We start from the raw sequence: 72,089 nt of genomic DNA on the forward strand, positions 1-72,089 counted from the left end.
GACCCATCATGTCTCCTCTGCTCCAACAGACGGGTCCTGTGGTCTGGGGCAGCCTATTGGTCGTCACCAACGTCCCGGACACGCCCACCGCCCACCTGGACGTCGAGGTGCTGGTTAAGCGCTTCGGAACCACCGTCAAGAACACACTGCTGCTGTCCGGCATGGTGAGACCGTGATAAGTGCCGGCATAAGCCTAGGTCAGATTGATAACCCCATAACTCATTGGTCCGCATCTCAACTTCAAGCAGCGTCCTGCGACGTCTGTGATGTCTAAGACTCAATGCGTCTACAAACTGCAGGGGTTAAACCCAATCGACCCAGGCCCACACATGCACTCCTCCGTCCTCTCCAGTCATGCGGTTGATTGATTGGAGTTGCGGAGTATATTTATTTTATTTTGCACTGAGAAGGACTTTTCCTATTCATAGGATATCCATTTAACTTATTCGGTTTCACGTATTACCACTGTATGGCTTTACTTGATAATCACATTATACAGAACCCACCTTTAGTATACATATACATTTTTCTCCTTAGGCCTCCGTATGGATAAAGCCACACTTCTAAAGTTTTTACATCATTAATCAGGAACATTACGGGACCGCGTGGTTGTCGGCTGGTTTCTAAAGTCTTTACATCATAAATCAGAACGCAAAGGGTGAAGTTACAATGCAAACAACATTTCGATGCTTACCCGTCCGTCTGGTCAGAAGAATGGATACAAAAAGATATATTTATAAAGAAGTATTTTTAATTAGAAAAGGCAAGTTACAAAAGAGACTTCATTGGAAAATTTCCAATTTAGTTAAAAGAAGTATAAAACAAAACATCTCATCTGGCACGGCTTGTGCCCGGTGTCTGCAAGCACCATCTTCCTATCCCTCCAAAAAGTCTCAAAATCTGCCTGTGATCTGGCCAGTTGGCCTTTATAAAGGGCCCCAGATCTCTTTGCTTATTGGTCCAAATACAGCGCTGTCACTGTGATGTCATTTCACCAGCCAGTCAATGCACGGTACGTGGGGGCTGGCTCTCCTCCCATCCTACTCTACTAGGCCGTAACTTGAAAAGTAATTGTAACGTTTTTGCTGGAACAGACTCCCTTTGTCTCTGCTGTGGAAAGTCCCTTCACTTTTCATCTCATTCAGACCCCACAAAGGGTTAACCGGTCAGCGTGAATATTTTAGGCAACCAACTTGTGTTTAGCGTTTCTCTGATTGGCCAATACGCCCATGTGACCACGGCAGCGCGAGAGAGCGGCAGCGCGGAAATAGGCTGTCTATTGCCTCGCGCTGCAGCGCGGAAATAGGCTGTCTATTGCCATTCTCTAAGTCAAACTCTAACCTTAACCAGCTCCTTAACAGCGCCTAAACTTAACCCTTCTAACCTTAAGCAACTCCGAAACAATGCCTAACCTTAACCAACTCCGAAACAATGCCTAAACTTAACCGGCGAAATGAATGCACGTTAAAAAATATTGCCATTCTCTAAGTCAAACTCTAACCTTAACCAGCTCCTTAACAGCGCCTAAACTTAACCCTTCTAACCTTAAGCAACTCCGAAACAATGCCTAACCTTAACCAACTCCGAAACAATGCTTAAAGTTATGCCTAAACTTAACGGCGAAAGAATGCGAATGCACGTTAAAAAAAAAAAAAAAAAAAAAAAATTAAGGGAATCGAACTAGCCAGCAACGAGCCGTAGGATCCACAGCCATGCAGCTTTGCCAATTGAGCTATTTCTGGATAACGAGCCGTAGGATCCACAGCCATGCAGCTTTGCCAATTGAGCTATTTCTGGATACTGAATAAGGGGCGAATAAGGGCGCGGCAGAGCGGAGCTGCCTGCTGCTGCCGCGGGGGCGTGGCTAGACGCAAGTTGGGCGTGGTTAGACACAAGTTGGTTGCCTTTAATATTTAGGCAACCGGTCAACCATGCGTCTGCCGGCCGGAGAGCTCCGGGAAGAGGCCCTGCCTGGCAAGGTCACATTCTTATGGTTAACTCCCTACTGCAGGCTCATGTGGAGGGAGGGAGACAGATGCATCTGTACAGACCAAGCAAATCATTCTTCTCTACGCAGAAGCATATAATTGAATACTGAAGCATATTAAAAATAGGTTAGATTCACACAATCACTGTCTTCCAACCAGAGTTTTAGTTTTAAAGTGTATAAAGAATATACTGGTTATAAAAGAACAAACAGGAATGTCAATTTCAAGAAGGGTCACTGTTGTTAGGAAGAATCTACAGACATTCCCCATAATCATATATAAGATCAGGATGTCATACTACCCAGTGTCACTTAGTTGGCTGTGACACTTTACAGACCGTTAGTGTGGGGTGAGACCGTTAGTGTGGGGTGAGACCGTTAGTGTGGGGTGAGACCGTTAGTGTGGGGTGAGACAGTTAGTGTGGGGTGAGACCGTTAGTGTGGGGTGAGACAGTTAGTGTGGGGTGAGACCGTTAGTGTGGGGTGAGACCGTTAGTGTGGGGGGGTGAGACCGTTAGTGTGGGGTGAGACCGTTAGTGTGGGGTGAGACAGTTAGTGTGGGGTGAGACCGTTAGTGTGGGGTGAGACCGTTAGTGTGGGGTGAGACCGTTAGTGTGGGGTGAGACAGTTAGTGTGGGGTGAGACAGTTAGTGTGGGGTGAGACCGTTGGTGTGGGGTGAGACCGTTAGTGTGGGGGGGTGAGACAGTTAGTGTGGGGTGAGACCGTTAGTGTGGGGGGGTGAGACAGTTAGTGTGGGGTGAGACCGTTAGTGTGGGGGGGTGAGACCGTTAGTGTGGGGTGAGACAGTTAGTGTGGGGGGTGAGACAGTTAGTGTGGGGTGAGACAGTTAGTGTGGGGGGGTGAGACAGTTAGTGTGGGGTGAGACAGTTAGTGTGGGGTGAGACCGTTAGTGTGGGGGGGTGAGACAGTTAGTGTGGGGTGAGACCGTTAGTGTGGGGTGAGACAGTTAGTGTGGGGGGGTGAGACCGTTAGTGTGGGGGGGTGAGACCGTTAGTGTGGGGTGAGACTGTTAGTGTGGGGTGAGACCGTTAGTGTGGGGGGGTGAGACCGTTAGTGTGGGGTGAGACAGTTAGTGGGGGGTGAGACCGTTAGTGTGGGGGGGTGAGACCATTAGTGTGGGGTGAGACCGTTAGTGTGGGGGGGTGAGACCGTTAGTGTGGGGGGGTGAGACCGATAGTGTGGGGTGAGACCGTTAGTGTGGGGTGAGACCGTTAGTGTGGGGTGAGACAGTTAGTGTGGGGTGAGACCGTTAGTGTGGGGTGAGACCGTTAGTGTGGGGTGAGACCGTTAGTGTGGGGGGGTGAGACCGTTAGTGTGGGGGGTGAGACCGTTAGTGTGGGGGGGTGAGACCGTTAGTGTGGGGTGAGACCGTTAGTGTGGGGTGAGACGGGCGGGCGGGCGGGCGGGCGGGCGGGCGGGCGGGCGGGCAGGCAGGCAGACAGAAAGGGCAGACAGACAGAAAGGGCAGACAGACAGAAAGGGCAGACAGACAGACAGAAAGGGCAGGCAGACAGACAGAAAGGGCAGACAGACAGAAAGGGCAGACAGACAGAAAGGACAGACAGACAGAAAGGGCAGACAGACAGAAAGGGCAGACAGACATAAGGGCAGACAGACATAAGGGCAGACAGAAAAGGCAGACAGACATAAGGGCAGACAGACAGACAGACAGACAGAAAAGGCAGACAGACAGACAGACAGACAGACAGACAGACAGACAGACAGACAGACAGACAGGCAGACAGGCAGACAGACAGACAGACAGACAGACAGACAGACAGACAGACAGACAGACAGACAGACAGGCAGACAGGCAGACAGACAGAAAAGGCAGACAGACAGAAAAGGCAGACAGACAGAAAAGGCAGACAGACATAAGGGCAGGTAGACAGACAGACAGACAGGTAAGTAAGTAGGTGCAGGTTATCCGTTTGCTGAAGCTATAAATTAATGACCAGTCCTCAATTCTTAAGTATTTTGTTGGGTGTTGTATTTATTTATATATAAATAATAATATAGATGTGCTTTCTGAACTTTTAAATGTCTTCTGCTTCATTCACCTACTCCTCTCTCCTCTTTCCTCTCTCCTCCTCTCCTCTCTTCCCCTCCCTCCTCTTTCCTCTCCTCCCTCTCTCTCTTTCCTCTCCTCTCCTCCCTCTCTCCTCTCTTCCTCTCCCTCCTCTTTCCTCTCCTCTTTCCTCCCTCCTCTCTTTCCTCCCTCTCCTCTCTTTCCTCTCTCCTCTCTTTCCTCCCTCTCCTCTCTTTCCTCTCTCCTCTCTCCCTCCTCCCTCTCCTCCCTCTCCTTTCCTCCCTCTCCTCTCCTCTCTCCCTCCTCCCTCTCCTCTCTTTCCTCTCTCCTCTCTCCCTCCTCCCTCTCCTTTCCTCCCTCTCTCTTTCCTCTCCTCTCTCCCTCCTCCCTCTCCTTTCCTCCCTCTCCTCCCTCTCCTCTCTCCCTCCTCCCTCTCCTCTCTTTCCCTCCCTCTCCTCCACCAGGTGATCTGTGAGATCAGTGATCTGTCTCTCTCGATCTACAAACGCTTCCAGAAGTTTCCGTGTGTCATTGATAAGAACCAGCTGTGCTTCTCTCGACGGCCCGATCCCAACCACAGCCGGGTCACCACCACGGCCTACCTGGAGCAGCCCCCCCGCGGACCAGCGCCCCCCCTGAAACATGTAGGTACCCCCCCCCCCCGCTGACCAGCGCCCCTGAAACATGTAGGTACCCCCCCCCCCCCGCTGACCAGCGGCCCTGAAACATGTAGGTACCCCCGCGGACCAGCGCCCCTGAAACATGTAGGTACCCCCCCCCCCCCCGCTGACCAGCGGCCCTGAAACATGTAGGTACCCCCGCGGACCAGCGCCCCTGAAACATGTAGGTACCCCCCCCCCGCTGACCAGCGCCCCTGAAACATGTAGGTACCCCCCCCCCACAGACCAGCGCCCCTGAAACATGTAGGTACACCCCCCCCCCCCCCGCTGACCAGCGCCCCTGAAACATGTAGGTACACCCCCCACGGACCAGCGCCTCTGAAACATGTAGGTACCCCCCCCCACGGACCAGCGCCCCTGAAACATGTAGGTACCCCCACGGACCAGCGCCCCTGAAAAAAGGAGGTACACCCCCCCGCGCGGACCAGCGCCCCTGAAACATCGTGGGCTGTTTCCCCGAAGCCTGTTTTTGGGATTAGAACTTTGTCAGGGTTTTTGTTTTTAATAAAAAAAAAAGTATTCTAGGGCGGCTAGGTGGTGTAGTGGGCAAGGCACTCGCCATCAAGGAAGCGACTGGTCTCGAGGAGAGGGAGGGTGAACCGAGGTCCTGAGGTTAAAAAACCCAGGACGCCTATCGTAAAGAGTAGGGGGCTCCCCGATGTTCCTGGCCAAATTCCCAATCAAGTCTCTGACATCAAGGCCACCTAATCATCCCTTCCCCTTAATTGGCTGATATGAACCCCTGTCTACTGAGCCGTTCAGCCATTGTGTAGTGTGCTGTGTGCCTGGTGCCAGTGTATGGCAGCCATTGAGCCTGCATAGCCCAAGGTTGGGTGCTACCAGTGGTGGTAAAGGAGGCAATTTCTAACCCTACATTGTAAAGCGCTTCGAGTCTGAGAAAAGCGCTATATAAATGTAATGAATTATTACACATGTATCTTGTGTTTTATAAATATATATGTACTGTGTGTTGGATTCTGATCAATCTGGCCAGTATCACGTCTTCTTGTGTTATCCTCTCTCCATCCATTCCTCTGCGTTGTGTACTTTTAATGATCCTGACGTCTCATATACTGGCTGATACAATCCTTATCTCTGCCCGTTAGTGCGATCCGCAAACCATAATAATTCTCCACCTTCGTAAGAATTCGACACTTTGACACAGCGTAATACCTTACAAGGAGAAGCAGTTTATTTGATAAACAGAAGCCTCAGCTCAGATGTTAACAGATTGTATTGTCCTTGAAAAGTCTATTCTAATGATCTTTCGGTGTGTTCAGTCTATCGTCCTTCTGCTATTCAGTCCAATGGTGGTCAGGCCTGGTCGTAGCCAGAACCCTTCTCCCGTTAGCCGAAGCTAATGATGATGTGTCATTCCTCCTCCTCCCCCCCCCTCTCCGTGATGAGGAGAGAGTCTCTCAGTCCTAGTCAGATTGTAGTCTGCCCTTAGCCGCTCTTGGTCTGGCTTACACCCGGAAACACTGTTAGATTTATAGGATCTTCGTCATAGCAACGACGGCCCACCCCTCTTCTGGTTGTCATGCGCTGTCATGACAACTGCTAATAACCTTTCACACATTTCAAAACGTTTCATTACTGTCAAAACCTCCATCGCGCTCTGCCTCTGTGCCCTGCCACGGTATCAGCTTGTTGTGTCTTAGATCGGAATTCAAAACATTCTGCTGGCTGCTAAACATTCTGCTGGCTATGCCTCTGAACCGCTTCTTCTATCACCGTCTGCATACACTTCGACCTCTCTGACACCGTTACATGCTACCATCTCCCCCCAATCTATACATCACATATATTGAAAAACACCCCAGAACCCTGTGACTACATAGATAACCTTTTATATGTACCCCTGTAGTGACCCATGACCTTTCATGCTTCCTGCTTCTAGAAGTCTCCTGCCAACGTTAAGGACAGACGGACTGCAGCTCCACCTACAGGCGTAGCAGAGTCCCAACACCAAAATAATGGAGACAACACTGCGACAAAGGGCAAAGAAAGGGAGAGCGAGGGCAAAGGTGGAGAAGAGATGGGCGATACAGAAGAAGTCAAGGCTGGAAACATCTCTGCTGCTCTACAGAAACACAAACCAGGGACCAAAACCAAACCAGACACTGCTACTACTCCCAAACACCAACCCGAGGCTAAAGCCTCCGGCCTGGCCCCAGCAGGAAAAGCCAAAGCCTCCGGCCTGGCCCCAGCAGGAAAAGCCAAAGCCGCCGGCCTGGCCCCAGCAGCAAAAGCCAAAGCCGCCGGCCTGGCCCCAGCAGGAAAAGCCAAAGCCGCCGGCCTGGCCCCAGCAGAAGAACCCGAAGCCTCCGACCTGGCCCCAGCAGGAGAGGCTAAAGCCTCCGGCCTGGCCCCAACAGAAGAGGCTAAAGCCTCCGGCCTGGCCCCAACAGAAGAGGCTAAAGCCTCCGGCCTGGCCCCAACAGAAGAGGCTAAAGCCTCCGGCCTGGCCCCAACAGAAGAGGCTAACGCCTCCGGCCTGGCCCCAGCAGAAGAGGCTAAAGCCTCCGGCCTGGCCCCAACAGAAGAGGCTAAAGCCTCCGGCCTGGCCCCAACAGGAGAAGTTGAAGCCTCCGGCCTGGCCCCAGCAGAAGAGGCTAAAGCCTCCGGCCTGGCCCCAGCAGAAGAGGCTAAAGCCTCCGGCCTGGCCCCAGCAGAAGAGGCTAAAGCCGCCGGCCTGGCCCCAGCAGAAGAGGCTAAGAAGAAGACCAAGGTATCAACCTCCAAAAAGCCTGATGCTATTCAGCGGTCCAATGTGACCAATGTGAGCCTCTCTTATGATTATTATAATAATAATAATAATAATAATAACTTTATTTGTATAGCACTTTTCATACAGAGGTTGCAGTTCAAAGTGCTTCACAACAGTAAAAAATACAGGCATAAGCGAGCATAAAAAGATAGACATGCAGGTAGAATCACAGTGTTTCACATTAGGATCTAGCATCCCAATAGGCTCTCCGCTTACAGTTTTCAGTAACACAAATAGTAAAAATAGTTTAAAATGATTCAGTTTAAAAATAGTAAAATAAAAAGAAAAAATTATAAAATAGAACGGACATAAAAAATACAGGCATGAGCAACAATGCATAGATATAAGATCCATGTATTTAAAGTTTACAGACAATCCATGCTGACTGATCTGCCATAAGCAAGTGACAACAATGCATAGATATAAGATCCATGTATTTAAAGTTTACAGACAATCCATGCTGACTGATCTGCCATAAGCAAGTGACAACAATGCATAGATATAAGATCCATGTATTTAAAGTTTACAGACAATCCATGCTGACTGATCTGCCATAAGCAAGTGACAACAATGCATAGATATAAGAAGGGAAATGGGGAATGGGCAAACTGCTTCTAAATAGCCCGTCATAGATATAAGATCACAGTCTGTTCTAACAGACCAAACTGCCATGTATTTAAAGTTTACAGACAATCCATGCTGACTGATCTGCCATAAGCAAGTGACAACAATGCATAGATATAAGATCCATGTATTTAAAGTTTACAGACAATCCATGCTGACTGATCTGCCATAAGCAACAATGCATAGATATAAGATCCATGTATTTAAAGTTTACAGACAATCCATGCTGACTGATCTGCCATAAGCAAGTGACAACAATGCATAGATATAAGATCCATGTATTTAAAGTTTACAGACAATCCATGCTGACTGATCTGCCATAAGCAAGTGACAACAATGCATAGATATAAGATCCATGTATTTAAAGTTTACAGACAATCCATGCTGACTGATCTGCCATAAGCGAGCATAGCAAGATATGGCAAATCATAGTGTTTCACATTAGGATCTAGCATCCTAATAGGCTCTCTATTCAGTAATACTCCTGTAATTCAAATAATAAAAATAGTTTAAAATGATTCAGTTTAAAAATAGTCATCAGTAAGAAGTAAAAAGTGCAATAACCGACGGACATAAAAAAATACAGGCATGAGCGAGCACAGTGTTTCACATTAGGATCTAGCATCCTAATAGGCTCTCTATTCAGTAATACTCCTGTAATTCAAATAATAAGAATAGTTTAAAATGATTCAGTTTAAAAATAGTCATCAGTAAGAAGTAAAAAGTGCAATAACCGACACATGAATTTGATAGGCAGTGTAAAAGAGTAGGCAGGGTAAGAATAAATACAAGTTGTGTCAGGATATCCCTGATGTTTCCTCTTGCCACTAGGTGGTAGCAGATATCTATCAGTGAAATGCCTGAGCAAAGAGATTTTAAGCTGTCTTTTAAAGATGTCTAGCGAGTTGGCTTCCCTGATGTTTTGGGGTAGTTTGTTCCATAGTTTTGGGGCATAGTTGATAAAGGCTGCATTACCGATCCTCTTTTGACTGCTTCTGGGAGCCTCTAGTAGTCCAGCAGCTGATGATCGCAGTGTTCTTGCTGGTGTGTAATTTATTAGAGTGTTGGCGATGTAGCTAGGTCCCTGTCCATTTAGAGCTTTGTATGTAAGGAGAAGGACCTTAAAGTCAATTCTAAATGTTACAGGAAGCCAGTGTAAAGCGGCTAAGACTGGACTAATGTGCTCTCTCCTTTTGGTTCTAGTTAGCAGTCGGGCTGCAGAGTTTTGGATTAGCTGAAGTAGGGCTGGGCGATAAAACGATAACGATAACTATCGCGATAAATTATTTCCTCGAAATAAACATGAAACGTGGTCGCAAAGTTTCGATATATCGATTTTCCAAGCTTGGCTCCGTTCCAATAGTATCTCCTCCGTTCAGCCTCGGCTCAACACACTCACTAACAACAACCAGCGTTACGTGATGACGTACTTACGCACAACAGCTAACAACCAATCAGTGAAGGAGATGGCCGAGACCCGGAAGGAGGTAGGACTCACTCAACAAGGCTTGCTAGGCTAATTAGCTTCCACGGCATTGTTTTATATATTTACGTGCCGAGTATGTGTGTGTTTTGAATTCTGAGGCCACGTTTATGGTAGTGTGGGATATACAGTGGACGCCGTTTCAATATATTGTGGCGGAAGAGAGTATTTTAGTGTCATATTTAGCACATTGTCATGGAATACTCCGCTTAGAACCAACAGGCTGGCTAGGTTAACTAGCTTGCACGTCGCTGTTTTTATATATTTACGTGCCGAGTATGTGTGTGTTTTGAATTCTGAGGCCACGTTTATGGTAGTGTGGGATATACAGTGGACCTCGTTTCAATATATTGTGGCGGAAGAGAGTATTTTAGTGTCATATTTATTGTCATGAGATACTCCGCTTGTCGGCTAACGTGCGCAGACTGATGACGACATCAACTCGACTTGAGACATTCGCAGCAGCATAAGAAGTTAATTAAACTTGACGGACATTATATCGACGATAATTATCGATATCGAATTATATGAAAATAATTTTATAATTTTATCGCGATAACGTTTTTGGTCATATCGCCCAGCCCTAAGCTGAAGCCTCTCTGTGGTTTTCTTAGGGAGACCTGTGAAAAGTGCATTACAGTAGTCTAACCGGCTAGATATGAATGCATGAATTAGCTTCTCAGCATCGTTCTGATTAATAAATGGTCGTACTTTTGCTATATTTCTGAGATGGAAGAACGATGTTTTCGTCACTTTGCTAATATGAGAATTGAAGTTCAGTTCTGAATCTATGACAACCCCAAGACTAGTGACCTCAGATTTGATCCAAGGGGTTAGTCCCCCCAGGTTCTTTATTAATGTTTTTTTTTTAGTTTTGGAGCCGATAATTAGAATTTCAGTTTTGTTCTCGTTTAGTTTCAGGAAGTTCTTACTCATCCATTTATTTATTGCCAGTAAGCAGTCTGTAATGGAGCTAATCGCTGTATCATTTGGTTCAGCAGATATGTACAGTTGTGTATCATCCGCATAGCTATGGAAATCTACATTATGTTCTCTGATGATATCACCCAGCGGTAACATGTAAAGGGAGAAGAGTAAAGGACCTAAGCAACTCCCTTGTGCAACTCCATAGTTGTTGTCGTATATATCAGACATGTGATCTCCTAGTTTAACATAGAATTTCCTCTCTCTGATGTATGTTTTAAACCAGCCTAGCACATGGTCTGAGAAACCGACATGGTTTTCAAGACGATCGATTAGAATATCGTGATCGATTGTATCAAATGCTGCACTGAGATCTAACAGGATAAGGATGGAGATCTTATTCTCGTCAGAGTTTAGTCTGAGGTCACTGATTATTTTGGTGAGGGCAGTTTCAGTGCTATGATATTTTCTGAATCCTGACTGAAATTCTTCTAAGATGTTGTTTTCTTCAAGAAAGGAATTTATTTGAACTGAAACTATCTTTTCAAGTACTTTACTAATGAATGGTAGGTTGGATATTGGACGATAATTTGCCATTTCATTACTATCCAAGTTAGGTTTTTTTAGTAATGGCTTTACAACTGCTGTTTTAAAGGCATCCGGGAAAATACCAGTCCTAAGGGAAGTGTTTATGATATCTAGCACAGGGCTTGAAACACTATTAAATACCCGTTTGAAGAAAGCTGTAGGTATAGGGTCAATGTCTGAGGTGGAGGAGTTACATTCTGAGACAGTTTTGCAGAGTACATCTAATGTGATGCATGTGAAACTTCTCATGGTTACATTGCACGGTTTGCCGCAATCAACTTTATTTCCATCATGAGTTTTCCATCATATTTTCTGTGTTTGCCATCTCCACATACCTTGTTGTGGAATCTCCAATCAGTATACAGTCTATTTTCTGTGTGAGGTTAGCATTTTTCTTTCCAACAGTTTTGGGGCCGTTTGTTTTTGGGCTAGGCCTAGTCTGCCGGTTCTTTCCACAGTCCTGTGGCCTTGGTGAAGCCTCGTTAGCCTTCTCAATAGCCGGCATGTTAACGCTGGTCCCGTACCTTCGGCGTTGGCTACCGCGACGTTCTCGGCGCATGATAGTCTCTTCGCTGTTAGCCGTTCGCTCGGTCTGGGTCGTGTTTGCTAGCCGTGTCGCTAGTGGCTCTGTTTTCCTCGTCGTCTCGTCGTTAGCGTGTGCTCCGATGTGCCGGCTGTTAGCTTCGCTAGCATTAGCGTGAGCTCCGGCATGCCAGCTGTTTGCTTCGCTAGTGTTAGCGTGAGCTCCGGTATTCTTGCTATTAGCGTCGTTAGCGTGAGCTCCGTTTCGCCCGCTGTTTGCTTCGTTAGCGTTGTTAGCCACGCTTCTATGTCTCTTTGCTTTGGGTGTTGATATGCATGTTTCTGAGAGTAGGTTGAAACTATTTCCTGGCGGTACCGGGGGTGAGGTCCTGGTTCGTTTTTTTCTCCTTTTTTCCTTGGCGGTGATCCACTGCTTTGGTCTAGCTCCTTGGTTGTGCCAAGGACCGTCTTTTGGGTGGTGCTGTTCTGTAGCTACTAGCATAGGCCAGGTTTCAATCATGGTATTGTTGGCTATATTTGTAGTAGCTTCAAACATAGAGTCAAGGAATTGCTCATTCTGCTGTATTTGGTACAGGGTAGAAACCCGAGCCTCCAGCTCTACAATCTTCATACTCATCTTCAAGCAATTAGTACATTCTGTGGGAGAGCCGAGTCCCGGCATATTCCCTTATTTCCTGTCTTTTCAGGTTAGGCTAAACTGAAGCTAAGCTAAGTACTTAGCTGGTGGTGGTGGTGATGATGATGATGGTGGTGATGGTGGTGGTGATGGTGGTGGTGGTGGTGATGGTGGTGGTGGTGGTGGTGATGGTGGGTCACTCACTTCACAACCGGGGTCTTTATGAAATATCATACAGGAGAGCTGTCTGTTGCTCTCTCCTAAACGGGGCAGCTTCCGTCGCTCTCCCCTACTATTACTCACACGACCAAAACCACTGTCGTCTTCCGTCTCGTTAAAACTCAAAATGAAGTATGAAGTATTCTCGCCTTTCATAAATATCCTCGACTTCAGCAGTGCCCGACATAGTCCTTTGTGTGTAGCTGATAAGACGGAGACTTCTTCATCTCGCCGGTCCTCCCACGGAGAGATCTCGCTACTCGTCCTTTCGGTGAAGTACTGCGGTCATAAATCTAAATAAATAAATTCACAGTTCTGGAGAAGTACCATAGGAACTGGGAGTTAACATACAGAGTATTTAGAGTTGAAAGGGCTATAATAAATCATTAAGGTAGCGATAGGTAGAAAAACACGGAGCGACAGTGAAAAGCAGCTTGCATAGCAGAAGCAGGAAGTTTATTATTATTATTTATTATTGTTATTGTGTTTTATTATGTTTCCTCCACATTAGGGATGGGAACCTTTCACATTTGAACCGATACGGTACCGGTACCTGTGAATCGATACCGGTACCCAACGGTACCTTTTTTCGGTACTTTAGTCTCAAAAAATGTTATTTACCTACCTCAGCCGTGAAAAAAAAATCCAAACTTCAAATAACTACAATTTCGACAGTTTTCGGCTCGCCATTGCTCCGACTGCTTTGTTGTTGAATCAAATCAAATCCTAGGTAAGCATATATTGTGCGTGTGAACGTTGACATGAAAAGAAAAAAGGTAAAAAAATAATAATAATCGGTATCTCACTTGAATCGATACTCGGTAGTACCGACGTGTTTCGGTTCGGTACCTTAAAAGTACCGAATTCGGTACCCATCCCTACTCCACATGTACCTTAACACATTCCCAGCCATGACTTATATCCATCAATATAGCCAGTCTGCCACCACTCTAAGCATATGGAGATGTTCACCTTCTTTGCAGGGCTATAACTTTTTAAATTGTATTGCTAAATTGACATTACTATGCTCCATTCAACATCGATTATCTATCGTTCAGGATGTAGGAACGTTATACTTTTTCATTCATATATTCATACAAAAATACCTTCTAGAATATAAGTATGTTTTTATCATTTCTGCAGTAATTCCTAGAACGTGAGCTATAGGCCTAAACACATATATAGATTATTGATTGCCGTCTATTCCCTAGACACGCTATATTAAAAAATTCAACTGTACATGATCGTATGCGTTATGCGTCATCATGCACGGATGAAAGGGGGGGGTCGTTTATAATTCTGTGATCGTCTGCGAAAAAATGAAATATGATCTCAATATCGCTGTACAGCGTGGTTTGGCAGACAACGCATGGCGGGCAATAACGCTGTACAACGTGAACGGCGGTGGATGTGTTAACAGGTTCAGTGCCAGGGGTTGCTATGGGCGTATGGCCGGTGTGTGCCAGCGCTCTGTTCAATGGGGATAAATTCCGGTGTTTGCAGTGCTAAAACTATAATAAATATTATAGCTATGGATCTAATTTGTCAGTGAGTTTCTTCCGGTCAACATGCAAAAAACTAAAAAATGTCATCTACATTTCCGTTTTATACCGTGGTGAATATGAGTATATTTTTTAGGGCTGACCTTCGATTTTTTCTTTTGGAATTCGAAGCTTCGGGCCGAGATTCTATTTTAATTCAAAGTATATATATAAACTGCTCTGATGAACATATGACCCACACTAGATGAATGATATAACGCTGCCCACGGAATTATAAACGATCCCCCGCCCATCCGGTCAACATCAGATGATACGTAGAAACTTCTAGAAGTACGTCCAATTGAAATTTTTTATATCGCGCCGATTGCCATCAAACTGTATTTCATCATCAATATAATGCATTTGGGGCTATAGATCACGTTCTGGAGAAAGCTGCAGAAAGAGATGAAAACATACTTATACATTAGACCATATTTTACTATGAATATGTGAATGAAAAAGTTTAACGTTGCTACACAATGAACAATACATATAGGACTTTGAATGGGCCCTAATAATGGCAATCTAGCAATAGGATTTAAAAGGTTATAGCCCTGCAAAGAAGGGGAACTTATCCATAGACAAATAGAGCTGACAACAGATGGTATATCATGAATTTAACCTCCGGCAGCCAAAGTGTTAAAAGAGAGGCAGAGTTGATTTTGCAAAAATAAAATATATATATATATATTTCCTTTTTAAATTCTTGTTTTTTTAAATAATCAAATTTTATTTTCATATTCGAATCCCATGCCCATCGAACGAAGCTTCAAAGTATATAAGATACCCCTAATAGTTTTAGATTCTGTGTAATCCCGGGAAACGACGCCAAACAGTGTTTTACTGCATTTCATTATAAATCTTGCCATTTCTCGCCTGGATCAATAATCAATCTGAAATCAACGCTAGATTATCGGTATTATGTTTCATCATGCATGCAAGAAAGGGTGGGGGGGGGGGTAATTTTTCTATGCTTCGATCGCCACCAACGGGACACGGCCCACACACACCGCAGACACACAGGGGGGAAAAATTATCGGATCAACGCAACATTGATAACATATGATGATGAATAGTTTCTTTTCTGTCTTTGTTTACAGATGTGTGGACTTTCAAAAAAAATTATCACAAATGTACATACTCAAAGTAAGCTCACACACAAAATCCAAACTCAATGACCGAAAAAAGGAATAGGCTGAAGCACATGCTTATTTTTGCCTATCCTTTGCAATTCTTAAAAACGAAATATGCTTTAATATAAGAAAGAAAAACTTAAAATATGCTGCAAGATATAATTTTGTTTCTTTTTTTAAGAGAGAAAAAAGTTTGTTTTACTCAAAACTGTGCTCCTGAATTATTTTATCCTTTAAGGTCGCTTTCACATATAGTTTTGGTGGACTCGGTGCGGTTCTGGGGGTGAAGTTGCAACATTGTTGCATTCTTCATTTGGTTTGCCTGCGTTCACATAGATATCTGTCAGCGGACCGAGACCTTCTGAACAATGTCACGCGGTCGAAAAGAGCGCTTGTCTATTGGACAGTGGAAATGTGTGTGTGGCTGCGATCCCGTGTGTGTGTCTGTGTGTAGCCCTCCAGATCAGCGGAGCCGAGTTTTGACATGTCATTGATCCATTGTTCTATTGAAGCACATTACCACCATCCTCTCGCTAAACAACTTGTAGACCACGGTGTTTTTATGAGTGCCCACAAGTAGCTGTTTTATTAATAATATAAGAAGCCGCGCGCCTCGGTAATAATAATAAGCCGCGTTTTTCTTCCTTCTTCCCAAGATGCACAGATATATAGATAGATAGATAGATAGATAGATAGATAGAGAGATTAGATGCAGTGTGCTTGTTTTGCAGTGAGTGCTGCGAGCAGTGGTAATAATAATCACTTCCTATATTTGGTTCGCGTTTGGTTCGATGAAGCCGAACCGAGACCTACGTTTTCAGGCGGACTAGAGTTCGCCTGCTTGGTCCGCGGACCGAGTTCGACGCGCATTCACACAGACCCGAAAAACCGGACTATCGAATTCTGGTCCGAAAGTCCGGACCAAACAGCCCCTGTGTGAAAGCGACCTAAGGCTTTTTTAAATCTCCCCTGAGAAGTACACAACTTCAACCCGTCACTAAGACTTCCATAGTTTAACTCCCAAAATTTAAACACATCTAGCTTTTACATTAGTTCTTACCTTTTTACATGTTTTAAGAATACACAACCCTCTTAAATGATACTTTCATTCTCTTGGTAGAAAGAGACATTGAATACAAGCTGGTAGGTTCTTACTCTTAGCACGAAAAATGATCTCCAAGGTTTTTATATAAACCATATCTACAAATTTTTATGTGCAGGTCTTTATGAATAATGGATTTGTCGATTCAAGGTAACTAGCTTTATTTATTATTCTTTTCGTTTTTTCTTTTATTCGATTTCTTTTTATTCTATGCAGTGTCACGGACCTCGGTGTTACCATAGGAAATCATTCTGAGATCCCGAGAGTGCAATACCGGCCGCATCCTGCTAGGTGGCAGTATCGCCCACCCTTTGAAACCTTATTTCACACTGTCACATCTCATTTTGTCCGGGCGGAGAATTTAGACCAAGCCAAGTAAATTGCTTAATCTGAGCACTTTGAAACGCGTTCAGCACACTTGAGGCATATCCTGTGCCACTTCATGTCAGGGACCCGATCGACATCAATACTGGAAATCACGATCAGACAATTGGAATATTCTTTTTGGAATAACCCCGATCAAAGGTAAGGACTGTCTGACGTCAATTCCACCTTGATCCTACAATGATTTCATATCGATCCAGACGATCAACGTATGTAGTATTCAAAACGAATGCCGTTGCTGGTGATCAAAGCATCAAAAACCGACCCCCCCCCCCCCCCCCTTTCATGCATTCATAATACCTATTATATACATTTGATTTGGAAATAGTAGCGTGTCCAGGCGAGCAACGCAAACGCTTTTAGCAAAATTCACATATCGCTCCATAACACAGTTACCAGGAATTAGCCAGGATCACTCTGAAACTATACAATATTCACCACGGTATAACACGCGAACGTATACATGAAAACAATTATTCTTTTTCACATGTTGAACGAGGCATAGTTACTGTCAAATGAGCCATAGTATTGTCTCCATAGCTATAATATAGAATATATTATTATTATTATTATTATTATATAGCAAACACTGTGACGCACAGTGAAAATAATAATAATAATTTCAATTTGTACCGCACTTTATATTTGTGAAAATCTCAAAGTGCTACAGGAGATAAAGATAAAAAGTTAAATGAATAAAACAATTAAAATGAATAAAACAACCAATGATATTGGAAGAACATAATTTATTTTATAAAATAATAATAAAAATGAATAGAAGTAAAAAATAAAATCCCTATATTTTACAGCGGTGGCCCATTGACTACAAGGATGGATAAAACGGCTGGCGCTGAAAGTGTTAACACATGCCACTTTTTATGCAATTTTGCATGCAATAATAATCCAAGATTCATCTGTTAGAGAAATAATAAAACAGGAATATGTTTGTTAGAGAAATTATACAACATTATTCTGTTAGATAAATAATTAACCATTCATCTGTTTGTTAGATAAATAATAAAACTAGAGGTGGGCATAGATTAATTTTTTTAATCTAGATTAATCTTCTTCTTCTTCTTCTTATTTGAATTTCCGGCAGTGTAGACGCATCGTGGCGTATTACTGCCCTCCACAATTCTTTTTATGGGCTCTTCTTCTTCTCCTTCTTCACCAGATCTATCTGCAATCCTGGATTTAATCTAGATTAATCTAGATTAAAATGGCTAAAAAGAAGAAAAAAAAACCTGCCGAAGGCATTCAAAATATGTGTGTTCTACCCAAATAATGACCAGAAGTAAGTCCTTACTTTTTCTTTCCTCCTTATGTTTCTCAGGTTTCTGAGCCCATCTCCCGTTTCCAAAATGCATTACAGACTGTTTGAAAAAGCTGTTTTGCTATGATAATTGGTAATGAAATAGGAAAATAATGTTCAATAAGATGTACTTGTGTTTAATAAGTTGTTTTATTCAGAAGTTAACACAAATAAATAATATTACCAGTACAGTACAGTATCTAGCACACTCTCAGGAGCAAAACAGAAAGAATCATTTCAAACTTGAACTATGTGACATGGCTTGAATCAACTGCTCCAGTGGAGTTGCTCAGTGGCCAATTGTGTCAACTGTGGTTGTACTGGGCAGCTCCCAGGTGTGAATGGAACTGTGTGAATGTGAAGCAGGGCGTTCCTGAAAAAGAGCATCTGTGCTCAGCGAACCTACCCTGGGTAAATAAAAGGTAAAAAAAAAAAAAAATGTAAAAAATATATATATATATATAATTTTATTTAATTTTTTTTAGATTAATGCGTTAATTATATTATCGCGCGATACTAGTATAGCGTTAACGCAGCACGTTAACGCCGTTAACGGCCCAGCTCTAAATAAAACATATCAGTTTGAGAAATAATAAAACATGAATCTGTTTGAGAAATAATAAAACATTAATGTTATAGAAATAATAAAACATTCATCTCTGTTAGAGAAATAAAACATGAATCTCTCTGTTAGAGAAATAATTAAATATTCATCTCTGAGAAATAAAACATTCATCTGTTTGAGAAATAATAAAACATGAATCTCTGTTTGTTAGAGAAATAATAAAACATGAATCTCTGTTAGAGAAATAATAAAACATTCATCTCTGTTAGAGAAATAATAAAACATTCATCTCTGTTTGAGAAATAATAAAACATTCATAAAACATTCATCTCTGTTAGAGAAATAATAAAACATGAATCTCTGTTCAGCTCTATTTGCGTCCTTCCCTTATTTGTGGAAAATCTATAAAAGACAAAGAAAATGTTTCGTTTTTCGCAAATTTCGCACCACATAACAGGTAACAAGCCTGCATCGTTAGTCGTGAAAGCAAATTAATCTGTCCACGCTGAATTAAACCCTCTATTTTCCTCAGACTTTAATTTTTTTGGATTTATCCATGGTTAGCTTACTCAGAAACTCAAGATTAGCCACTTGCATAAGTTGCAGACGGCAGGGAGAGGCGCGGGTGTGACGTACTGTATATTTAAAAAAAATTGGGCCAGGGAGCCGCAGCTGATTGGCTAAAGAGCCGCAGGTTGCCGACCCCTGTTCTAGGAGGTCATTCTGTAAGAGATAAGCAGTAAGTTGGTTCGATACAGCATGTTCAAGTGTTTTAGAAGGGAAGGAGAGAAGAGAGACAGGACGATAGTTGCCTATGACGGTGGGGTTCAGGGTTGGTTTTTTTATGAGCGGCGTGACTCTGGCTTGTTTTAGGGAGGTGGGGACCACCCCAGAGTTGAGTGAGGAGTTGATGGTTGCAGTTAGGAATGGGAGGATGTCCGGTGCTATGGTCTGGAGGAGTGGGGAGGGTAGCTGTCCAGCTGGCATGTAGTCGGACGGTTCGACGTTACCAGTGTCAGGGTCTCGGCTTCTGTAATGGGAGAGAAAGATGACAGAGTGAAGGATGAGGTTCTCGATTCAGTGTTTGGAATGGGTGGGGGTTGGGAGAAGGAGCTGCGGATGTTCTCCACTTTTTCCTCAAAGAAGATCGCAAAGTCTTCGGCAGAGAAAGATGAGGGAGGAGGGGGTGGGGGGGGAGTGAGGAGGGAGGACATGGTAGCATGCAGTTTGGAAAGGTTCTTGGCAGAGGCCTCGATCCTATGGTGAAAGAAAGAAGCTTTGGCATTAGTAATGGTTTTGGAGAATGTTAACAAGAGGTTGTGATATGTGGCGATGTCTGTTATTTCTCTGTTTGAGAAATAATAAAACATGAATCTCTGTTTGAGAAATAATAAAACATGAATCTCTGCTTGAGAAATAATAAAACATGAATCTCTGTTTGTTAGAGAAATAATAAAACATGAATCTCTGTTAGAGAAATAATAAAACATGAATCTCTGTTAGAGAAATAATAAAACATGAATCTCTTTGTTAGAGAAATAATTAAACATGAATCTCTGTTAGAGAAATAATAAAACATGAATCTCAGTTTGTTAGAGAAATAATAAAACATGAATCTGTTAGAGAAATAATAAAACATGAATCTCTGTTAGAGAAATAATTAAACATGAATCTCTGTTAGAGAAATAATAAAACATGAATCTCAGTTTGTTAGAGAAATAATAAAACATGAATCTCAGTTTGTTAGAGAAATAATAAAACATGAATCTCTGTTAGAGAAATAATTAAACATGAATCTCTGTTAGAGAAATAATTAAACATGAATCTCTGTTAGAGAAATAATTAAACATGAATCTCTGTTAGAGAAATAATAAAACATGAATCTCAGTTTGTTAGAGAAATAATAAAACATGAATCTCAGTTTGTTAGAGAAATAATAAAACATGAATCTCTGTTTGTTAGAGAAATAATTAAACATGAATCTCTGTTAGAGAAATAATAAAACATGAATCTCTGTTAGAGAAATAATTAAACATGAATCTCTGTTAGAGAAATAATAAAACATGAATCTCTGTTAGAGAAATAATTAAACATGAATCTCTGTTAGAGAAATAATAAAACATGAATCTATGAATCTCTGTTAGAGAAATAATAAAACATGAATCTCTGTTAGAGAAATAATAAAACATGAATCTCTATTTGTTAGAGAAATAATAAAACATGAATCTCAGTTTGTCAGAGAAGTAATAAAACATGAATCTGTTTTTATTAAATACTAATCCAACGTTACAACACAACATTCCACCAGGTACTGGCCATGCTGAAGGAGTGCAGATCCAGGACCCTAGCGCCCCCCGGGGGCCAGACGCATGCCAGCGTCTGGAGAAAGGAGGAGGAGAGGCTGGCGGGGGTGCTGAGAAAGGAGGTGAGGGAGAGGCTGGACAAGCAGAGGGCGGAGCACATGATGAAGAGGGAGGCCTGGAGGAAGACGAAGGAGACGGAGAGGGAGACGTGGAGGAAGGACCGGAGAGGAAGGGAGGGCAGCTCAGGGTCCAGGTCGTCGGGGAGGTCAGAGGGCAGCCGGCTGAGCTCCAAGAGAGACGGGCAGAGCAGGACCTCCGCGGCTGACGCAGAGAAGAAGGTAGGTCTTCAAGGCGTGTGTGTGTGTGTGTGTGTGTGTGTGTGTGTGTGTGTGTGTGTGTGTGTGTGTGTGTGTGTGTGTGTGTGTGTGTGTGTGTGTGTGTGTGTGTGTGTGTGTGTGTGTGTGTGTGTGTGTGTGTGTGTGTGTGTGTGTGTGTGTGTGTGTGTGTGTGTGTGTGTGTGTGTGTGTGTGTGTGTGTGTGCAACACAGTCTCAGCAGACGCCGTGAATAAAGTACTAATCGACCACAGGAGAAAAGGTACGTTATGTTATAGCCATAAGTAATAATATTTACCTATTTTATTGGCATGTCCGAAAACACCTGAAAATCACCTGTAACTATGGTTATAGGTTATATAGGCGGCTAGGTGGTGCAGTGGGCAAGGCGCTCACCACCAATGCAGGAGACGCTGGGTTCGAGCCCAGCTCTCCGCATTGCTATCAGCTTGGCTGGTCGTTCATACTAACACAATTGGCAGTGTTAGGGGTGGGAAGCTGATGGGTGGGGATCGGACGTTGTGGACAGCGACTCCTACAGGTCGGTTGGTGCGCCTGCGCAGCAGAATCAGGAAGCGACGGGGGTGGTGTGTCCCTCCCACGCAGACCCCCGACGCTGAGAGATCGCGCTGTACAGGTGAAAAGATGCGACGGCTGCCTCCTCGTGTACCGGAGGGGACACGTGATGCAAGGCTTCGTCCTCACTGCAGCCGACCAGTGGGAGGCATGGCCTAGCAACGTTCAAGACAGGGGAGGGTAGAATTGGACAATACGAAATTGGGATGGGAGAAAAAAATAGAAAATGGGAGAAAAAAGTAGATAAAAAAAAAGATTATACCGGTAGGTTATGGTTTAGTGCTCTCACCTGTAACTATGGTTATAGATTATGGTTCATAAGCAGTTCAGTAGTAATGCTGTTCTCCCTGCAGGCCGAAGACGAGTGCTTCCCCTTCGACCTCGACCTCGGAGACTTTGTGACGGTGGACTGGGTGGGCGATGTGGCGGACTTCCCCGCTGAGACACCTGGCAGCGCACCTGGTCAAGAAGCCACACCCACACCTGGACAAGAAGCCACACCCACACCTGGTCAAGAAGCCACACCCACACCTGGTCAAGAAGCCACACCCACACCTGGTCAAAAAGCCACACCCACACCTGGTCAAGAAGCCACACCCACACCTGGACAAGAAGCCACACCCACACCTGGTCAAGAAGCCACACCCACACCTGGTCAAGAAGCCACACCCACACCTGGACAAGAACCCACACCTGGACAAGAAGCCACACCTGACCAAGAAGCCACACCTGGGGAAGAAGCCACACCCACACCTGACCAAGAAGCCACACCCACACCTGACCAAGAAGCCACACCTGGGGAAGAAGCCACACCCACACCTGGACAAGAAGCCACACCTGGTCAAGAAGCCACACCCACACCTGGTCAAGAAGCCACACCCACACCTGGTCAAGAAGCCACACCCACACCTGTTGAAGAAGAGATGCATTTACCTGCCCAAGAGGACATGGTAATTCAATGTTTTAGAAGTTATTGAACGGTTTTAACTCATTTTCATCGCTTTACAATGTTGAGATGTAGAAGAAGATCATCTTACACACAAATGCACTAGATAAAAGCTGGAAGACCGTAGACTAGAGCTGACCCCTATTAGTCGAATAGTCGACTAATCGATCGAAAGGAGCCGTAGTCGACTGCCAACCTCTTAGTCGAATGCAAAAAAATATATGTTTATGATATCTTTTATTATATATTATTTTTTACAAAAAAAATATCATTCTTTCCAAAAGAAAAGAGGCCTAGAAGCGTGGCTACTGCTAATGGCACGCATACCAGAGGCTAACTGCCTAAGAAAACAGGCACAGAGGCACTGAAAGAGGATTTCACCATCTAATGAACACACTAGACTAGACACATATCAAGATGTATCCATCAGTGGACCAGTTGCATGCTTTCGCAGAGAACAAGAAGCCTTCAGTCGACTCCTTCAGACATTAACACATTGAGTGCCACGGATGCGTTTTGTCGTTAGTTCATGCCGACCTTTGAGTGCCTCCGACGCTATATAGCGTTTGTTTGTCTTTTTTTTTTTTATTGGCGATTTGAATTCATATTTCATCAATCGAGCCTCAGGTTAGTGCTGCAGAGTCTCTCTGAGCTCAATTGGGAAGATACCGCCCCCTATCTCTCCCTGTGGTACTGCACCCCATTACTTTACACTGCTGAAGGGGGGGTGGCCAGTTTATGTATTTACAGGACCCAACACTGTAATCAATAAGCGTGATAGATATTTGGAATAGCAATCAGGAATTGGAATAATCTTTTTGGATAACATCTCATCTCGTGTAAGGAATTTATTTTACCAGTCTTAGGATAATCAGAGCTGTTTTCACAGAGATATAAGCTTTTTCCCTATGCGTGTGTGTGTGGCTGTGATCGCTGATGAGGAAATGAGAATCGATTTTTCACCCCGCCTCTATAGCGTGCATAAGTACACATATACTATCGATAATCTAGCGTTTATTTGAAAACGATTCATAAATAGGCAGAAAAATGACAAGGTGTTTGTGTATGCTAGAATATTCCAGTAAATGCCTTTTATCACGGAATCTATATATTTTCCTGAAAAACTAGGGCTTTTCAAAATGCTATAAAATGAAAATGAACCCATTAAAAAAAACAATCCGTTTCGACAATGTTGACTGCAAACAAGTCAAGCCGATTAGACACATAGCCATAATTTAAGAGAGAGATTATGCGTTCACAAGTTACACAACGCTATCATTGAAGTGGGTCCTGGCATTTAACCATGTTTCCCATGTTAATGGCTGGCACTCAAACTGTTAAGCACCCCCACAGCCCAAATGGAATGACAAAAAAAAATATATATATATATATATATTTTTTTTTTTTATATAGTCGACTAATAGTCAACTATCGGCAAATTTTGCCGACTACAAATCGACTATACAGATCCTTAGTTGGGGACAGCGCTACCGTAGACTAATAGTCAACTAGTACCCAAAAAAAATTAAAACTCAACCATCATGAAGTGAAGACTTTCTTGGCATCTTGTTTTTCTTGGTTCAAAATACTTGACCCCTCCCTTGTTTTCCTGCTCCCAGGACACATCCAGGACCAGGCTTGCCCCCGAGACCGGAACCTCAGACCCACCTGACCCTCAGCTCACCTGTTCCGCACCACAAGCTCCTCCCCCTGACGGCACAGCTGAGACAGGTAATGGCACACCTGGCCCACAAAGCCACGCCCACCCCAGGGATTATGCTGCATTCACGGCGTAGAAAACATTCACAGCTTTCATGTGTGACCAGGCACAGAGTTTATGGTATTGCTGGACTACATTACCCAAGAGCCTCTGCAATACACATAACCCCTCCCCCACCTAACACCTTCCAGGTGAGCTGCAGGACGCCTAAATATTAAAGGCAACCAACTTGTGTCTAGCCACGCCCAACTTGCGTCTAGCCACGCCCCCGCGGCAGCATTATGTAGCAGTAATCCCCCTTCTTTTAACATCGAAAACTAGCTCAACTGGTAGCGTTGCCTTGCTGTGGATCCTGCGGTCCGTTGCTGACAAGTTCGATTCCCTTCATTTTTTTTTTTTATTTTTTTTTTAACGTGCATTCTTTCGCCGGTTTAGGCATGTTAAGTTTAAGCATTGTTTCGGAGTTAGTTAAGGTTAGGGTTAAGGTTAGGCATTGTTTGGGAGTTGGTTAAGGTTAGAGTTTGTCGCAGAGAATGGCAATAGACAGCCTATTTCCGCGCTGCAGCTCTCTCGCGCTGCCGCGGTCACATGGGCGTAGTGGCCAATCAGAGAAACGCTAAACACACGTTGGTTGCCTAAAATATTCACGCCTGCAGGACAGCAGTTTGTTATTACGATGTGATGATGAAGTTTAGTCTTACAGGGTTAGGGTTATATAGGTGATTTGTTATTACGATGTGATGATGAAGTTTAGTCTTACAGGGTTAGGGTTATATAGGTGATTTGTTATTACGATGTGATGATGAAGTTTAGTCTTACAGGGTTAGGGTTATATAGGTGATTTGTTATTACGATGTGATGATTAAGTTTAGTCTTACAGGGTTAGGGTTATATAGGTGATTTGTTATTACGATGTGATGATGAAGTTTAGTCTTACAGTCTAACTTTGAGTTAAATCCTCACACAGTTTCCATTAAAGGAAGGAGAGGAACAGAGGCTTTTGTATCACAAACTTTCAAAAGAGGTGATCATTCTGTTAGAGGAAAAAGTTATCACGGCGGAAAGTTCAATCAAAAACACTAGACTGCACATATAAGTTTCAACTATAAAAACTCACACACACAGAGGGAGAGGGGGAGAGAGAATAAATACATTTGGATGTTGCCCTCATATTTGGACTAAATTATATCTTCCTGCTATTTTCCCGCACACACACAAAAGGCCCCTCCATCATATAGCTCTCTCCACAAGCATACATTCTTGCAGGATGCTGCAGAAATCATTGCCCCATATGTAGCTCACATTACCAACCTAGCCATTGACACAGGAACATTTCCAAGCGAAATGAAATCGGCAAGAGTTATTCCTCTCCACAAAAAGGGAAACAAATTGGAACCGGGTAACTACAGACCCATTTCCATCCTGGGCGTTCTATCAAAAACCATTGAGAGGCTAGTATATGAGCAAATAGACGGGTATTTCTCCACTAATAACATCATGTACAAATACCAATCTGGTTTCAGGAGGTCCCACTCCACAGACACCTGCCTGCTGTTCCTCACAGATTACATCAGGAAAGAGGTAGACGAGGGAAAGTTCTGTGGAATGGTAATGTTAGACCTCCAGAAGGCATTTGATTCAGTGGATCACAACATCTTGTTAATGAAGCTTAGGGCCCTAGGCTTTAATGAGGCAGCTCAGAAATTGATTGGTTCCTACCTAACAGGGAGACAACAGGTGGTAGATATAAACGGAGTACTCTCCAGTCCTCGGACAGTAGAGTGCGGGGTCCCACAAGGGAGTGTTTTCGGTCCGCTCCTCTTTCTACTGTATATAAATGACCTGAAAGCAGCTTGCTCATGTGACCTTTTTTTATACGCAGATGTCTCACAAAGACAAACAAGTGGTTGAGCAGACATTGAGTGCAGAACTAGAGAAGGTTAGCGACTGGCTAGGCCACAACAAGTTGTCCCTCCACGTGGGGAAGACTCAGTCAATTTTATTCGGGTCAAAGGTCAGGCTCAGAAAATCGCCAGGTTTTAACATTAGAATAGGAGATACTGTTCTCACAGACAAAACATCTGTGAAATATCTCGGTTGCGTCCTGGAAAACAGCTTATCAGGGGAAAGCATGGCTCACCAAGCACTTACAAAGATAAATAACAGGACTAGATACCTAGCCAGAATCTCTCATTTTTTAGATCAGTCAGCGATGAAGATTCTTGCTGGAGCTCTCATACAGTGTCACTATGACTATGCGTGTGGCTCCTGGTACAACAGTGCCCCCAAAAGTCAGAAAATAAAACTACAGACATCACAAAACAAGCTAATCAGGGTAATTCTAAGGCTACCTGCTCGAACCCACCTTGACCCATCTCACTTTGAGGTCATGAGATGGCTTAAGGTGGAAGACAGAGTAAACCAGATAGGGATGTGCCTAGTTCACAGAAGAACATGGGGTAGTGCCAGTGTACTTTAACAACTACTTCAACCGAATCAGAGACACCCATGCTTACCAAACTAGGCGCAGCTCAACTGACTTTGTGCCAGTCAGATTCAGGAGCTGTATGGGGAAGGAGTCATCTTTATATTCAGCAGCTGTCTATTGGAATAGTCTGCCCAGTGAACTGAAAACCATAGACAGTGCCGTTAGATTCAAGTCCAGCCTGAAGACATGGCTCAAAAGGGACTATACCTAAACACTTAGCTTAAGGCACCCTTGCATGTTGTATGAGTCTGTATGTATATAAATGTTAAATGGTATATGTGATGTGTTGTGATGGCACATTTTGTATGATGCATGTTTTAAGCATCACATTCCCCCACCCCCCTACAAGGACCACAATGGAAATAAGCTCTGAGCTTTTTTGTGTTTCATCCTTGGCAGTATATCCCGACTGTGCTCTTCTGTCACATGTTTATTTTTATATTGTCAAATAAAGTCATTCATTCATTCAAGCGCCTCTCTCTTCATCTTCCATTACGTGCGAGTAGCAACTAGCAAGTGTCTGACGGCCTAATCTGTGTAGCGCACTGGAGTAGATGGAGAAACGATAGGAAATAGAAATAGATATAGCAGATATGCAGATACATTTGTTAGAGAAAACGAATGTCAATATTATATGCCTCACTTCCGCGCACAGCCAGCCCGTATGCAACAGAGAGATGCTCTACATTTTGTGGGATAGAAGATAATCTCCCAATTCAGATACAATTTAACACAAATGGTTCCAAAGATACTTAGGCCCCGTTTAGACGGAAACGCTAGCAGGTGAATCCGCACAAAAAAAAAATCGGATGTTCTTTTCGTATATACGGAAACGGCATTTTTACGGGGTGAAACCGCAAAAAAGTGAGACTACCTTCCAGGGTGGAATTCCTAGAAACGGTAAACCTTCGCGCTCTCATCTAAACTGTCAAACCGTATAAAACGATGACGAAAGGGTTCTCAAGGCTCTCGTCGCGTGTACTGCTTACATCACAGGCATGCGCCAGCGCCGCCAGTAGCCTAGAAGCGTAAACAAAGCATGTCTGATTCTATCCATGGCGATCACCTGAAGGCTACATTGGCAGTACTTTTAACCCTTTCACTGCCACACGACAGAAGGTTAACCCTTTACTATCACACAACCGGCTGTCGTGTGGCAGTGAAAGGGTTAAATACACAAGAATCTGTCCCGCGGCGTGAGTGGACCCACTGTCTGTGAGTGACTCTGCTTTGGTCCAATCACATTCCCCATCCACAGTCTGCGAATCAGAGGCAGAGTAGGGCGGGTCTTCACAGCACGTCATGTGACATATGCGCCAATCGTGTGACAGCGGGGCTCCGTCGTTACAGCCTCGTCTGCACGGAGAATTCCACCCCAAAACGCTAGTCTAAACGCAAAATTAAAAGTGAAACCGCAAGACGACTTTTGCGGTTTCTGTTCAGACTCTCTCCGTCTAAACGTAGCCTTAATGTTTCTCTGCATATTTTCACACTGCCAACAAAGTACTGGGTCCACGTCCGTCGTCTCTTCTTTGGAATGGATTTGGTGCCAGCTGTAATTTCTGCCCATCTCCGTCATCGAAACTGGAGACCGAAAGTACTTAGCCACTCCCCTCCAAGTTCTTAGCCACTCCCCTAGTACTTAGCCACTCCCCTAGTACTTAGCCACTCTCCTCCCACAAAACTGTAGTTTTTTCACACAGCGTGGGAAATGATACTGCCGGAATATCTAACAATAATTAACATATTTACAAGTCGGATACAATTTTGTAAATAAGGAGAGTGATGGAGAAGATTTCAAAGCACTCAAAATTGCCAATATAAAAATGTCGACCTATTTCTGAATTACGCAACATTTAGCCATTTTCTGAATAATAGTGAGCTCCTTAACACTTTCAGTGCCACACTGTTTGGTTAAAGTTACCCTTAGAATGCCAGCCTTCTAGTCATTTCCGTGGTTGTTGCACTATGTTTGCGAAGCTGTGTTTGTGTTCTGTATTATAGCTGTAGAGACACGGTGTGGCTCATTTTGACAAACATTACTTGTAGTCCAGCATGGGAATAATAGTTTTTCCACACGCTGTAGTTTGTAGTTTATTACACACTAAACATCGCTCATTTCCAAGATAATAGTATTTTTTCATAGATCGCGAGATAAAACACGTTATGTGCAAAAAAACGAGAGGGAGAGAGAGAGAGAGAAAAAAAGGTAATCTCTGTGTGGGTTAAACACCTTTGCGCAAATAATATTTTGGGAAGGGGTGAATTTGTAGTTTTGAATAAAATTCTGCACCCAAAAAAAGTGTTATTGGTTCGGTACACAGCCATACTGAAACAAAGGTCCAGTACTGAAACGGTTCAGTACGGATACGTGTACCGTTAGACCCCTACTATTAATTGATCATTTCATTAAATGTATATACAATATGCTATTTAACATTTATTGAAATGTACTAAATTAAAGGTTTTTATAATTATGATGATTATTCGTAGAAAATCCTGCCCCTGATGCTGAATCCTTCCCACTTCCTGTCCCGCCCACCACCCTACCTCCGGCTGTGGAGGCACCAGCGCCCCCAGGAGGTCAGGAGGAGGTGGTGAAGCCAGAGGAGGAGATGAGAGCCACTCAGACAAGTGAGATGGAGCCTCTATATCATACTATACCAAACTATATTAATGTATATCAATATGAACCATATTAATGTAATTTATATCAATATTAACTATATTCATGTATCAACCTACTGTATATCAATATGAACCATATTAACACTTTGAACGCCACTAGGGGGAGACGGCAAATCCCCCACCGTGCCAGACTCTTAAGAGGCTGATTTAGCGAAAACACATGATTTCCGCGGATAGATTTCTATATTATATATTTTAGCTATGTGAAAATGGTTGGGCTCATTTGACAATATGCTAGTTGATGTACAATACGCCAAAAGCCGTTTGTTGATCCATGCCGTCGTTCGTTCACAATTCCACGCCAAAAAAGGTAAATATTGGCCCAATTCGAGGCGCGTTTCCTCAAAGTCGAGTTATGAGCGTTTTGCTGCAGCAGCGCGAAATCATTTCCTCGTCTGAAACACATTGTCCAAGTGCAATAATGTCATGCACTGTACACACAACACTTAGTGGTGTTTATCATTCATGAAATGCAATGCATATATTATATAGAGATATTTGTATCGATCACGTTGTATGCCTATATGCATTTTTATAATAATGTGTAGCTGTATGCTTCAATTCCACACAATTACCGTATACATCTCTCGGCATACTAATATTACATATAGACATTTTCAAGGTAAATCAAAAATATGTGCATACGCTTCACATTCGACAAATGGGGGGGGGGGGGGGGGATCATGATTGCATTTATTCCAAGTGCATAATGTCACACATTGTACACTATGCACTTGGAATAAATGCAATCATGATCTCCCCCCCCCCCCCCCCCCCCATTTATCGAATGTGAAGCGTTGTCATCGAGTAAAGTATGAAAATATCCCTATATGCATTGCATTTCATGAATGCTAAAACACCAAGTGGTTTAGTGACTAAACCACTTGGTGTTTTAGCATTCATGAAATGCAATGCATATAGGGATATTTTTTATATAGATTACGTTGCATGCCTATATGCAATTTTATAATAATGTGTAGCTGTATGCTTCAATTCCACACAATTACCGTATACATCTCTCGGCATACTAATATTACATATAGACATTTTCAAGGTAAATCAAAAATATGTATAGAAAACGCAGCAATCATTGCATTATAAGTATATAATACACACTTGACACTTGATGGAGTGGAAGAAATGTCTTTACTTCAGATAAGTAGTGATTGCATTAGCAAGTGCACCATGTGTTCAACAGATACTCGACACACATGTTGTAAAAAACACATTGCATAATAATGTTCTGTATATACACACTTGACACTTGAAGTGTACAATATTTATTCACCATTGGGTACGCCATGTAAAGTGCATTCACATTCATGCTATAATATAAAAGCATAACGAACTATATATACCACTTGAAGTGGACAATATGTGTTCACTTCAGGTAAGGCACACCATGTACAGTGCATTACAGTAGCAAAAACAACATACAATGTGTATATATTCAAGTCCATTCATTTTCGACCTGGCAAAATGGTCGCTGCACATGTGCATGTAAAATATGTTTAGTGTTGACCTGACAAAATGGCAGATAACCATTATGTGTGTGCATCAGCACACATGTACATTTATAAAGGTCTTGTGTTCAACCCATCCTCGGCACACTATAAACACTTGGTGTAAAAAATGTATTCACTTCAGATAAAAGCACCATTTTGGTACACCATGTAAAGTGCATTCACATTCATGCTATAATATAAAAGCATAATGAACTATTTATAACACTTGAAGTGGATAATATGTGTTCACTTCAGGTAAGGCACACCATGTACAGTGCATTACAGTAGCAAAAACAACATACAATGTGTATATATTCAAGTCCATTCATTTTCGACCTGGCAAAATGGTCGCTGCACATGTGCATGTAAAATATGTTTAGTGTTGACCTGACAAAATGGCAGATAACCATTATGTGTGTGCATCAGCACACATGTACATTTATAAAGGTCTTGTGTTCAACCCATCCTCGGCACACTATAAACACTTGGTGTAAAAAATGTATTCACTTCAGATAAAAGCACCATTTTGGTACACCATGTAAAGTGCATTCACATATGTACATAGTGTGTTGGTTAGTAAAGTGAGCCATATGTACTCTGTGAAACTCTGTGAAAATAATCAGCAGCTAACACCAGGACACTGATGAACGGCATTGACAAGATAGACCAACATTGCTACTCTGAAAGTGGACCAAGAATAGTGTTTCAAATATATCCATGTGCACAGTACATTTTGCAGAGTAAATTTTACTCAAACTGAGTCCATTTGAGCCCAAATGGACTCAGTCTATGCTAATATTCTTGTCTGGCTGAAATAGCTCCTGGAATCGGTTGACAAGGTAATCTAGGACCGGGCGTACTTTGTACAGTTTATCAGCCTTGTCTGCTGTCTCGTTGTTGCTAAAATGTAGAAACCTCCAAATGACCTGGTATCTATTACATGCCATTGTTTTGGAGAAATAGGCGCAATGGAAACATTTTAGAGTTGACCAGTACAGTTTGAGTAAAATGTACTCAGTTTGAGTAAAATATACTCAGCAAAATTTACTGTGTGCCAACACCTTTGTTCTGTACAACCAGTAATACCTATATTGTGAAATACTTACACTATTTACAAGACACTATACAATATACTACACACCCTCAATACCCCTACGCTCTGCATCGTCTGGCCGCCTCAGACACACATTGTTACTCAGCTGATAGAGTTGTGCCCGTCCTGATGACTTGTCGTACAGAACCTGTAAGTCACTTTGGATAAAAGTGTCAGCTAAATGACTAAATGTATACACTCATATATCATAACACATACTACGGGGAAGTACGCACCCATCCATATATATATATATTTCATGGAGAGTGTTTCCACTCTTAGCACACAAAGAGAGTTTATGCTAGCGATAATGCTCAGCTAGCATAATCTCTCTTTGTGTGGTAGGGTGTGAAACACTCTTGATGTAGGGGGACTCCACACTTCGAGCAGTATGATCTGGTTTCCCGCCTAATGCCTTTTTTTTTTTTTACAGACCCGGCACTCTCTCGTGGGATGCGTCTTTTTTGGGGTGGGTGGGTACTTCTCCATAACATGCATTTTTAGCTTGCCATCCAACCTGCAGTGTGGATCTGTCTTTTGGGCCCTGGAAGCTCCCTCCCACCTCACACCCCCCACCTGCGGCACCTGCCTCTGACTCATCTGCCTCACCTGCGGCACGTGCGGCACTGGCCACTGTGCGAGCTAAATCGGCTGCATCTGCCTCATCACACAAGTCAGCGATGACTTGTATTTGAAACTGCATGAGTGACTTGTGCGGTCCTGTTGGCTGTCTGGCTCTGTACAGAACATAGGCATTGTTCATGGCTATTTGAATCAAATATACTACGAACTTCTTGGTCCACTTTGCAGTCTTCCTAATGAACGGATAGTAACTGATATGTTGATCTAACTTGTCAACTCCGTTCATGCAGACATTATATGTGAGCATGCAGTCTGGCTTCATTGCCGGTACCTTAGTCCTATGACCCTTCTTCCAGACGAGTGTTTCCATTAGAGTGCCATGGTGAAAGCTGCTGATCATTTTGACAATCCGCTTGTCTCTCCAGGCGATAACCATGACCCGATTGTTGTGCAGGGCCATGGTCTCGCCCACCGGCAGCTCAACATTGGTTACACGCTTTATCTGCGCCAGTTCTCCCCGGTGCATCCTCAAGGTACCGCAGATGTGGGTCCTCAACTGTAGGAGTATGTCAGACAAGGCCACTGAATTATAGAAGTTATCCATGTATAAAAAGTAACCTTTGTTCGACAGACGTCCTAGGAGCCCAACAACCGTGTCCTTGAGGGGTACATAGTCCCCACAAAATGGTCGCAGTGAAAAGCAGTAACCAGTGTGAGAATCACAGAGCACATATGACCTGATCCCATATTTGGTGGGCTTCAGGGGGCTGAACACTCTGAATTGTAGTTTGCCACGCCAGGCCAGCATCCCCTCGTCTATGCTAATATTCTTGTCTGGCTGAAATAGCTCCCGGAATCGGTTGACAAGGTAGTCAAGGACCGGGCGTACTTTGTACATTTTATCAGACTTGTCTGCTGTCTCGTTGTTGCTAAAATGTAGAAACCTCCAAATGACCTGGTATCTATTACGTGCCATTGTTTTGGAGAAATAGGCGCAATGGAAAAACTTCAGAGTTGACCAGTACATATATAGTTGCGGCTTCCGATCGATCCCCGTTAGGAATAGTATTCCTAGGAACTTCCACAATTCTGCAAGGGTGACAGGCGTCCAACTGCGTAGCCTGTTACTCTGCCTGTTGGGATCAATGACGGCCATTGTTTGTTCAGCATACAAGTTTGTTTCCTGTACAATGCCACCCATGAGTTCATCGGTGAGGAACAGCCGCAGAAAGGCAAGGGGCTTGGTGGATGTGATGGTGGCCGCATCGTGTAGTGGTCCTGGCTCTGCGTCAAAGGTAAATTTAAGTGGCACAAAACTGTCTGTACCTTTGATCCACTCATCGCTCCCACCAGCAGCTGTGTTTTTACGGCCTCGACCTCTGCCCCGACCTCTGCCCCGGCCTCGACCTTTGCCTGTAAATTATGAGATTACAATAACTAACTGGTATACTACAATGCACTGTAGACACATTCATATAATACATATTTAGAAACTTGTGTGAGTGAATGAGTCAGTGTGAGATAGTGATCAAAACTCACCCCGCTGCTTAGCGTGGACATCCTCTTCTTCAGAAGAATCTGTCTCTGCCTCAGCAGCTGGTCCTGCTTTCGCTGAAGCTGAAATAACAAGGGACGTCAGCTTTGTCACAATGCATGAGAGAGAAAGAGAGAGAGATAGAGAGAGCGAGATATATACACACCTATCGGAGGTGTGCATGGTCTCCTTGCTGTATGCATGGCAACTTCGACATCGGAGTCAACGGACTCCATGTCATCTATTGCGCCTTCTGCAATCTCCTCCACAGAGTCTGTCAGAATCTGCAATAAAAAACAGTAAAGTCAGATTTTTGAGAGAGAGAGGAGAGGACACACCGTTTAGAGAGATAGAGATAGATAGTGTAATGGGAATTATTAAAGGACAAACGATGAGCCGTTTACATTAATCATTCTGAGTCATTATTAATAATAATAAGAAGGTTTATTTAATAAAGAAAGTTCATGACAGCGTGGCCACGCTGCCAGGCCAGTCACCCGCCAGAGACAGACATGTTTACCCCCTAGCGTCTGACAGGGACTGACCTAGAGGCCTGGTCAGACATACAATTGAATACATGAAATTACGTAGAAGAAAACAAAATGGCTGGTTAGAGAAATTAATAATACGACTATGTTATGGCTAAGCCTGGAAGGAAAAACAGCTCCATCTTACAGTTCCCATGACCTTGGGTTATGGCTCTATGGCTGGTAGAAACAGCAACTTCGTTACGACTGAGAGAATGATAGAGTAATCTTAAAGAGACATACACACATTAACCAGTAAATCTGGTTGGACTGAAACTCTAGCTGTATGACATGATAAAATAACAGAGACTCATAATGACATGATAATATATTCCACGACAATAGAGAGAGAGAGAGAGAGAGGAGGGGTGGGGGGTGGGGATGGGGGGGGGTTACTAACACCTGTATGTATGTATGCCCAACAGATATAACAATTGAGCCATGCATCAAAGCACATCAAATCATTGCTGGGTGGGGGGGGGGGGTGGGGAGAGAGACAGAGAGAGACACAGAGAGACACAGAGACAGAGAGAGAGAGACTTCCCAGTAACAATCAATTACAGAGAGAGAGAGAGAGAGAGAGAGAGAGAGAGAGAGAGAGAGAGAGAGAGACTTCCCAGTAACAATCAATTACAGAGAGAGAGAGAGAGAGAGAGAGAGAGAGAGAGAGAGAGAGAGAGTGAGTGAGTGAGTGCAGGGGTGGGGGGTGGGGATGGGGGGGGGGGGGGGTTACTAACATGCCCAACAGACATAACAATTGAGCCATGCATGCAACATCAAAGCACATCAAAAGACACAACGTGGCTACTGGCGCTACTTCAATCAATGTCATTCACCATGCTGCATTGAGACCAGATCAAAGACCACGTGGCGATATCATGCATGCAGTCACAAAACATTCTAAAATCAAATTGTAATTTTACATGTACTATATTATGCATAAGCATAACCTACCCAGACACAGAGACAGAGAGAGAGAGACATCCCAGTAACAATCAATTACAGAGAGATAGAGAGAGAGAGAGAGAGAGAGAGAGTGAGTGAGTGCAGGGGTGGGGGGGGGGGGTTACTAACACCTGTATGTATGTATGCCCAACAGATATAACAATTGAGCCATGCATCAAAGCACATCAAATCATTGCTGGGTGGGGGGGGGGGGGTGGGGAGAGAGACACAGAGACAGAGAGAGAGAGACTTCCCAGTAACAATCAATTACAGAGAGAGAGAGAGAGAGAGAGAGAGAGAGAGAGAGAGTGCAGGGATGGGGGGGGGGGGGGGTTACTAACATGCCCAACAGATATAACAATTGAGCCATGCATGCAACATCAAAGCACATCAAATCATTGCTGGGTGGGGGGGGGGGGGTGGGGAGAGAGACAGAGACAGAGAGAGACACAGAGACAGAGACGGAGAGAGAGAGACTTCCCAGTAACAATCAATTACAGAGAGAGAGAGATAGAGAGAGAGAGAGAGAGAGAGAGAGAGAGAGAGTGCAGGGGTGGGGGGGGGGTTACTAACATGCCCAACAGACATAACAATTGAGCCATGCATGCAACATCAAAGCACATCAAAAGACACAACGTGGCTACTGGCGCTACTTCAATCAATGTCATTCACCATGCTGCATTGAGACCAGATCAAAGACCACGTGGCGATATCATGCATGCAGTCACAAAACATTCTAAAATCAAATTGTAATTTTATATGCACTATATTATGCATAAGCATAACCTACCCAGTCTCCTGTTGTATGGCCAAACACCCTCACGTTCTTGCATGGGTTCATCATCGTCGTCCATGTCTTCCATGTCCATTCTGCCTGGACCTATAAAGATATATATATAATAAATCACAGTTAGCATTAGGGGTGGGCAATATGACTATATTAAATAAATATCGGGTACAGTTCATTAACGATTAGGGGTGGGACGATACATCGATCCAGATCGATACATCGATGTAATTATCAACAATCGAATCGGATCGATGCGATGTAATAAGATCGATTCATATCGATACTCTTATTTTGAAAATCCTGTGGCGAGTCTCATATCTGCCCAAGAACAACAGCAGTAGCTCCGTGTGTGTAGATGTTACAGCATAGCATTCTCCCTTTCTGTGTGTGTGTGTGTGTGCGCGCGTCTTTGGAAAGACCAGATGAGGTCAGAGGAGTTTGATGTTTAAATGTTATTTAAACATAAACAATATAATACATAATAAATGTAGGCCTATACATGATCATGCAACATCAACAAATTGTTGTAGGAACAGTTTGGGAGAGGGAGGTTGTGAGTTTTGAGTTCCAAAAAATGTAGCTTAAAGTTTAAAGCTCAATATATAAAAACGTGGCACTTTACAGTGAACAGGAGGTCTATTTGTATTAAAAACAATAGATTGATTTTCCTTTAAATGTCTGGAAAAGCTCAAAAATACAAATGTCAAATGATATTTTCATTACCTTTTTTTTGTTGATCTAAATGTTACCGATTGTGTTAAATGGGCATATGATATCATCTCATATCGATCGCAGGCACCCGAATCTAATCGTATCGTATTGTATCGTGAGAGACTTTGTGATATCGGCAAATATCGTATCGTTGTCCAAAGAATCGATATCGTATCATGATGAAACTGGTGATTCCCACCCCTATTAACGATACACTTTTTAAACGTATCGTGGACATCGTGATGTTTTGCACAAACCCTCATCCATACAGTATATATATATATATGTGTGTGTGTATTTTTGGCTAAAGTGGATAGAAAACACAGTACTGTGCAAAAGTCTTAGGCACCAAAGTGTTTTTATCTAAATTGTCTTAGATGTTAATAAAAGAAATTCTGTATTAGTGTGTCAGTACTACTCTTTTACATTTTTAGAAACTTTTCATTTAATTATTTTTGAAAGCATCTTCATGGTTTAATGCAGACATATGTTGCAGGGATTATTATCATCATCATTTTTGCGTGACCGTATCCATCAAAGGGTTAAATCAAGCATTTTTAAGTGCTTTAGAGGAAATGTCAAAATATTGCGATATATATCGTGTATCGTGATAGAGCCAAAAAATATCGTGATATCATTTAGAGGCCATATCGCCCAGCCCTAGTTAGCATCAATGGCCAAACATTCAATCATGAACCAGGCCATATCTAGGCCGTGCACTTTGCTTTTCATGACATTGACTAAACACATGCATATATTCGCGTTACTGTGTATATACCCCGCGTTACAGACGCAATATAGCGACACAATAATAATAATTCATTGATTTTTATAGCACTTTTCAAAGACCCACATTCGCTGATCATATACATACGCTGCACATGCATATATTAGCTTGCAATGTATCTACAAACATTCGATCATACGAGATACATTCACGCACATGGATTCAATAAACACATGCATATATATATATATATATATTCGAGTTACACATGCCTTGAATTGACCATTTATTGAATTGAAATTACCTGGCATCCACTCGTCATTATCATCAGCGATGTTGATCTCAGACTCGTCCGTGGTGTGGGAGGACGGCGGCGACACATGCCGGGTCTTCGCAACCCGCTTCATTGTTGCTCTGACCGGGAGTGGTGCGATCGTTACCGGAGAGCCGGTGGCAGCGGCCACGACCGGAGAACTGATCGGTGCCGGCCTCACCTGAGGCGGAGGTGCACGGCTTGTCCCAGCGACAGCTGCGGTAACCGGGGCCCCAACCCGCTTCATTGTTGCTCTGACCGGGAGTGGCGCGATCGTTACCGGAGAGCCGGTGGCAGCGGCCACGACCGGAGAACTGATCGGTGCCGGCGGAGGTGCACGGCTCGTCCCAGCGGCAGCTGGTGGAACCGGGGCCTGGGTGAACGGCAGTGTGGTCTGGACGTATCGGTCCGGGAGTTTGCCTCTCCTTACCGACTTCCTCGTTCTCCTCATTGTGAATACCTACTCTCAACTATTACTATAAAAACGGCTATGAAAATCTACTAACTAGTGTTACTAAAACACGGACTAAGCACTTATCTAAAAGTGCTGTACTTGCTACAGTACTGCAACTAATATTACCTGGTACTACAAAAGAAAATAAGTATTACAAAATGAAGAAAATATATTATCAATCACTACTACTACGAGAAATACTATCACTACTACTATCAATGCTAAATGCTCAAAATCAAATCAAATCAAAACGCTAATCTCTCTCTATCTCTCTATCTATCTATCTCTCTCTCTCTCTCTCTCTCTCTCTCAATGATAACTGTATTCACAAAATCCGAAGACGCACTGAGCTCACGCTGGGTGTGTTCAGGTTAAATATCAGGTGGGCAGGTCAAGATCGTCACGATCTTTACTATCGACCAATCACAGCAGAGATCCATCATCCTTATAATAATGCAGGTAGATTGACTGATAACATTATACATGTGTTACAACATAGGGCTATACTGCCACCTGGCGGAATCGAGCGAAGTTGCATGTCTAGACGTTCAGAAATGTGGTAGCAAGATGGCCGCCGATGTCTAGTTCACAAAAAAATCCGAGAAATCTCGTGAGTGGCATGCAACCACCTAAAAAAAACGAGAAATCTCGTGAGTGGCACTCAAAGTGTTAATGTAATTTATATCAATATTAACTATATTCATGTATCAACCTACTGTATATCAATATTAACCATATTAATGTAATTTATATCAATACTAACTATATTTATGTATCAACCTACTCTAAATCAATATTAACCATATTAATGTAATTTATATCAATGTTAAGCTGTTAAGCTGTAGCCCTATTTTCAGAAATTTTGCCTAAAGGTACATGTACAAGTAAATGGAAGATTGCTCCACTTCTACAAGGTCAATTTGCATGTTCTTGCTATCTAGGAACATCTAGGGACCTGCGGGTATGTATTTCCAGCTACCTAGCAACTGTAGCTTGCTAATACGGGCTGTCCTGGCTGGCTAACTTTTAATTCGCAATGGAGTGGAGCTAACTAACTGTACAAATCGATGTGATTGGCTGAGACTGTATTTTGTACGGTTGGCTGCCTGGCTGTTGTGGATTCGGGAGCCAGCTAGCAGCTAACATCAACTCAACATCAACACTCTGTTGACACTCTGAGGGGAGCCAGCTAGCAGCTAACATCAACTCAACGTCAACACTCTGTTGACACTCTGAGGGGAGCCAGCTAGCAGCTAACATCAACTCAACATCAACACTCTGTTGACACTCTGAGGGGAGCCAGCTAGCAGCTAACATCAACTCAACGTCAACACTCTGTTGACACTCTGAGGGGAGCCAGCTAGCAGCTAACATCAACTCAACGTCAACACTCTGTTGACACTCTGAGGGGAGCCAGCTAGCAGCTAACATCAACTCAACGTCAACACTCTGTTGACACTCTGAGGGGAGCCAGCTAGCAGCTAACATCAACTCAACGTCAACACTCTGTTGACACTCTGAGGGGAGCCAGCTAGCAGCTAACATCAACTCAACGTCAACACTCTGAGCCAGTTTGCCGACAGCAATGTAACAAACAATATGGTCCGTGCGGAACCCTTATCCCCAACACATAGTTCCGTGTGTGAATAATGTTGAGCCACCACAAAAGATTAATCCAAAGTTTAATATAGTAAGAATAGCACTAGGCTATATTATAACACATCTTTGCAAGTAGATTACATTAGCAAAATGCCCTTTTGACATGTAGCCTATTATTCATAATCATGAAAGTTTATTTGGAAGTATTGTATATTCTGTACTTAGTTTGAAAGTGGTCAGACAGTTCCCTCTGTGTGTAATACAGACAGTCGTCACACATTCATAAATAACACTTACAGAAAAGCTTATTGTGCACTGTAATACGTTTTGTTCAATGGGGGATTTTTTTGTACCGAATACCGTGAAACTGTGGTATTTTTGCCCAAGGTTATCGTACCCTCAAAATGTCATACCAGCACATGCCTAGTTACACTATAGGCTACACTACTAGGTCTACACTGTACTATAGTTTAAGGCTACTTTCACTGTTTTACTGCATTACAGTACTGTTATATATATATATATATATATTTTTTTATCAATACTAAATATATATTACATATATATTGTTGGTGCTCCTTACATTTCGGTGGGTGCTCCTACATTTTTGCTGGTGCTCCCAGAAAGAAGAAAGATGGCGCCGCTATGCCCGGCCGCCTGTCTGTGCGCTCCGTCGAGATTGTGCTTACTTTTGTTTTAGCACAGTCTCTGGAGCGTAACAGTAAGAAGCATTTTGTATGAAAGTATTCTGTACTTCTGTATGACAACTATTAAAGAAACTTGAAACTTGAACTTTTTGAAGTTGGGAGCACCAGTGCTACCAAGTAAAAATGTTAATTTCGAGCCCTGCATAATTTGAACTATACACAATACATAATTTGAACTATACACAATACATAATTTGAACTATACACAATACATAATTTGAACTATACACAATACTGAATTTGAACTATACACAATACTGAATTTGAACTATACACAATACATAATTTGAACTATACACAATACATAATTTGAACTATACACAATACTGAATTTGAACTATACACAATACTGAATTTGAACTATAGACTATACTGAATTTGAACTATAGACTATACTGAATTTGAACTATAGACTATACTGAATTTGAACTATACACAATACTGAAAGGTTACAGTATGTAGATTTGTTTATTTGTATGACAAAGTCAGTCAACCCTTGCAATCAGTTTCATTTAATGAATTGAAAACAGCATTGATATTATGTAAAAGCAAACTGGCAATATAAAAGATGTTCAAAATGATCTAGTTCCCTTAAAACGACCAACGCTATTAAATAAATATATATAGTGGAGGTTAAAATAAGAATATGACTTGGCCTGAAAAAAGTTCAGTCAGGAGATTTTTTTTGCTTTAATCCCTGACTATTGGTCAAAAAAGTATAATATTAAAAAATGGTATCATTCCATTTGGGCTGTGGGGGGTGCTTAATGTCTGAAGGAGTCGACTGAATGCTTCTTGTCCTCTGCAAAAGCATGCAATTGGTCCACTAATGGATACATCTTGATATTTGTCTAGTAGTCTAGTCATGTGTTCATTAGATGGGTGAAATCCTCTTTCAGTGCCTCTGTGCCTGTTTTCTTAGGCAGTTAGCCTCTGGTATGCGTGCCATTAGCGTTAGCCACGCTTCTAGGCCTCTTTTCTTTTGGAAAGAATGATAAAAAATTATAAATATATATATATTTTTTTGTATTCGACTAAGAGGTTGGCTAGTTGACTACGGCTCCTTTTGACCGATTAGTCGACTAATCGGTCAGCCCTAATTTCCAGTGTCAGAAATATTGTGTCTGTTACTAGGCTTGAGTCAATTGTAATGAACCAAATGAGAATATAAATTATGATATTTGTTTGCATCTGTGCCGGTGAATAACACCATGTTGTTACAATTGTGCTGGAACTGAGCTCATTCACCACCTTCTTGAGATCAAGTGTACAGGAAATCTAAGCAAATTAATAAAGTGAAGATGATTAAACAGAAGGAGTTGTAGATACAGTAATAAATGAATAATCCATTATAATTATGAATTCATATTTGACCTTGAACTTGACCTTGACCTTATTATGGCCAAATCATACATCTATGGATAGGGAAAAGGCTCCTCTTTCCAATGGCAGTGTTAAATCTGGATTTAGTAATTTCCTCGCATTTTTACCATAAAATAGATATAATTAGCATTTTTCTGATAAATTCTTATTTTCGGTAAATTTGGTAAAAATGAAAATATACACTTTGACTGCTGTTTTGATAGGGTTAAGGTCTTTACTCTTGGCTACATAAAAAAACAGAACATTAACCTCTTAACACTTTGAGTGCCACGGGTCCGGTGCCCCGGAACCCTGTTGCGTGCCAACACCCACTTCAATGATAGAGCTCTCATATTTGCGAACACATAAACTATATCTTAAATTATGGCTATGTGTCTAATATGGCCGTCGCTTATCAATGACTTGTTTGCAGTCAACATTGTCGAAACGGATTGTTTTTTAATCGGTTCATTTCCGTTTTATACCATTTTGAAAAACGCTCGTTTTATGAAAGTTCCAGAAGAAAATAAAGATTCTGTGATAATCTAATGTGAGAATATTACTGGAATATTCTGGAATACACAAAAAACGTTGTAATTTTTCGGCCTATTTATGAATCGTTTTCAAATAAACGCTAGATTATCGATAGTATATGTGTACTTATGCATGCTATAGAAGCGGGCTGAAAAACGATTATCCATTTCCTGATCAGCACACACACACATAGGGCCCACGTTGATATATCTGTGAAAAAAGCTCTGATTATCCCAAGACTGGTAAAATAGATTCCTTACCTCAGATCAGATGTTCTCCAAAAAGATATTTCCAATTCCTGATCGCCATTCCAAATATCGATCGTGTTTATTGATCCAACGCTGGGTACTGGAAACACACATTATCCGCTGTTCTGGTGGTCGGCGATGACTTTGATAGTCTCGGGTTACTTGTCTGACAAGTAAAATGTGGAAGCAGGATTTTTTTTTTTCATGCGTTTCATTCAATCCAATCCAAAGGGGTGCAGTACCATCCAGAGAGACGATAGGGGGGCGGTATTTTCCCAATGGAGCTCAGAGAGAGTTCCAGTGGTAACGTGAGGCTAGATTGATGAAATATGAATGGAAATCACTAATAAATAAAATAAAAACGAGAAATCTCATTGTTGGCACTCAAAGTGTTAACATCCATGTGGGCCCTCATGAGGACGATTCGCGACGCGCCACTTTGCGACCTCTAGCTGCTCCGGTGTGCATTTATTTTAATACAATATATAGATAGAATTACAGCCCTATTTGTTGCCTGTCGATTGCCGTTTCAGGTGACAACATCCGTTCAGCGGTTCTCGAGTTACATGCCGATATGTGAGGCGTGCGCCAAAGTACACATTACCACACCACAATACTATAAAAAACAAACTAATAAAATACATAAAATAAAATAAATTAAAAAATAAAAATAAAATAAAGATAGAAATAAACAACTGTTCTTCGGCTTCTCTACCTCCATCCACCTTTCTTTTTTTTTCTTTTTTCCTTCTCTTTTTTCCCCTAAACCTTCCTCCCATTTCCCTTTCCTTTCCCTTACCTTTCATGTTTCCTATCTCTCTCCTTTAGATTCTTACCCTTTCCAGGAAATGTATAAACGATGACCAAGTCCTTTCAAATTGTTCTGTTTTTCCCTTCTGTATGTATGTTAGTTTCTCCATTGCTAAGTTTTCTGACACTTCCTTTAACCATTCCAAAAAATATTTAACCTTTATTTACCCAGGCAAGCAAGTAAGAACAAATTCTGATTTATTTATTGCTCCCAATTTTTGTACACGCCAGGGTGGCGAGTAGCCTCCGTGATTTACCAGCCAAAGAGTAAATCTACACACCTTTGGCGCTTGGCGCGTGCTTATTTAGTTCCCTGGGAGCAACAGAAGAGAAGAGGGCAGGTTGTGTGTAAATGTTCCCTCCCTCTCTCTCTCTCCATCTCTCTATCTCTCCCTCTATCTCTCTCTATCTCTCTCTCCCTCGCTCGCTCGTTCTCTGCTGTCTGTTGGCACCCTCGCACGTCAACCCGTTTGAGGAAGTGTCAGTAATTCCACTCGCTCTGTTGTTGAGCGAATTGTTGATTGTGGGCGGTGACTACAACCAGTGCCTTACTCACGTCAGCAAAACAGTCCAATCAGAACGGCTTAGTTGAGTGAGGGAGGATCTCGTGAACTCGAGACTAGACTCATTCATTCATTCATTTTATTTTGTTTCGTACAGTTCATCTTTGCACAATATCACCAACATCTTTATTTTTTTTACATGATACACCCATGGCCGAAAAGGAGAAGGATGAAGAAACGTATACTTATTTTAACATAATGGTCAGCTCAAGTGCACCTTACAGCTTCATACCATATAATAATAATCATGACCATAATTATGATAATAATAATAATAATAATATGACCATGAATAATAATAACAATAATAACGGTAATAATAATAATAATAATAATAATATTGCTAGATACCAATAAACAAACAAACAAACAAACAAACAAAAACGCGTCACGGGCCTCAGATGCATGGAAAAGAGAAAAAAACTAAAATAATTATAAAATCAGGGGCAGGAGCTTCTCCACTCGAATATCACCGTCAAAATATCATTTTGCGCACGCTCCCACGCGTGCGCCCGTATTCCGATCCGTGCAATAATATTCACAGGGGTATATATTGCCAGTGCACACTGTGGGTGACTGTCACTCAAAGCGCTTATGGGCGGAGCCCAGCCCAAAACAGCTTGAAATCTTGAAGTGGAAAAATGCTGCTTGCTTTCTTGATTAGAAATACAAAACAATGATTTTATCTTTTATTTGTTTTACAGATGTGTTCCATAGACTCACAGGAATTGTGTAAAGTTGCCCAAATAGTGAAAGGAGGAATAGCAAAACATGTCCCCTTTAATGTATCAACCCAATGTATTGCAATATGAACTAAATCTCTCTTTCTCTTTCCTCCTCTCTTTCTGTGAAGTGAAGAGACAGATGGCGGAGGTGGACAGGGAGGAGGAGGAGGTCTGCATGAGGAAGAGACAGAAGACGGAGTCTCTCTATGAAGACTATCACCTCCCTCCTTACGACCCCTCCAGGCCCGTGGGTAAGACACCCCACCCCTCCTACTAAACCCCATGTAACCCGACCCCTCCTCCTAGACCCCATGTAAAATATGAAAAAGGCGCATAGGTTGAATGATCAAATAAATGAAAACTACATGAGCTATAAATAAATCCTAGCCTCACCCTGTGTGTTTGTGTCTCCCTCCATCTTGTCCGTCTGTGTAGGGATGGAGTTCCTGGTTCCCAAGACGGGGTTCTTCTGTAAGGCGTGCGAGCGCTTCTTCAACGGCTCGGGGGAGGTGGAGAGGAACCACTGCAAGAGCCTGAAGCACTACCAGAGCCTGCAGGTAGGGGGCGCCACCGCTGGAAGCTCTAAACCAGATCAAAGCAGCTTTAAATTAACACATTGGACGCCAGACCCGACATATTTTCGGGGTTAACTCGCCGAACGTTGGGCGCCAAACCCGAGAAAAGTCGGGTTTTAATTGTTATTTCTTTTATTCGCTATATCCATTCATAATTCATCCATCCAGCCTGATCATTGGGAATGGGTCTGAGATCGCAAACGCCCAATACCGCCGCCTAACACCTTGCGGCCGCTATTGCACTCCATTTGAAATGATGTGGCTTGTTGTCTGGGCTGAGCTGCGGCGTGCGGGTGGGGTCTAACTACTCCGGCAAGACGAGCGCTTATCGGGATGTCATCGACGAGGGTCCCCGCCCCCCCCCCCCCCCCTCGTCATCGACGAGGGTCCCCGGCCCCCCCCCTCCCCCGTTCATGTTCAATGCTGGATAACGTCGGAAACACACTCGCGATCAGTATTTGGAATGGCGATCAGATAATTGGATTATTCTTTTTGCAGTACATCATAGACGAGGTAAGGACTATATTATGTCCACGGTGGTGTAGTGGTTAACACTGTCGCCTCACAGCAAGAAGGTCCAGGGTTCGATTCCCGCTCGGGGACCAGGTTTCCATGATGCCAGTTACCCAGGTGGGGGATCTCCCCGTGCTCGCAAGGGTCCCCCCCCCCCCCCCGATAAGATAAACCCAATGGAAAAACATGCACAACAACAGATCGCTAACGCTGTGGCATCCGTGACGAAGACGGACAGGAGCACTTGGATTGGTCCCCGGGCGCGGTGCCTCGCCGACGCCCTGTCTGCTCCCGGCTGCCCTTGGGGGGGAAGGACGACGGGATGGGTTAAGCGCAGAGCTCAATCGAATCAGCGACCCTGAGAAAGACGATGCATGCGTGTGTATTCCTGTGTGTGCCGCCCATTGCATGTCCCATGTCGTTACATGCCAAATAAAGACTCACTCATGTTATCAATCTTGCGTTGATCCGATAAATCTTTCCCTGCGATCGGAGTGTGTGTCTGTAATGTACTGTGTAGCGTATTCCGTTGGTGGCGATCGAAGCATAGAAAAACGACCTCCCCCCCACCCTTTCTTGCATGCATGATGAAACATAATACCGATAATCTAGCGTTGATTTCAGATTGATTATTGATCCAGGTAAGAAATGGCACGATTTATTTAAGATTTATAATGAAATGCAGTAAAATGCTGTTTGGCGTAGTTTCCCGGGATTACACAGAATCACCCTAAAACTATACTCATGTTCACCACGGTATAAAACGGAAATGTATGGATGAAAAAAGTATCTTTTTTGCATGTTGACCGGAAGAAACTCACTGACAATCGACTGTTATTATAAAAATAGAAAATAAGGAGAAAAAAGTGGATCAAAAAAAGTAACACCACAGTAATAACACGTCTTATTCTGTCCTTTTTCTTCCCCAGAAACACCTGGAGAGCAGGAAGACGACAAACAAGCAGCTGAAACCATCTGTCGCTCTGATGCTAACTGATTCTGATGCTAACTGATTCTGATGCTAACTGATTCTAATGCTAACTGATTCTGAAGCTAACTGATTCTGAAGCTAACTGATTCTCAAGCCATCTGACTGACTGAAGCGAACTGACTCTGAAGCTAACTGACTGACGCTAACTGACTGACGCTAACTGACTGACGCTAACTGACTGAAGCTAACTGACTCAGAAGCTAACTGACTCTGAAGCTAACTGACTCTGAAGCTAACTGACTCTGATGCTAACTGATTCTGATGCTAACTGATTCTGATGCTAACTGATTCTGATGCTAACTGATTCTGATGCTAACTGATTCTAATGCTAACTGATTCTGAAGCTAACTGACTCTGAAGCTAACTGACTGACGCTAACTGACTGAAGCTAACTGACTCAGAAGCTAACTGACTCTGACTGACTCGGAAGCTAACTGACTCTGACTGACTCGGAAGCTAACTGACTGACGCTAACTGACTGAAGCTAACTGACTCTGAAGCTAACTGACGCTAACTGACTCGGAAGCTAACTGACTCTGACTGACTCGGAAGCTAACTGACTGACGCTAACTGACTGAAGCTAACTGACTCAGAAGCTAACTGACTCTGAAGCTAACTGACTCTGACTGACTCGGAAGCTAACTGACTCTGACTGACTCGGAAGCTAACTGACTGACGCTAACTGACTCGGAAGCTAACTGACTCGGAAGCTAACTGACTGACGCTAACTGACTCCGAGGCTAACTGACTCTGAAGCTAACTGACTAACTGACTCTGAAGCTAACTGACTGACGCTAACTGACTCCGAGGCTAACTGACTCTGAAGCTAACTGACTCTAACTGACTCTGAAGCTAACTGACTCTGACTCGGAAGCTAACTGACGCTAACTGACTCGGAAGCTAACTGACTGACGCTAACTGACTCCGAGGCTAACTGACTCTGAAGCTAACTGACTCTAACTGACTCTGAAGCTAACTGACTCTGAAGCTAACTGACTCTGACTCGGAAGCGAACTGACTCTGACTGACTCGGAAGCTAACTGACTGACGCTAACTGACTGATGCTAACTGACTGAAGCTAACTGACTCCTAACACTTTCAGTGCCACGAGGTGGCGCCAGAGTTAGCTCTTGAATGCCACCATCGGCGCCAATGTTACGCTTAATATCGCCTAATCTATGTTTTAAATTATGGCTATGTGTCTAATCTGCCCGTCGCTTATCAAAGAATCCTTTTCCAGTCAGTGCTGTCAAGGCAGATTGGTTTTTTATCGCTTCATTTCCGTTTGAGAGCATTTTGAAAAGCACCCGTTTTGAGGTAAAAAACAGTCCATTCTGGACCATTCTATGATAATCGTCTTTTACTGGAATATTCCAGAACGTTGATATTTGTCGGCCTATTTATGAATAGTTTTCAAATAAACGCTAGATGATCAATATTATATGTGCACGCACGCACATTCGAGCCGCGCACGGATAATCGCGTGTTCATTTCCTCTTGGATTTTTACAGTGAAACCGATAGAGCCCATTTCACAAAACAGCTTATATCTTCATCAAAATGAGACTGATTACACTGATAACATAGATTCCTTACCTGACATCAGATGGTATCCAACTGGTATATTCCAATTCCTGATCACCATTCGAAAGAATCGATAAGTGTATAGATCCAACGTGATACAGTAGAACACATGATTCCGCGAGGCTCAGAGGCTCCAGAATGAACTCTGATAACCCCGGCTGCATCAGTGGACTGGAAAATGTGGAATACAGGATTTTTTTCCCCATCCATTTTCATTGAGTCCATTCCAAAATCCCTTATGTCATCTGGGAGACGATAGGGGGCGCTTTTTTCCACATCTGATCACCGGCGGCGCTCTGCTAAACTAGGGTAGGCTCGCGTGATGCAATATGATTTCAGATCGCTAAAAAAAAAAAAATCAGAGAAATCTCGTGAGTGGCTTTCAACGAGATATTAATAATTCCGAGAAAACTCGTGAGTGGCATAGAAAGTGTTAAGCTAACTGACTGACTCTGAAGCTAACTGACTGACTCTGACTGACTCTGAAGCTAACTGACTAACTCAGCCCATTCCACTACTGATCTCCAAGGCGGTGGTATCAAAACTCGATCAACACTTTGGGCCGAAATGAGATAAGAATTTAGGCCTCCAGGCCAGACGAATAATAATGCGTAAAAATTTGCATTTTCCTGAGGTCTGTTTAATTGGTCGTTTTATCGATTCAATTTGTGCACCAACTCTATATGTTGTTGTAAATTAACTTGTGTTCGTTCTCTGGTGCCTCAGTGAATACAAGGAAGGCTTGTTTGTTTCAGTAAAAGGTGGGTGAGGTAGTGTTCTTTATGGATATTGACTTATTATAGATTTATTATTGGCGAACAAAGTAGTACACGACACCCACTTATACCAGCTGTCATTTCCCCTGCTTTGTTTGTAGAGTAAGTATGTGAAATTAATAAAAAATAATGATGCATTTTCAACCTAATATCTATTGTGTTTCAATTATTTACCCACAAGAATTGACAAGATTAGAAGAATCAAGAATCAAGAGGTTTATTTGTCACATACATACCAGGGCATACAGTGAAATGTGGGTGGTCATGCCTGCATCGATTGTGCAACATACAATAGACATAGAATAATACAATAATAAAATAGACATGGAAAAAAAACAGGTAAGACATAAGATGTGCATGATCAAATAGACATGCTAAATACCTGAGAGGGCACTGGTTCCCATGTACACTACTATACGATATACAATTTTAGCTCCGTCATTATTATACTTAATGTATCTAAACTATATTATACAAGAGCCACATCTGTTCTTTCCTTAAAGTGACTATGTACCTCATTCCTTTAAAGTGCAATTAGCAATTCTAGGTTAAATTGGTGCTGAACTTGGAGACCTAAGTGGAACACACCTCACGGTGCAAACAGAGGAAGGCTCATTTACATTGGAACAGCTGTAAACGCCTAGTCTATATGCAAAGTGTAGCTGGAGTATTCATTGATCTAAAAAAAGCATTTGATACTATTAATCATGATATATTACTCAAGAAATTGGAAAGTTATGGGATCAGGGGGGTAGTATTGGACTGGGTGAGAAGCTATCTAAATAAAAGACAACAATTTGTGACAATGAGAGATTATAAATCTGAATGTTTGGACATTGCTTGTGGTGTCCCCCAGGGGTCAGTGTTGGGTCCAAAACTGTTCATCTTGTACATTAACGAGATATCAAGTTCAAGTTCTTTAATAGTTGTCATACAGAAGTACAGAATACTTTCATACAAAATGCTTCTTACTGTTACGCTCCAGAGACTGTGCTAGACAAGATAGTATCAAATAACATAATAACATAATATAGCATGAATTTAGAAGAAGAAAATGAGGTCACAGTGTTCGGTATAGACATATGTACAATGTTCTGAGTTACCATATAATATACAATACACAATACTATGCAGTGTACTAATGTACAGTACTATCTAGTGCAAAGCAGAAATGGGATGAGGTACAATTTTAGGTACAGTTTACAGTAAGGTGTACGAGTTGTAGTGCAATCCTTCATCCATAAATATAAAGTGTGGGGAGTGGGTGCTACAGTGTGTTTGTTTAAAGTGGGTGTGTGCTATAAAGTGTGTGGAGTGGGTGCTACAGTGTGTTTGTTTAAAGTGAGTGTGTGCGTGTGGATGTGTGTGCTATGTGCGTTTGGTGGTTGTTGTTGTGTAGTGTTCATTCATTGTTCGTTTAGCAGCCTGATGGCCTGGGGATAGAAGCTACTTCTGAGTCTTTCTGTGCTCGCCTTGAGACTCCGGTATCGCTTGCCTGACCGCAGCAGTTCAAAGAGGCAGTTGTTCGGGTGACTGGAGTCTTTAATGATTCTCTTAGCCTTGCCCTTGCAACGCTTGTAGTAAATGTTCTGGAGGGTGGGGAGCCCCCCTCCAATTGTGCGTTCGGCTGCACGTGTCACTCTTTGTAGTCTGCTTCGGTCTTTTGCAGTGCTATTCCCAAACCAGGAGGTGATGTTGCCGGTCAAGATGCTCTCTATTGTACATGAGTAGAAGTTCTTAAGGATCTTCTGGCTGACTTGGAACTTCCTTAGGCGCCTGAGGAAGTAGAGGCGTTGTCGTGCCTTCTTCACCACACTGTTAATGTGTGTGGTCCATGTCAAGTCCTCGGATATGTAGGCTCCGAGGTACTTGAAGCTGTTGACTCTCTCAACCGGTGCCCCGTCGATGCTGAGGGGGCTGTAGTCCTTGACCCCCGACCTCCTGAAGTCCACAATCATCTCCTTTGTTTTGCTGACGTTCAGGGAGAGGCTGTTTTCCTGGCACCATCCCGCCAGGACCTTGACCTCTTCCAGGTAGGCCCTCTCGTCGTTGGCAGAGATCAGGCCCACCACCACTGTGTCGTCAGCAAATTTGACGATTGTATTGCTACTCCGCTGAGCCACACAGTCGTGTGTGTACAGGGAGTAGAGGAGGGGACTCAGAACACAGCCCTGGGGGGCCCCTATGTTGAGGGTGATGGATGAGGAGGTGCAGTTGCCTGCTCTCACCACCTGGGGTCTGCCAGTCAGGAAGTCCAAGACCCACTGGCAGAGGTCATAGCCCAAGCCCAGGTCCCTGAGCTTGGCTATGAGTATGGAGGGGACTATGGTATTGAATGCCGAGCTGTAGTCGATGAATAGCATTCTCACATAGTTCCCCTGCCTCTTGTCCAGGTGTGATGCTGCTGTGTGCAGCACATGGGATATGGCGTCCTCCGTGGACCTGTTGGGGCGGTATGCAAATTGCAGGGGGTCCATGTTGATGGGGAGGGAGGAGCAGATGTAGCCCTTTACTGATATGTAAAGTATCCAATATATTTAAATGTATTTTATTTGCGGATGACACTAATCTTTTTTTTTCTGTTGAGAATATCCAGCAGCTTTTAGAGGTCATCACATCTGAAATGAAGAAAAAAATTAAAAATGGTTTGATGGAAACAAATTATCATTGAACTTGAGCAAAACAAAAATTATGTTATTCTGAAACTGTAGATTAAATACTCAAGTACAAGTTAAAATAAATTATGTGATTATTGAAAGAGTTTATGAAAATAAATTCCTAGGTGTAATAATAGACCATAAAATCTGTTGGAAACCTAAATCATGTCCAATCTAAACTGTCAAGAAGCATTTCAGTCATGAGTAAAGTAAAGCACATTCTGGATAGAAAATCACTCTACATTCTCTACTGTTCACTAGTTTTACCATATTTAAATTACTGTGCTGAAGTCTGGGGAAACACTTATAATTCTACACTACAACCACTTTTTATACTCCAAAAAAGGGCCATAAGGATAGTTCACATTACAGGTTATCGTGATCACACAAACATATTATTTTTTAAAGTCAAAAACATTAAAGTTAAATGATCTTGTGGAATTTAAAACGGCACAATTAATGTATAAAGCAAAAGGTCATGTACTTCCAGGAAACATTCAAGAACTGTTCTTTGATAGGGAGGGGGGTTATAATCTGAGGGGAGAACACAATTTAAAAGTGCTAAATGTACGCACTACCATGAGAAGACACTGCATCTCGATATGTGGAGTGAAACTGTGGAACAGTGAATGTGATGCTAAAGCAATGTCCAAACATGAGACAATTCAAACTGATGTATAAGGAAATGATGTTCACGAGGTACAGGGATGAGGAAGATAAGATAAGATATTCCTTTATTGATCCCCTTGGGGAAATTCAGGCATCATAGCAGCATGGGGGGGGGGGGGTACATGTAGTAAAACAACACAGTATACAGGTAGTAAAAAACAACACAGGCAGTGTAAACAATTTGATCAATATGGTCAATATAATTTACTATCTGACTAGCTGAGGAATATTCACAGTGTCACATAAGGTGCAGTATGCATGAGGTAGTGTTATAATTTACTATCTACTGAGTATACATTATTCACAGTATCACGGTATCCACTGAAATATACATTATTCACAGTATCACAGTATCCACATAAGGTGCAGTAAGCCTAAGGTAGTGTAGGTTGTCCTCCTTGGGTTCGCTGCCCCCTGTTGTGGAGCCTGGAGGCTGCTAGTCGCTGCCCCCTGTTGTGGAGCCTGGAGGCCGCTAGTCGCTGCCCCCTGTTGTGGTGCCTGGAGGCTGCTAGTCGCTGCCCCCTGTTGTGGAGCCTGGAGGCTGCTAGTCGCTGCCCCCTGTTGTGGAGCCTGGAGGCCGCTAGTCGCTGCCCCTGTTGTGGAGCCTGGAGGCCGCTAGTCGCTGCCCCCTGTTGTGGAGCCTGGAGGCCGCTAGTCGCTGCCCCCTGTTGTGGAGCCTGGAGGCTGCTAGTCGCTGCCCCCTGTTGTGGAGCCTGGAGGCTGCTAGTCGCTGCCCCCTGTTGTGGAGCCTGGAGGCTGCTAGTCGCTGCCCCCTGTTGTGGAGCCTGGAGGCTGCTAGTCACTGCCCCCTGTTGTGGAGCCTGGAGGCTGCTAGTCGCTGCCCTCTGTTGTGGAGCCTGGAGGCTGCTAGTCGCTGCCCCCTGTTGTGGAGCCTGATGGCTGCTAGTCGCTGCCCCCTGTTGTGGAGCCTGGAGGCTGCTAGTCGCTGCCCCCTGTTGTGGAGCCTGGAGGCCGCTAGTCGCTGCCCCCTGTTGTGGAGCCTGGAGGCCGCTAGTCGCTGCCCCCTGTTGTGGAGCCTGGAGGCCGCTAGTCGCTGCCCCCTGTTGTGGAGCCTGGAGGCCGCTAGTCGCTGCCCCCTGTTGTGGAGCCTGGAGGCCGCTAGTCGCTGCCCCCTGTTGTGGAGCCTGGAGGCCGCTAGTCGCTGCCCCCTGTTGTGGAGCCTGGAGGCCGCTAGTCGCTGCCCACTGTTGTGGAGCCTGGAGGCCGCTAGTCGCTGCCCCCTGTTGTGGAGCCTGGAGGCCGCTAGTCGCTGCCCCCTGTTGTGGAGCCTGGAGGCCGCTAGTCGCTGCCCCCTGTTGTGGAGCCTGGAGGCCGCTAGTCGCTGCCCCCTGTTGTGGAGCCTGGAGGCCGCTAGTCGCTGCCCCCTGTTGTGGAGCCTGGAGGCCGCTAGTCGCTGCCCACTGTTGTGGAGCCTGGAGGCCGCTAGTCGCTGCCCCCTGTTGTGGAGCCTGGAGGCCGCTAGTCGCTGCCCCCTGTTGTGGAGCCTGGAGGCCGCTAGTCGCTGCCCCCTGTTGTGGAGCCTGGAGGCCGCTAGTCGCTGCCCCCTGTTGTGGAGCCTGGAGGCTGCTAGTCGCTGCCCCCTGTTGTGGAGCCTGGAGGCTGCTAGTCGCTGCCCCCTGTTGTGGAGCCTGGAGGCCGCTAGTCGCTGCCCCCTGTTGTGGAGCCTGGAGGCCGCTAGTCGCTGCCCTCTGTTGTGGAGCCTGGAGGCCGCTAGTCGCTGCCCCCTGTTGTGGAGCCTGGAGGCCGCTAGTCGCTGCCCCCTGTTGTGGAGCCTGGAGGCCGCTAGTCGCTGCCCCCTGTTGTGGAGCCTGGAGGCCGCTAGTCGCTGCCCCCTGTTGTGGAGCCTGGAGGCTGCTAGTCGCTGCCCCCTGTTGTGGAGCCTGGAGGCCGCTAGTCACTGCCCCCTGTTGTGGAGCCTGGAGGCTGCTAGTCGCTGCCCCCTGTTGTGGAGCCTGGAGGCTGCTAGTCGCTGCCCCCTGTTGTGGAGCCTGGAGGCTGCTAGTCGCTGCCCCCTGTTGTGGAGCCTGGAGGCCGCTAGTCGCTGCCCCCTGTTGTGGAGCCTGGAGGCTGCTAGTCGCTGCCCCCTGTTGTGGAGCCTGGAGGCCGCTAGTCGCTGCCCCCTGTTGTGGAGCCTGGAGGCTGCTAGTCGCTGCCCCCTGTTGTGGAGCCTGGAGGCCGCTAGTCGCTGCCCCCTGTTGTGGAGCCTGGAGGCTGCTAGTCGCTGCCCCCTGTTGTGGAGCCTGGAGGCTGCTAGTCGCTGCCCACTGTTGTGGAGCCTGGGGGCTGCTAGTCGCTGCCCCCTGTTGTGGAGCCTGGAGGCTGCTAGTCGCAGTAGAATTGTAGAGTTGGTGCGCCTGCGCAGTAGAATCTGGACCTGGCTCTGGCCCTGGACCTGGCTCTGGACCTGGCTCTGGCTCTGGCTCTGGCTCTGGACCTGGACCTGGACCTGTCTGACAGGTGTGAGTCTGAAGGTCTCAGTGAGGGTGTAACCATGACGATGATGCTGGAGCTTCATCTGGACCTGCTGAGTGCAGAACCAGCGTCTGGGTGTCACTGAGAGACACTGGACCTTTTATCCAATTTCCCTGTCTCTTTTTATATTGCACTTTTTTTTAAATTTTTAAATTTTTATTTTTAACGTTTATTTAACCAGGAAGTCCCATTGAGATACAAGATCTCCTTTGCAAGGGAGACCTGGCCAAGATGACAGCAACAACATTTGCAAATATCAGACAGCAATCAAATGTGCGGTACATCACACAAGAACATAATAAAAGTGCATGTATACAATATACAATACATCACAATCATGTAAACACAAAACAGAATAGGCTACATAATAGTAAAAGCGTACGACAGTAAAATACAGGGTAACACAGTAATTTAGCAGTTTTGCAGTTGGGACCCGACTACAGAAAGCAGAGACATTCTTCTTGTAGGAAGTTATGTAATACAGATTTAAATTCGCAGAGAGAGACCGGGGTGTCTAAGTGGATCTGGTCCTGTAGCCCATTCCATGCCCAAGGTGCGAAGCTTGAAAAAGCTGTTCTTCCTAGTTCAGTGTTTATTCTCGGGTTTTTTAAAAGTAGCCATCTTGTGGACCTGGTATATTGCACTTTGCCCTTGCTTTCTTATATATGTACTGTACTTTACCTTTTTCTGTAATTTTAGTGTATTTTATTGCATTGTATGTGTTTTTATCATGTTGTAAAGCACTTTGGTTTGGCTGTTAGTCATTTGTAAATGTGCTATATAAATGAAACTGACTTGACTTGTCAGAGGAAACTGGTGTCGTCACAGCCTGACTACCTGCTCTACTTGACCCAGCTCTGGGGTCATCGTCACAGCCTGACTACCTGCTCTACTTGACCCAGCTCTGGGGTCATCACAGCCTGACTACCTGCTCTACTTGACCCAGCTCTGGGGTCATCACAGCCTGACTACCTGCTCTACTTGACCCAGCTCTGGGGTCATCACAGCCTGACTACCTGCTCTACTTGACCCAGCTCTGGGGTCATCACAGCCTGACTACCTGCTCTACTTGACCCAGCTCTGGGGTCGTCACAGCCTGACTACCTGCTCTACTTGACCCAGCTCTGTGGTCATCACAGCCTGACTACCTGCTCTACTTGACCCAGCTCTGGGGTCATCACAGCCTGACTACCTGCTCTACTTGACCCAGCTCTGGGGTCGTCACAGCCTGACTACCTGCTCTACTTGACCCAGCTCTGGGGTCATCACAGCCTGACTACCTGCTCTACTTGACCCAGCTCTGGGGTCATCACAGCCTGACTACCTGCTCTACTTGACCCAGCTCTGGGGTCGTCACAGCCTGACTACCTGCTCTACTTGACCCAGCTCTGGGGTCATCACAGCCTGACTACCTGCTCTACTTGACCCAGCTCTGGGGTCGTCACAGCCTGACTACCTGCTCTACTTGACCCAGCTCTGGGGTCATCACAGCCTGACTACCTGCTCTACTTGACCCAGCTCTGGGGACATCGTCACAGCCTGACTACCTGCTCTACTTGATCCAGCTCTGGGGTCATCACAGCCTGACTACCTGCTCTACTTGACCCAGCTCTGGGGTCGTCACAGCCTGACTACCTGCTCTACTTGACCCAGCTCTGGGGTCATCACAGCCTGACTACCTGCTCTACTTGATCCAGCTCTGGGGTCGTCATCACAGCCTGACTACCTGCTCTACTTGACCCAGCTCTGGGGTCATCACAGCCTGACTACCTGCTCTACTTGACCCAGCTCTGGGGTCGTCATCACAGCCTGACTACCTGCTCTACTTGACCCAGCTCTGGGGTCATCACAGCCTGACTACCTGCTCTACTTGACCCAGCTCTGGGGTCATCACAGCCTGACTACCTGCTCTACTTGACCCAGCTCTGGGGTCATCACAGCCTGACTACCTGCTCTACTTGACCCAGCTCTGGGGTCATCACAGCCTGACTACCTGCTCTACTTGACCCAGCTCTGGGGTCGTCATCACAGCCTGACTACCTGCTCTACTTGACCCAGCTCTGGGGTCATCACAGCCTGACTACCTGCTCTACTTGACCCAGCTCTGGGGTCATCACAGCCTGACTACCTGCTCTACTTGATCCAGCTCTGGGGTCATCACAGCCTGACTACCTGCTCTACTTGACCCAGCTCTGGGGTCGTCACAGCCTGAGTGATGCCGCTATGTTGGCTCACTCGGCGCTTGGGGCCCCGGTCGCCATTACCACCGACGCGTCAGACTATGCGTGGGAGCCGTACATGAACAGTATGTGGACGGCGCCTGGCAACCGCTGGCGTTTTTCAGCCGTCAACTGACCCCTAGGGAGCGCAAGTACAGCACATTTGACAGAGAACTCCTAGGCCTCTGGTTGGCGGTGCGCCATTTCCGGTTCATGCTGGAGGGCCGGGAGTTTACGGCCTTCGTGGACCACAAACCCCTCACGTTCTCCATGTCCAAGGTGGCCGAGCCGTGGTCCACGCGGCAGCAGCACCAACTCGCATATATTTCCGAGTACACCACGGATATACGACATATCGCCAGGAAGGCCAATGTGGTCGCAGACTGCCTATCCAGGGTCGTCATCGGAGCTGTGCAACTGGGCCTCGACTACGTCAGCATGAGCTCGGAACAGACCTCCGACCACGACATCCAAGCCCTCAAGACGGCGGATACCAGTCTGCGCCTCAGGGACGTCACGATTGGCGTCTCAGGTGCGTCCCTGCTCTGTGACCTCTCCACCGGACACCCCCGCCCGCTAGTCCCTAAAAGCTGGCGTAGGCGGGCCTTTGAGGCGGTGCACGGCCTGTCTCACCCCGGTAGGAAGGCTTCGAGCAGGTTGGTTTGATGGTTTCACAGAAATTCGTGTGGCGTTGTCACCAGCTTGGCTGGCCGTCTGCACTAATACAATTGGCTGTATTAGAGGGTGGGAGAAGCTGGCGGGGTGGGTCCGGGTCGTTGTAAACAGCGACTCCTACAGTTCGGTCGGGGCGCCTGCTAAGCGCGGATAGGACTTGAGGGGGATAGTGTGGTCCTCCCACACGCTACGCCCTCTCGATGAGAATCCGCGCTGCCAGGTGAAAAGAAGCGGTGATTGGCTGGACGTGTGTCGGAGGAAGCACGTGGTAGTCTCCACTCTCCCAGATGATCTGACTGTGGGGGGTAAGTGCGCAGCGACCAGGAAGGGACTGGGAATTGGCATACGACTAACATTGGGATGGGAGAAAATCGGAGGAAAATGGAGGGGGAAAAAGACCAAAAAAAAAAAAAAAAAAAAATCGTGTGGCGAGGGCTCAAGAAAGACGTGACGACCTGGGTTGACGCATGTGTGGCCAGCCAACGGGCTAAGGTGCACCGACATACTAAGGCCCTGCTGGCGGCATTCGAAGTCCCCGAGAGAAGATTCGATGTCAACGTTGACCTCGTAGGCCCGCTTCCCTCCTCTCACGGGTTTACCTACCTGCAGGGCCGTGGGAAGTGGAGGTGCTGAGATATTGATAGTTTTCGATTAAAAAAAAATCTTTTATATAATCTTTTTCTTTTTTTATAAAATATATATATTATATAATTATACCGGTAGTTGTATTGTCTGCGAGACATCGCCACCACGCAACAAGTCAAAATGCTCGCTATCTGCAAACAGCTCCACTGTCTGTGTGTATACTCTGCTTTGGTCAAATCACATTCAGCGTGGGTGGGGCCTGAGAGTGCTGAGGCTGACGTTCTGCAGATGGATACTATTGAGTCAGAGCATTCAACAGGGTCTGAAACGTGTTATATGGGGGTGCTGAGATAAGTGATATAATAATAACGTCATAGGTTTACCACTTTGGTAAACCAACACTCTCGTTCACTAGAGGAGACCACTGCACTGCCCAACTCCGCGCTCTCACGCTCAGCTCTGCGGAGCGTGCGAGACAAACATGTAACCGTTTTGATGCACACATCACAGCCCAGCTTACCCCACCTGTTGCGCCCTCCCTCTGCAATTCGTTCCCCGCATACATGATCGCCGACATGCAAAAGGTCTTCGACCACCCTCCCGGGGGCTCGGATAGTTCTGCTGGCTTGTTCATATATTCCTTTACTGCGAATTCAGCGTCCCAAAACTATTCCAGGCTGCGTCTATTTTTTTTACCAACGGATTTCCAGTTCCGCGTTGACGCTTCCAGGCCGCGTCTATTCGAATCCCAACCGGTTCATGCGTCGGCTACACGCTGTTAATAACACTGCATTATCGAGACAGCGCCCCTATGACGATCTGGCAATGAATTCCAAGAGTAGGGTAAATCTGCAGTGCCGCTCCGCTCTGTGACATGAGTAGCCTCGGTTACAAATTTGGAATAAAAGCCAAAACAACCTTGCAGTTGCAGTTACACTCCCCGCCAGCAGGGGGTGCTGCAGCCCCCGCCGCACCCCCAGTTGCCACGTCCCTGCCTACCTGTTTACTATGGTGGACAGGACCACCCGATGGCCGGAAGCCGTTCCCCTCGCCTCGACATCTTCTTCCGACGTGGCCTGCGTCTTTATCAGCACGTGGGTCGCACGTTTCGGGACCCCGTCCGACCTCTACTCCGACCGGAGCTCACAATTTACCTCGGAGCTCTGGAACGCGGTCGCCAGCAGCCTGGGGGTTAAGCTGCACCGTACCACCCTCAGGCCAACAGGCTATGCAAACGCTTCCACCGGTCCATGAAGGCGGCGCTGCGTGCAGGCCTGACGGACAGCAATTGGGTGGACAAACTGCCGTGGGTCATGCTCGGGCTTAGGAGTGCCCCCAAGGAAGACCTGCAGTCCTCGTCAGCGGAACTAGTATATGGCCAGACATTGCGCGTCCCAGGGTATTTTATTCCGGACGCGACGACCCCCTGGTCCGCGGTCAGCCAACGCGCCTCCCTGCGGGAAGCCGCGCAGACCTTCGCCCCGATCCCCACGTCGCAGCATGGTACCCCCGTTTCCCGGATGCCGTGCGGCCTGCACAAGGCGGAGTACGTTTTTGTTCGCCACAACGCGCACCGGGGGTCCCTACGCCCCCCTTACGATGGCCCGTTTAGGGTCCTGCAGCACGGTGACAAGGACCTGATGATCGACATGGGCGGTAGGAAGGAGACCGTGTCAGTAGACAGGATCAAGCTCGCACACGTGGACGTTTCCCAACCCGTACAGTTGGCCCTACCCCCCCGCAGAGGCCGTTACTCCGGGATCTGCCTCCCACGGAGTCACCGGCGACCTCACCGATGTCAGTGCCCCCGGGTGTCGGGGAGGGCGAGAGCACTTACGCCGCTCCTCCCTCCCCGCCCCCGGTTTTCCGCACGCGCCGAGGCCGGGCAGTTGTTCCCCCCCGCCGGGGGGATTTTGACTATGGGTGAATTCTGGGGGGGCTTGTGTAGTGATTGTAATGGTACATAATTCACCCACGGAACTAATGTTAGCAACATTCTAGAACATTAGTGCCGCCCGCACATTCTGGAACGTTCGTGATGATGTCATAGTAGAACATTCTGGACCATTGGTGATGATGTCATAGTAGCACATTCTGGAACGTTGGTGATGATGTCATAGTAGTACATTCTGGAACATTGGTGATGATGTCATAGTAGGACATTCTGGAACGTGGGTGATGTCATAGTATGGCAGAACATTCTAGAACCTTAGTTCTGCCCAATCATTCTGGACCGTTCGTGATGTCATAGTATGGCAGAACATTCTAGAACCTTAATTCTGCCCAATCATCCTGGGCCGTTCGTGATGATGTCATAGTAGAACATTCTGGAACGTTGGTGATGATGTCATAGTAGAACCTTCTAGAAACCTCTAGCATTCCTATTTAAGCGGTTGGCATTCTGTTTAGCTTTCAAGTAATGTATTGTATCTTGTAGTTGTGCTGATGAATATTAAAGGAGTTACCTTCCACTTCAGGACATCGCCTCAGACTCCCGTCTCTCAGCACTACAGTCTATATAGATTCAGCAATTCTCTCTGCCAGGTCCGTGTGCATCTTGAAACTGCTGAGCGGTACTGAACCGATAGACTAAACAGCATAGATTTTCGGCTTTCCAGTGTGGAGGAATCTTCATGTGTCGAGTCGGCGGTGATTTGGAGACTGGGAAAATACAGTTTTCTTACCTTGTAGTAGTAACGTGAATATTTAGGAAAAAAGCTTTGGGACCGCTTCTGTAAAGAAAGACTTCGCTGTGGAAGAGAAATAAACCATTTGGATATCTTTGTTTTACACTGGAGCGGCTGTTGACATTATTTGTCTTTATCAACGAACGTACTACTCACGAGTGGAACGTCGGCCCTCATAACTAGTGATCAAACAGTGACTTCAACCAGCTGCTGACTGAATCTAAGTAAGTTTATAACAAAAGTTAAAGTACACTTCAGGGAGCTTTTCAGAGGAGGGAGTGTTACTGAGAGACAAAATGGCTTCGTCTCATTGTGAAGAGGATCTGTCCTGTCCTGTGTGCCGTGACATCTACACAGATCCTGTCCTCTTGTTGTGTAGCCACAGCTTCTGTAAAGCCTGTCTGCAACAATACTGGAGAGACAGAGAAGACAAGAACTGTCCACTTTGTAGGAAAGTCTCTTCAATGTTAGATCCTCCTCGTAACTTGGCTTTGAAGAACCTGTGTGAGGCCTTCAGGGAGAGAAGCCAGGGAGCTCCAGCAGATTCTGAGGTGCTCTGCAGTCTGCACAGAGAAGAACTCAAGCTCTTCTGTGTGGATGACCTGCTCCAGCTCATCTGTGTGGTGTGTCAGTCCTCCAGAAAACACAAGAGCCACAACTGCTGCCCCATAGAGGAAGCTTCGGAGGATCACAAGGTATGGCAAAATCATTATTATATTAATTTATTCAATCTTTAATTATACTCAATAAATACACAGAGTAAACATTGTTGTCACGTTGTTAATTAATACAGAAACATTAGACAATCAGAACAATTAGATGGGATTAGATTCAGACACTGATGTTGGAGTTGATTTATTTTTGTCCACAACGTAGGAGGTGTGGGAGTCAATGTCAGTGTGGGAGTCAATGTCAGTGTGGGAGTCAATGTCAGTGTGGGAGTCAATGTCAGTGTGGGAGTCAATGTCAGTGTGGGAGTCAATGTCAGTGTGGGAGTCCATGTCAGTGTGGGAGTCCATGTCAGTGTGGGAGTCCATGTCAGTGTGGGAGTCAATGTCGGTGTGGGAGTCCATGTCAGTGTGGGAGTCAATGTCAGTGTGGGAGTCAATGTCAGTGTGGGAGTCAATGTCAGTGTGGGAGTCCATGTCAGTGTGGGAGTCAGTGTGGGAGTCAATGTCAGTGTGGGAGTCAATGTCAGTGTGGGAGTCAATGTCAGTGTGGGAGTCCATGTCAGTGTGGGAGTCCATGTCATCATGGGAGTCAATGTCTGTGGGAGTCAATGTCAGTGTGGGAGTCAATGTCAGTGTGGGAGTCAATGTCTGTGGGAGTCAATGTCAGTGTGGGAGTCCATGTCAGTGTGGGAGTCAATGTCAGTGTGGGAGTCAATGTCAGTGTGGGAGTCAATGTCAGTGTGGGAGTCAATGTCTGTGGGAGTCAATGTCAGTGTGGGAGTCAATGTCAGTGTGCGAGTCCAGGGTGGCCTGGGTGGCAAACGTACTCCAGTCCGTGAGTTGAAACCGGTGCTGCAGCACAGAGTCCTCAGACTTGCATCTTTCAAGTGAAATACATCATGAATGAATGAATGAATTCCATTGCAGAAGCAGCTCCAGGCTCCACTGAAGACCTTACGTGACAAGCTACAGGCCTTTAAAGAAATCAAACAAACATGCGTCCACACAGCAGAACACGTAAAGGTACAAATATTCTGTATTAATGATAAATGATTTACTGTAAGGTTGTAGCTGCACAGTAAAAATAAGTGACCTATTGTACATTTGTAGTCCATTGTGAGAGAGACATGATTTTTAACCCCCCTACTGTATATTTCAGTTAGTTAGATAGTAAATTATAACACTACTTATGCATACTGCACCTTATGTGACACTGTGAATGCTGTATAGTTAGTTAGATAGTAAATTATATCGACTTATTTCCTTAAACTTATTTGTTTACACTGCGTGTGTTGTTTTTACTACCTGTACCCCCCCCCCCCCCCCCCAGGGGACACAGGGGACATGTCCTCTGCATGTTTTCAGAAGGCAGTTATTGTCCCCTGCACTTTTTTACCGTCCAAAACAATGTTACACGATAATAAACGGAGACGTGTCTGTGTGCATGTCTGTGTGCACACGCTAAGTACCGAGCACAGCTGTCTTTGCACAACAACAACAGCCATGTCGTCAGGTGTGCTCAGATACAGAGCACCCCTCCCCTGAAAGTTTGGTGTGAAACTGAACCATGGTCTGTGTGAAATATCTGTCTATGACCTCGTTGTATTTAAAAGCCTCTAGGCCAGACCTGGGCATTGTTGATTCTGACCGGCCCGCAAAAGATTACATCATAATTTAAAAGAAAATTAATAGCTTATTTTTTTTTTTTACTTTTTCTTTTTTACTTCTGAGGTAGGTAGATTACATTTTTAGAGACTAAATTACTGAAAAAAGTACCATTGGGTACCGGTATCGATTCACATGTACCGGTACCGTATCGGTTCAAATGTGAACGGTACCCATCCCTACTGAACACACAACTGCAGGGCAAGGTCATTTTTGCTCATGAAATGCATAGCCATGTGAAAAAAAATTACAAAGTTGCAATTAATTTCAAGGCAACTAGGCAGCAACAATCTCGAACACATGAAAACCCTGAAAGAAGTCAAACCATCAGATGATCACCGGCACAGGTACTCATCCATGTTCGGAGAGGAGAACTGCATGATGAATTTTCAAGGCGTTTTCAAGATTTTAAAAAGGTTGAGGATGAAATGCAGCTGGTTTCCTCTCCCTTTACCTGCAGTGTTGATAGTGCACCCACTGATGTTCAGCTTGACCTCATTGACCTGCAGTCTGATTCACTACTGAAAGAGCACTTTAAGTCAGCATCACTGCTAGAGTTCTACTCTGCTCTCAAGGAGGAGAACTTTACAAACATAGGGAGACATGCTCAGAAGATGTTGGTTCTCTTTGGATCCACCTACATATGTGAACAGACATTCTCAGTCATGAAGTTGACCAAATCCAGGTACAGATCCTCTCTCACTGATGAACATGTCAGCTGTGCTTCGCATATCCAACTCAGACATTCGACCTGACTTTGATGGACTTGTTAAAGCTCAAAAGAGACTGGATTTCTCACACTGAATGAAAAAAAAGAACTGAAGAACACTAAAAAAAGGGAATATAACAAGTGAAATGGGACACTTGATCCCTTTCTTTTTTCTGCACAGTAAAAAAGAACTGAAGAACACTAAAATGTGGAAATATAACAAGTGAAATGGGACACATGATATTTTTTTTTGCACAGTTCTGAAAACATTAAATGTAAAGTCAAAAAGGCTACAAAACTGGGACACTTTTCTTTACACAGTTCAGTGACATGTCTTGTTTATTTTAGCTACAAAGATGATGTGATGTCTTTAGAAATCTAAGAAAATCCTTGTTTCAATAGTATATGAAACTCAAAATGCCCTTTGTTATTAATGTGACTGAAAATGAGTTAAATGTTTCACATTTTGTTTATCATTATTATTATTTATCATTTTGGAAATTCTATTTGAATAAATTATATTTTTGAAAGCTAACCTCACCTTTTAATTACCAAATAATAACATACACTCTTACCAGCGGTCAAAACAATGCCATTTACTGCTTTTTATATAGAAATTAAATATATTATGCATAATTGAGTTCGGAATTTTGGCCCGGCCCTCCAAAATATTTTGAGTTGCTCATTTGGCCCCCTGGAAAAAATAATTGCCCACCCCTGCTCTAGGCTGTTGTTTTATACATTGTAGATAATAAATAGCGCGATCTCTCTCTCTCTCTCTCTCTCTCTCTCTCTCTCTCTCTCTCTCTCTCTCTCTCTCTCTCTCTCTCTCTCTCTCTCTCTCTCTCTCTCTCTCTCTCTCTCTCTCTCTCTCTCTCTCTCTCTCTCACATTCCGAGACTCGTGCTGCGTTATGACTTGTCATAAGTGAATTGTATATAGAAACAACTCACCAAAATTGACTTGCACAACTGATTTTTTTTTTAAATCTACAACCTTACAGCCACTGATCACGCCCCACAAATGTGTCCCCTCCACCATTGAAAACAAAATGATGCCATTGCCCCCCATCCCCCATGCTGCTATGATGCCTGAATTTCCCCAAGGGGATCAATAAAGGAATATCTTATCTTATAATCTCCAGGTCCAGGCCCTGCACACAGAGAAGCAGATTGAGGAGGAGTTTAAGAAGCTTCTCCAGTTTCTCCACGAGGAAAAGGAGGCCAGGGTAGCTGCACTGAAGGAGGAAGAGGAGCAGAAGAGCCAGACGATGAAGGAGAAGATTGAGGGGCTGGACAGAGAGATGTCAACCCTTTCAGACACAATCAGAGCCATAGAGCAGGAGCTGAACGTTGAACACGTCTCCTTCCTGCAGGTCAGGACTGGTCTCTCTTCAGTTCATAGGGAATGATGCTGAGGATGTTTAGTACACTGTAAAAACTGGGATTGGGGTTAATTCATATTTATTAAATAAGTATTAGTAACCTATACATAATAAAAAATATGTGCCGTTTGAAATAGAATTGAGCTGAATTCAATGCATTTGAACCATTTATGAATTGCATTTACACAGTTTTAGTTTAATACAATTAGCTGATCGTTTAAAAGTGACCAGATGACGCTCAGTTTTACAGTGTAGTGTTTAACTTGATCTGTCTTTACCTCCATAGAACTACAAGACCACACTGAAAAGGTAAGTGATTTACCTCTCTTTTTGTCGCTCTCTTTCTCTCTCTCATCTCTATCTCTTTCTATCTCTCTTTTTCTCAATTTCTCTCTCTCTCTTTCTTTCTCTCTCTCTCTCCTTTCTCTCTGACTCTCTTTCCCTGACTGCTCCCATGTTAACCCTTTCACCGCCGCACTACCAAAACGGTTAACCCTTTCACTGCGACAATACACAGAAGGTTAACCCTTTCACTGCCACACGACAGCCGGTTAACCCTTTCACTGCCACACGACAGAAGGTTAACCCGGCGACCGTCGGTTGTGTGATAGTAATGGGTTAACCTTCTGTCGTGTGGCAGTGAAAGGGTTAACAGGCGTCGCTGTTCACCACAGCCGTGGGTGGGTGGGTGACTCGCGGGCGGGAAGCGAAGTTCTTTTTCCGCTCCGGTTGGATTCAGAGGCGTGCACCGCGTGCATTTTCACAGAAATACACTCAATATCTGCATTATTACCACATATAGATGTTGTTCAACCAGCTAATGTGTCTGTATCTTTCCCAATACAAATAAACCATATTACTATACTTTTTCAGGAGTACATCACATTGATCATCATTCTAAAATTCATTCTAACATTCTAATTAATGAGATAATAACGGGTTATACATGCAAAATGGACACTGGAACTGGAAATCTTTTATTTTATTTTTTTTATCTTCAAACGGGGACTGACTTCAACTTCAAATTACTTTATTTCCCTTTCGGAACTTCATTTGTGCTTCAGTGGTTGAAAGACAAACATACAGTCACAATACATAGACACTCACCACTATAAAGAAACACCAACTACATTAAAACTACAGTACTTAAAGCATGATATATTAAAATCCACGTGGAGCAGTTCTATATGTATATAAATAATAAATAATAGTAGGCATTTACAGCTGTTCCAATGTAAATCCGTGCGCTTCTGCTCTGAAGTGGACGGCCACGCGAGCTGTTCTCTCTCTCTCTCTCGCTCTCGCTCTCGCTCTCGCTCTCTCTCTCTCCTCTTTTAAATCTGCATCTCAGATTACAGGTGCTGTTGTAATTGGATGATCTGGATGATGTGACTGAAGTTGAGAGGGTAGTGGAATGTACAATAGTATGTGTGTATTTATTGATTGAGTGGAAATGATTGTATTAGAAACATGATGGAGAAGAGATGGAATACAGTTATTTTTATGGAAATCAATATCTCTCTTCTCTGCGGCTCTGAAGCTAAGCCCACAGCAGGACTGACTCTTGAATGTTCTTCCAGAGCTCAGTGCAACCTGCCTGGTCCACAGCTGGTCTCAGGAGCGCTGATAGACGAGGCCAAACACCTGGGCAACCTGACCTTCAGAGTCTGGGAGGAGATGAAGGAGAGGGTCAAGTTCACTCCTGTCACTCTGGACCCAAACACTGCACCACCCTGGCTCTCTATATCTGATGATCTGACCAGTGTGAGACGCACAGACACAGAGCAGCAGCTCCCTGACAACCCAGAGAGGAACATTAGGTATGCCATTGTTCTGGGTTCTGAGAGCTTCAGCTCAGGAGAACACAGCTGGGAGGTGGAGGTGGGAGACCATCCTGACTGGACTATAGGTGTAGCTAAAGAGTCACTTGACAACAAGAGTGAGGGGCTATATGCATCACCACAACATGGTATCTGGGCTCTATGTTATAGGAGTGGTAAGTACGATGATGGTCTGGTGTACCTCACAGTGAAGAGGAGCCTCCAGAGGGTCAGAGTACAGCTGGACTATAACAGGGGGAAGCTGTCCTTCTACGACCCTGAAGACATGACTCACATCTGCACTCATAAACACACCTTCACTGAGAAACTCTACCCATACTTCAATATAGGACCGGCTGGTGAAGCCAAACACCCTGATATAAACATCTGCCCATCAGAGGCAAGATCTGGAGCGCACAAGACCGAAGAGGATGGAGGAGCTTCATCGATGGCCTAGCTATGTTCCTTTGGGAATTTAATAATAATAATAATAATAGATTGGATTTGTAATGCACTTTTTGTTCGCTGGGATCCCAAAGTGCTACACTACATGGTTAAAACAGTTAAAAAAATAGAATAAAATAGTTATTAGTAAAACAAATAAAATAAAATACAGAATAAAAATAGAACATAGTTAATTAAAAAACATAGTATAAACAGACAATTTAAAAACAAAGCGCAATGAAATTTAAATAAAAAGCTAACAGTCAAAGGCCTTTTTGAACAGATAGGTTTGTGTGTGTGTGTGTGTGTGTGTGTGTGTGTGTGTGTGTGTGTGTGTGTGTGTGTGTGTGTGTGTGTGTGTGTGTGTGTGTGTGTGTGTGTGTGTTCGGGACCGATCCCACTTCACTTCCCTTCCTCTGGCTCTACCGCCTGGCAGGTATTACCTTAAAGAGATTAAGTAAGGTATTACTTACCTTAAAGAGATTAAGTAAGGTATTACTTACCTTAAGGAGATATTTCACGTTAGTTTCACTAGTTTCATCGGTCTTACCTCCACACCTCCAGGAACGGTGCTGTTGACAGAAGACGACTTGAGGTTCTACTAAAGTGAAATGTCCCTTTAAGCAGTAACTGTCTCATTACGAACAAGGATGTATCTTATTTGTTTTAGGACAGAGGAGGCGATTGTCTTGTGATTTTACGGAAAGAGTTCATAAATGTGCCCCTTTTTCCCCACGGCTGAGCGATATCGACGCCATCGAGGTCAGAGGTCAGGGTTGAGACGCACCGCTTGACCCCCACGTGTTGGGGGGGGGGGGGGGGGGGGTTAGATACATGTAATGGAAACACTGGTGTCTGTGAGAGCGTGTGTGTGTAACGGGATGTGTATGAAAAGAAATATGAATATGAAGCTACAAGGAATCCATGGGAAATGCAGTTGTACATTATTACTACAGTATTGAACTGAAAGACCCTCCAATTTTCTTTGTCTCATATGAGAACTCTTGTGTTTCTCAGTAGGTGTAGTTTCTACAGAGCGGCAGGCGCGTGTCTCTGATGCCGTGCAGAGGTTCACCGGTGACACCAAACCCGAGCTTGTTCAGTCTTTTGGCGCCACCTTGTGGCCATATTGATGTGTGTTTTTGTTTTGTTTGAGCTTCAGTATAAACGAGACTTCTATCTGATCAGAGACACTCGGTGGTTAAAACATCATTCTGGAATAATACTAAAGTTCTTCTCTGTCTCCAGAACGTCTCTGAGGACGGGATCTTTTTTTAAATTTTTATATTGAAACATGGATTTTCCAGTTAAATTATACAAATTCACGAATCAATAATTATTTGAGGGGGGGAAAGCGATATTTTATAAAAGCTCTGTGGATTTATTATTAATCTGATATTAGGATGTCTATTTTGTTCCTGTTTTAAAGCCCGTTATTGTGTTTAATAAATGGATACTTGTGTCAAACCGTGTTGTGTTGTGCTTCCTGCTTCAAGAACAGAACGGACCAATAGAGCCTGATCTGTATTTAAACATGGAATCCACTTCTGTATTTAAACATGGAATCCACTTCTGTGTTTAAACATGGAATCCACTTCTGTATTTAAACATGGAATCCACTTCTGTGTTTAAACATGGAATCCACTTCTGTATTTAAACATGGAATCCACTTCTGTGTTTAAACATGGAATCCACTTCTGTGTTTAAACATGGAATCCACTTCTGTATTTAAACATGGAATCCACTTCTGTGTTTAAACATGGACATGGAATCCACTTCTGTATTTAAACATGGAATCCACTTCTGTATTTAAACATGGAATCCACTTCTGTATTTAAAAGGTATTTTACGGTTCATCAACCGTACTGACCTTAACCATGACGAGATTGAAATCTTATTAGATAGGGTGAAACCAGTACTAGTAGGCACAATCTATAGACCGCCAGAACAGAGTGGCTTCTATGACACACTTGATGGGTGTTTAGCTGGGGTGGAGGGGGTAGAAAATATTCTTATTGGGGACTGGAACACGGATATGCTGCGTAAAGCAGCACCCGTCTTCAGGGCCTTCAGTAGGTTTTGTGATCTGCACGGCCTCAGCCAGCTAATCACCCAACCCACAAGGGTATGTGATTCAACACAAACCACCATTGACCTCATCCTGACCTCTGACAAGTCCATGATCTCCAATAAAGGGGTGATAGCATGTGGGTTAAGTGATCATTATATGATTTTCTGTACCCGCAAAAAGCTAAAACAGAAGGCCGGCTGTCACAAAACAGTCACATCTAGAGACCTCAAAACCTACTCTAGAGAGGCCTTTAACCAAGAACTGGGGAGCATGGACTGGTCAGATGAACTCAGTGGTACACAGGTTGAAGAAACATGGCTTGGATTCAAAACCAAATTCAAATCAAATCAAATCAAATTTATGTGTAAGGCCCGACAACACACGTTAATGTCCCCATGGGCCGGACACGTCTTCTTTAAATAAGTCAAGAACAGAACAAGAACACCATAAGGTCCAAACATTTTTAAATAAATGCAACACTCCCAGACATACCCCACGCGAAGGTAAGGAAAAACTCACTAAAACCTAACAAAAGGGAAACATGCACCACAGGCAGTGTGGAGGAGAGAAACCTTAGAAGGGCCGTTCAAGGGGGGATCTCCCTTTTTTTTTTTTTTTAAACTTAAAATTTTTATTAACACTTATAGACAAACAGCACTTACAAAAAAAAGAAACTAACAACACAATGAAAACAAAAAATGCAGTGCACATATATGGTCACATGGGTATCATGGTTAGTTGTCTGGTTCCACTATACAGTTGTTTTCCAGGTACTTAATACAAAGGCTGATTGTGTATGCCTTAAACAGGTATAAAAATATAATTCCTACTCAAAGATGTTAAATACTGACTAAGGCCCCGTTTAGACGGAAACGCTAGCAGGTGAATCCGCAAAAATATTTTTACGGATGTGCCTTTCGTTTATACGGAAACAGCGTTTTTACGGGGTGAAACCGCAAAAAAGTGAGACTACCTTCCAGGGTGGAATTCCTAGAAACGCAAAACCTTTGCGCTCTCGTCTAAACTATCAAACCGTATAAATCTGTTAAAACGATGACGAAAGGGTTGTCACGGCTCTGGTCGCGCGTACTGCTTACGTCACAGGTAGCAGGTAAGCGCCAGTAGCCGAGACGTAAACAAAGCAAGTATGTCTGACTATATCAACGGAGATCACTTGAAGGCTACATTGGCAGTACTTTTAAAGACACAAGAATCAGTCCAGTTTTAAGATACGCTATTGGAGCTGGAATTACCGCGGCTGCTGGCACCAGACTTGCCCTCCAATGGATCCTCGTTAAAGGATTTAAAGTGTACTCATTCCAATTACAGGGCCAGCAGGTGCCTCGACTGGCCCGCGCCGTTCTGTGTTCTGAACGTAGCGTTATAGCAGTACTTTTAACCCTTTCACTGCCACACGACAGAAGGTTAACCCTTTACTATCACACAACCGGCTGTCGTGTGGCAGTGAAAGGGTTAAATACACAAGAATCTGTCCCGCGGCGTGAGTGGACCCACTGTCTGTGAGTGACTCTGCTTTGGTCCAATCACATTCCCCATCCACAGTCTGCGAATCAGAGGCAGAGTAGGGCGGGTCTTC

At 44.3% G+C, this 72,089-nt stretch overlaps 2 protein-coding genes across 2 annotated transcripts in view; both read left to right on the forward strand.

Annotated features, from left to right (window-relative positions):
* The window catches only part of LOC311232724 (uncharacterized protein), a 41,581-nt gene extending 41,479 nt beyond the window's left edge, over positions 1-102 (forward strand). The window contains exon 15 of the mRNA XM_084338303.1: positions 30-102. The gene's annotated coding sequence lies outside the window, so the exon portion shown is untranslated. The remainder of the gene's footprint in view (positions 1-29) is intronic.
* A 4,971-nt stretch (positions 103-5,073) lies between these two features.
* On the forward strand, positions 5,074-49,883 carry LOC311232730 (uncharacterized protein). Its single transcript, XM_084338311.1, has 9 exons — positions 5,074-5,084; positions 6,619-7,500; positions 20,831-21,163; positions 22,089-22,685; positions 24,301-24,412; positions 29,383-29,523; positions 45,435-45,557; positions 45,742-45,863; positions 47,324-49,883. Exons 2-9 carry the CDS (start codon positions 6,757-6,759, stop codon positions 47,405-47,407), a joined length of 2,256 nt encoding a protein of 751 aa, XP_084194437.1. The 5' UTR covers positions 5,074-5,084; positions 6,619-6,756; the 3' UTR covers positions 47,408-49,883.
* The last annotated feature ends 22,206 nt before the right edge of the window (positions 49,884-72,089 follow it).

Source organism: Notolepis coatsorum (assembly GCF_963971535.1).
Source record: "Notolepis coatsorum genome assembly, contig: SUPER_7_unloc_2, whole genome shotgun sequence".
Lineage (NCBI taxonomy): Eukaryota > Metazoa > Chordata > Actinopteri > Aulopiformes > Paralepididae > Notolepis > Notolepis coatsorum.

Bases quoted from the DNA above. Each gene is read 5' to 3' on its own strand.
- LOC311232730 (XM_084338311.1), top strand. From the start codon at position 6,757: ATGGGCGATACAGAAGAAGTCAAGGCTGGAAACATCTCTGCTGCTCTA. The intron at 21,164-22,088 runs GTAGGTCTTCAA...TTCTCCCTGCAG, and splicing joins CGGCTGACGCAGAGAAGAAG to GCCGAAGACGAGTGCTTCCC. The intron at 24,413-29,382 runs GTAATGGCACAC...GATTATTCGTAG, and splicing joins TGACGGCACAGCTGAGACAG to AAAATCCTGCCCCTGATGCT.